Raw genomic sequence first — 72,089 nt, 5'->3', positions numbered from 1 at the left:
CTATTGAACAATCTCACTAGGTTATGAGGGTACAACTAGCTCTCTTTTTAGAGAGTCTAGCTCTTTAGCTAATTCCCCTCCATTTAGCTGCTTATCCAATTGCATTGGCATTTGCTCCTGGTTGGACATCTCCTCTAGACTCTTGTCCTTATCCATTGGAACATGCCTCCATTGCTTCTTATCAGAGCAAGTGTTGTGTTTAGAGTTGTTTTATTCTTACTCTGGAGATTTGAGTGACTCTAGTGTAGAACCAAGAGATGCTTTAGGGTTCCTATCATGTAGGCTTGGACGGAACCAGCTGAAGAAGTCAGGGTTGTATTGATAGGAAGTATAGAGACCTAGGATTATAGGGACTTGAGTGAGGCAAAAGACATATGCACTAACATCAAGAACCATGCTCTCTACTCCTAGCCTACTAGCCACGTGTAGATCTTCTTCTAAAAATAGTTTATCATACAGGTGATATTTTTGGATAGTGGCAGAAAGCTGGACCTCATGGACCATTGACAACACTCTTAATGAGGTCAGGGCAACATACGTGGGATCATGTATTGATGTCCAAAGGGCTTTCCTTTGCTTGGCGAGTGCGATTAGTCGGTGGCCAATTTTGGCTGCCAAACTTTGGTTGGAGTACCATTTCTGCACTAAGTCACCTTGTCCTTTCCGTTTTTGTTTGATTTCTTTGAGCTTTTCCTTGTTTGTCTCACAATGAGCAGTATAGAGTGAGGGTGTCAAGCGCAATTCTCTAGCTGTGGATTTTGGGATGTCCTTTATGAATTCTTCAGTGACAGCTACATAGCGGGAGCAAACATGTTGTTGCTCGTCCCAAGTTAGGGGTTCAGCTATGAGCTTTGTGTGCTCTAGTGTTGGCCTTCCAATGTCCACATGGACGTACGCACGTGTGATGGCTGTCAACTTGTGATCAAGCTTCATCATGCACTTCGTCTCTGGTTCATTGGTCAGATGTGCCATCTCGTTGGCCAAATCTTTGAGAGATTTCTCCTCGATCCTAGGCTTTAGGTGCTTCAAAAGTGCTGGAGGTGTCAAGGATGTTGGTTACGACACCTCTTTCACATGTGAATTACTTAAGGACATGTTCCACAAGGGGCATTGTCACGGCCAAAGGCTGTGATTGCTGTGATTCCTGATTAGAAGTAGTAGCGGCTAGTTCAATGGACTGGCTATTGTTAGTAGACTATGGTGTCAAGTCATTAGGTAGATCAGAAGTGGTCATGTCTTTTGTTGCCCTTTGTGCATTCACTTGTGTAGATCGAGCAGAGCTAGTCACAATGGATTGCACATGCATATCCTTAGGGTGAGAGCTAAGGGTGGTGTCGTGTCCCGCATCTTGGACATTTGGAAGCTCAGATGGAGATAGATATTGGGATTGAGCAGTTGTACTTGACAACTGATGTTGTGCTTCATGTGTCCGTTTAGGGAAAGAAGGTATTGGAGATTTGGGACTCCTAGGTGGACTTGGCACTGGTGGCTGGAAGATTTGCTCATGGCTATTAGACAATTCTGTCATTTTCTTTGTTGAGCAAGCAGTCTTATCATGAGCAATGTTGCCCCTATGGTTCTCATTATCCTCTTGGGAAGTCAAAGGCTCCTTGGACACTAGTGGTCTTTGTGCACACCTGACAGTTACATCTGATATCTGCTTGTTAAGCACGCTAGGTTGAGGATCTACCTTTCTAGCAGTCATGTTTGGTTTCTTGATTTCAATTGTGAGGGCCTCAATCACTCCAATGTTGTTGACTCGAGGCTTGGATTTTCGTTTAGATCTCCTCCTTCGCTTCTTTACTTTTGATACGATCTGGTCTTTAGCTAATAGAGGTGGTTTAGCAGGGGGCTTTGATACCCAAATCCATCGGTTACTTGTGTAATACCCTTGAGCATGTAGTAACGCTTTGGATATCCATCACAGCATTGTGCTAGCTCTCCATCGACACCTTTGTCTATAAGGCTTGGGCTTCTTTTGTGGTCTTCTACGATATTTATAAGTCCAAAGCCTATCCTTGCATTGTCTCTTGACCTTCTTGTTTCAAGCATGGCCTTGCTCACTGGTTCTCTCAGTTCAACTTGCGCTTGTATCAACTCTTTCAACAAGTCCTTGCCCTCGTTACTAGGCTTGCCTAGTATGTCAAAACATTCCTTGTCCTTCCCTCAAGGTTTGATGAGGTCACCCTTGCTAAAGGTTGTGATTATTTTCACACCCGGTAGTGTCAAGTGTATCCTCTGTGCTACATAATCAGCCTCACACTTCATCGCCCTTTTAAAGGGTCATCCTAAGAGGGTTTCCTTTCCACAATTAGCACTATTTGGAGGAACATGGCATAGGATAGGCAAGCTTTTAGTTTCAATAGTTACAAGGATTTTGCACTTCCCTATAAGTGCTTGTGGGTGTCTCCCATAAGGATTTAAGAGTTGCATTAGTTGATGTGAGCTCTGGTTAGCCTAGTCTAGTCTATGCTTCATAGGTCAAGATATTGAAATCTACTCCTTCATCGATGAGAGCATCCATACTATGCTCTATTTTTGCAGTGAGTTTGACCCTAAGATAAGCAAGCGATACTATGTATTCATCTTTCGGTCTTGGCTTATAAATTCAAGCCTTCTGATATATGCCTTTGAGTCCCCAATTGCACAACCAAATGTGGATTCTCCACTGACGTCTTGGGTCGTCTGTGCAGTGCCGTTCAAGGTGCATCTATCGTTAGGACTGTTATGTTTAGTCATCCTCGCAGTTGTAGCTTGATGTTGTTCCGTTCCAGTTTGACTAGATGCAGTCCAAATGCAACATATACATGTTTTTGTGGTGTGGTCTTTTCGCCCTTGTTGGCTAGATTGGCCCATTGAGGTTCTAGAGTCTCTGTTTGTCTTTGTTCGAGTATGGGCTTTTGGTTGTTTTACAAGTGAGAATCCATGCTTGTGTAGAGCCATTACTACACTAGGATCTAATTTGAAGGACTTGTCACGGTGTGCATTTTCTCTCTAGCCTACTTGGGAAAGGTGCGAAGGGGACAGAGCCCCCTCTGCAGGGATTCGGGGGGGTATTCCCCTCCGGCCTGCAAGGCCGTTACACTAAATACTATGCACAATTTGAAGGACCGTTCATAGCCAAGTTTTGAACTATTTGCTCTAGATTTTAGCCTAGTGATAAATCCATGATGTGCTTTTGGCTCTATACGATCTCTAGATTGGTTTCAGGGGTTAAATGTTAAAATTTTGAAAAAATCCAAATTCGGTCCAACAAGTCCGAATTACAGGGGCTGAATGACTAATTCAGCCCGTCCAAATGGCCAAGGGCCAAATGCAACTAGTCCAAATGTCAGATTCAGCCAATCCGAATGTGGTTATCCAAGGGTCAAATGGTCGAACAGTAGTGGGCCGATCGACCAGGCCGAGGGCAGAGTCACGTGGGCTGTTGAATGCCAAGTTGGTTCGAATGGTGAATTCGGCTAGGCCAAATGTCAACTTATCCAATTGGGGTTGGGCCGAGTCGACAGGGTCGAGGGCCGAATTTTCATATATCCGAGTAAGTTGGGTCGAATGGTTGATTCGGCCGGGTCGAGTCCTAAGCGTCTAAATGGTGGTGGCTAAATGGCCAAACATAAGAGGGCCGAGGGCTGATTCAGGGACTCAGCCCAGAATCGTCGTCACTTGGACCGGGCCGAACGAGGCGCGATTTTGGTGGTCACTCAAATCACATGATTTAGGTCACAGCCTATCACACGCACCTCCAGATCAAAGCTATGGGTAGAGGGGAAGAGGGAAAGAGTTAAATATATCTGAAATAGCAAATAAACTCCAAAATGCAAATCAGCAAATGAATCAAATCCTCTTGCCCTATTATGACAGCAGAAACCCTAATGCTTGTTTTTCTTCTTTTTTCTTTGTTTTTTTCTACCCTAATGCATCTAAATCACAGAGCAAACACCTATACTACTCCACATGTTTTTCCAAGTCTTTAAAAAAAAACTTACTTACTAAGGAGATTGAATACCTCTTCAAGCTCCCTCACTTTCTACCTATCTACCTCAAGCGCACTGGTTCGGGGAAAGCCCTACTTCAATGCTCGATTCAGAGCGTGCAAGCACTCAAGGCTTGAATCTGTTGGTCTCAGAAACGGAACCAAAATGTAAAGGCAAAGATCAACTATCAAGGCCCACAGATCGCTTATTGTTCAAGCATTCCAAGTCGAGTACTAATGGCTACCTCTCACATAGCCAACGTGCTATCTATCTCTACGAGTGTAGTGAGATTACCTCCATGCGTGATTGAGTTGCCTCCTCTCCTAAGCACTCCGGTAGCTCCACAATCCAAGTGCAAGATTTAAGTGGGCTCAATCCTCAAGCTCCACGCTCTAAGCTCCATTGCTACGAGCAAGACAAGAAAAGGGAAGAGAAGATAAGAGAGGAGACGATTGAGAGCTTCTCCGCCATGATCCCTCACCCTCACATACTCACTCCCTCACACTCTCACACTCCCTCTCTCAAGCACAAGCTCAAGCAAGCAGGCAAGCAAGAAGAAGAAGAAGAAGAAGAAGAAGAAGAAGAAGAAGAAGAAGAAGAAGAAGAAGAGGAGGAGGAGGAGGAGGAGAGCTACTTTTGGCCACACACAAGAATGAGCTTCTGTTAACCCCAACACGAAGAAAGCAAAAGGAAATAAAAAAGACGCAGGTCAAAGGCGGAAAAAAGGTAGCCCGACTGAAGAAAGAAGATGAGAAAAGGCCAAAAGTGCAAGGGCAACCTTAAAAGTCCAAGGGAAATGCAAAAGGGGAAAGGCGCATTTTAAAATACAAAGGCGCACCCTGAAATCTTGTAAAAGAGTGCCAGGCGGTGGAAAATCCAGAAAGCTAAAACAGAAGATAAAGACAAAGGCCAAGGCAAAGAGAAACAGAAGACAAAGGCGCACGAGGAAAAGCGCAAGTCAAACTATTGTAAAAGAGCACAAGCGCGTCATGGTTTAATTTAAGAAGCGCTGGGCTCTCACCCGTGCAATTTGTAAATGTAGATGGGCGGTGAAAAGGAACCTAGGAAGATAGAGGGACAATGGGAAAAAGGGCCTAGGCTACGGCTGGCCATGTAAAAAAGAAGAAAAGGGGATGACCGCCTAAAAGCGATTTAGGGTTTTATATACAAAGTTGAAAAGTGAATGAGAAGCTCATTCTTGTGTGTGGCCAAAAGTAGCTCTCCTCTTCTTCTTCTTCTTCTTGTTCTTGCTTGCTTGAGCTTGTGCTTGAAAGAGGGAGTGTGAGAGTGTGAGGGAGTGAGTGTGTGAGGGTGAGGGACCGAGGAGGAGAAGCTCTCCATCTTCTCCTCTCTTATTCTCTCCTCTTCTCTTCTCTTGTCTTGCTCACGGCAATGGATCTTGGAGCGTGGAGCTTGAGGATGGAGCTTGCTTGAAGCTTGCACTTGGATCGTGGAGCTACCGGAGTGCGCGGGAGAGGAGGTAACTCGCACGGCATGGAGGTAAGGTCACTACACCCGTAGACATGGATGGCGCATCGGCTATGTGAGAGGTAGCCATTAGTGCTCGGCTTGGAACGCTTGAACAATAAGCGGTCCGTGGGTCTTGGCGGTTGAGCGAAGGCTCCCACAGCTTCTCGTTCACTTTTCAACTTTATATAAAAACCCTACATCCCTTTTGGGCAATCATCCTCTTATCCCCTTTTTTACATGGTCGGCCATGGCCTACTAGGCCCTTTTTCCCATTGTCCTCCTATCTTTCTAGCTTCCTTCCTACCACCCATTTACCTTTACAATTTGCATGGGTGAGAGCCCCGACGCTCTTAAAATAAATCATGGTGTGCCTTGCACTGTTTTATAAAAGTATTGACTTGCGCTTTTTCTTGTGCGCCTTTCTCCTTGATTTAGGACTTTTCCGCACTTCTTGTGTTTTCATATTTTTATTGGCATGCCTTTGTCTTCTATTTCACTTTTGCCTTGGCCTTGTCTTCTACTTTAGATTTTTTGGATTCTCCACCTTATTCGTCTAAGGGTTAACATGAGAACACAAATGAGCAGGACTAGGGTAGAGCTAGTAGCAACTCATCGTTATCATGGATAGGGTATGTTAGATCAATTATTTTCAAACTTTTGGAAGAGGTTCTCTAATAGCTATAAGATTCAACATAAGGAAGATCTCTCTCTTCTTATGGCTAATAGGTCAAAGGAGTTTGTAGTTGGTACATCACTTGTTGGGCTTGTCCCAGAGCATAGAAGGTGTGGATGAGGACCCTTAGGATGGTGTTTAATGGCATAGTGGATACTATGGTAGTGACTTGGGGGCAATAGCTTGGGTCATATATAGAAGCCCAACATGTGGACATGTGTCAATAATTAAGGGGGCCTCAAAATATTGAGTACTCATGAATGTTAATATGATTTTATGTTGCCATTCCAAGGCTACAACACACAATAAATGGTCTATACACATTCTTCAAGAGATGATTTGCACCAACTAGCAGTTTTGTGCATGTGGTTGTTGTTTTGGGCATTAAATGATGCTAGAACTTGATAGTTGATTCATCCAAGGTAGACCTAAGATGTCAAGAGAGAAAATGGTAGCAAGGTATTCTAGCTCCTAAACAATATTGTCCATGAGTCAAATTTAATGGTATGAATTTCCAAGGCAATTATGGCAATATATGTATTGGACATGGAAAGATGAATCATTGTTGAAGTGTAAACCTTAAAGTACCATTACATCATGAGATTCAAAATGCAAATTCAAGATGTACACAACAATGACTCATTGGGGATTCGTACAATTTTACAAAACTAAAAAGATCACTTATTATTTAAGATATAACAAGAGTTGCACAATAATATTACCATGGCAAAAGAAAAACGCATTTAATCAAATGAGTAATGTGAATCACACATCAAAATCATGTGATTACAAGTTGAAATATGCATCAGAACACATGTTGATGCAAAGTCTATGAGTATTTTGGATACTATCAAAGTCTACACCCAAAGTACTCAAACACATAGCATCTCATCCTAGATGCCAAGCAAAGAATTGCAATCACAACTTTTCTCTCTACAGTGAAAATATTGTCAAGCCCCTTTCGAAGGGTGACAAGAACATGCCCTTGATGTAGATCATTGTGCACCAAAGAAGAAACAACCTTGAATAAGGCCAAAAAACAATGAAAAACCTCATAAGACCTAGCATTGTCCACATGCACAAAGGACACACAATGGTTCCATCAGTTTACTGAACAAGGCCGACAAAAAGCAGAACACCTCATTGAACCTAGCATCATCCATATTATGCACAAAGGCCACATAATGGTTCCACCATTTTATTGAAGATCTTGGTTTAACATACTGAGATATCAAAGGTTGTTGTTGCAAGCAATGATATTTGGCAATGCCCCCATTAAACCATAGTAATGGCATTTGTCTAATAAAGCTTCATCTTCATCACTTTCTTCTTCTTCCATTGAGGGTAGTTGTAGGCACATATTAAGAGCTTGCCAATGAATAGTCATTGTTGTTAGTAGACTTTGTAGGAGGGTCAATAATGTGAAGCTACTAGTGCGAGCCACCTTGGTTGAGAGTTGAGTCTCAACCTACATAGATTCAAGTCCATCGACACTTTGGGAGTCATCACACATAGTAAATGAGCAACTAGAATGTTCCATTGTATTTCTATGACTAAGGAAGTATGGTGGTGAGTTGTATGATTGGAAATTAGAATATGGTTTTTATATTTGTGGGCGAGGGCTTTAGCCCTTAGTTGCCCTATTTTTTTGATTCGAGGCCATTTCAGGGCCTGTTTTGGAGATGGAAGTTTTCCGCACGCACTCAGGAAAAGGCCCTTCTTTATGTTGTGTGACCACTATTCTATAGGTCGGTGAAAAGTTACTGTAGAAATTGCATTGTATGCCTGTGCGCAGAGACATTGGGAGTTACAGAATCATCCTTATTGCCTGTTGATGCAAAATCGTCACTAGGAAGTGACTGTGTGGTCAAATACCACTTTCGTCAATTTTGTAGATTTGCCCTTATGAGGCTGAAGCTGTGTTTTTTGCAGTGACAGAATTTTTTGCAGTGTTCTATAATGGCGTCTAATTCTCTTTCACAGATTGTCACTAAAAATCTTGACAAGAATAACTTCCAAGCATTGAAGTTTAGAATGACGAATTTCCTTATGGGAAAAGGATATTGGAAATTCGTTGCAGGAAATGAAGAAGAACCAATTCTTCCTGATGTTCCCAATCAATAGCAAATGCAGGCATTTAAAGGATGGCATGAGAGAGCCAGAAAAGTTATGTACTGTCTGTCTATCAGTATTTCAGACTCTATGATTGTGCATATTCAGGATGCAAGTACGCCAAAGGAGGCATGGGGTACTTTGTCAAAAATGTATAGCACAAATACGCAAGCCAGGAAAATGCAGCTCAAGCAAGAGTTGCACAATGTGCAAAGAGAAAGTATGAGCATCAATGACTACCACATGAAGGTGAAGAAGATTGCAGATGCACTTGCTTCCATTGGGTAGCCAGTGGAAGATGATGATTTAGTTTCTGTGACCTTGAATGGTCTAGGAAAGGATTATGCACAGATTCAAACATCCATTTCCGTCCGTAAAAGATTTCCTGATTTTGAGGAGTTGATTGCTCTTCTAATTTCTGAGGAGAAAAGAAATGGTGGTGCATCTTCTTCAAGAGGAACTTCAAAAGAAGCTGCATTCTACTCAAATGCTGGAAGAGGTAGAGGCAGAGGTAGAGGAGGCTGATCTGGAGGCCGTGGTAGAAATCAGAATATGCAGCAAACTCAAGAAAACCAATCCTATGGAGGAGGACATGGTAACTCTAGAGGCAGGGGAAGCCAAAGAGGTCGTGGTGGATGGCAAAGAGGCCAAAATGCAAACAGCAATGTTGAATGCTACTACTGTGGTAAAATGGGTCATATGGCTAAAGACTGCTATAAAAAGCAAAATGACATCATGAATGGAAAATTGCAACAAGGGAATTAAGCATCTTCTAGTAGACAGGGTGATGACAGAAATGAGCATTTGTTTATGGTGCAGCACATGAACAATTCTGTGACAAGTGCAGAAGAAAGCAACGAAGTGTGGTATGTTGACTCAGGTGCGTCAAACCACATGACAGGTCATGAAGAATGGATGCAGGATGCAAGGAATATGGAAAAACCAGGATTTCTGGAGACTGGTGATGATACTACACATCCTATTGTACAGATTGGAAAATTTCCTTTGTCTATGCAGGATGGGAAAAAGAAATACCTATCGGATGTATTTCATGTCCTGAATATCACCAAGAATCTGGTTTCTATTGGTCAAATGGTTGAGCAGGGCTTGCACGTCAGATTTAATCCTCATGGATGCTTTGTTGAGGATATGAAAAATAAAGGTCACTTGATAGCAAAAGGAAAGAGTCACTTGATAGCAAAAGGAAAGAAGAAGGGTAGAATGTTTACATTGGATGCAGACATGCCTAAATTGAGTGCAGCAATGTTTGCATATGGGACCGGTGTAGTTGCAGATATTGATATCTGGCATAAACGCATTGGTCATGTTAATGTACAGCAACTTAAATCAATGCAAGCCCAAAATATTATTGCAGGATTGCCTAAATTCAAGGTTACAGAAATACACAACGTATGTGAAGCCTGTCAATTTGGAAAACAGGCAAGGAAACCATTTCCTAGACATGTTCAAGAGAGTAAGAAACCATTGGAATTAATCCACTCTGATGTGTGGACTACTAAAGCTGCATCTATTGGAGGCTGTCATTATTTTATCACTTTTATTGATGACTATAGCAGAAAAGTTTGGGTGTATTTTATGAAAAAGAAAAGTAAAGTGTTTGGGCATTTCAAAACTCTTAAAGCTATGGTTGAAAAAGAAATAGGCCTGCAAGTAAAATGCCTAAGGTCAGATGGAGGGGGAGAGTACCTCTCAAATGAGTTTGCAAGGTTCTTGCAGGAGCATGGCATAAAGCAGCAATATTCATGTAGTCATACCCCACAACAAAATGGAATTGCAGAAAGAAAAAATAGGCATATTGGAGAGGTATCTCGTGCCATGCTCAATGAAAAAGACCTGCCAGATTTTTACTGGGCTGAGGCAGTTGCTACAGCAGTCTACATAATGAACAGGACTCCCACTGCAGCAATACATGGCATGACTCCATAGGAGAGGTATACTGGTAGGAAACCAGATATTTCTCATTTAAAAATTTTTGGTTGCATTGCCTATGCTCATGTGCCAGATGAGTTGAGATCCAAGTTGGATCCAAAAGCTGAGAAGTGCATCTTTATTGGTTACTCTCTGCAGCAAAAAGGGTATAGATGCTATAACCCTTCTACTCGTAAGTTTACAGTGAGCAGAGATGTTTTTTATGAGATGAGTAGCTGGTATAAACCAATAAATGTGATTGATAATGTAGATGCACAAAATGGTAATGCTGCACAAAATTCACAGCAGCAATCACAAGATATTAGTGGACTTGGAGCGTCCTCTAGCAGTGGTTCACATTCTTCGCCATCGACAGGCAGATTGAGATCAGGAGAATCTTCTCAAAGCAATGCAGATAGTGGTATGCAGGTATCACGAAAAGAAAAAGAGAAGGTTGATCAGCCCATGTTTGATGTGAATGCAGATCACTCTTATGTGGATGGTGAATCCAGTGGCTCAGAACAGAGCATTGATGATGAGTTGGGTATTCCTTCTATTGTTACACATGGAGTAAGGAAGACCAGGGATGTTTTGAGATCACCTGGAAGTGAACCTACTTTGCGCAAGTCTACCAGAGCTAGGTATCCTGTGGATAGGCTGAAATATGATGGATTTACAGCCATTCACTATGCCTATATGGTCAAAGTGATACATGAACCAGAACCCACTTCTTTTGAGCAAGCCATGGGAAAAGAAATATGGGAGAAAGCCATGGATGAAGAAATGGATGCCTTGGAAGTAAATGCTAAATGGGAATTGGTACCTTTGCCTGAAGATAAGAATGCAATTGGTTGTAAGTGGGTTTATAAGGTGAAACACAATGCAGATGGTTCTGTGAATAGATACAAGGCAAGATTAGTAGTCAAGGGGTATGCACAAACATATGGCATTGATTATGAAAAAACATTCAGTCCAGTTGCAAGGATGCAAACCGTAAGAGCAGTTATTGCTATGGCTACATCAAAGGGATGGTTTTTATATCAGATGGATGTAAAGAATGCCTTCTTGCATGGTGATTTGCAAGAAGAGGTCTATATGGAGCAGCCACTAGGTTATATACATGCTGTTCATCCTGAGTTTGTTTGCAGGTTGAAGAAAGCCTTGTATGGCTTGAAGCAAGCACCTAGAGCATGGTCTGACAAGATAGGACAGTATCTTGTCACTATTGGCTTTCAGATTTCCAAGGCAGATTTCTCACTTTATGTGAGAAAAACAAAGAAAGTTATTATGCTACTTGTCATTTATGTTGATGATTTGATTATGACATGTGACAGTGATGAAGATATCCTTCTTGTGAAAATGCAATTGAAGCAGAAGTTTGAGATGAAGGATTTGGGAGAGCCGGTAATTTCTTGGGCATTGAGGTGATTAGATCACCAAGTGGGATACGGCTCTTACAGAGGCAGTATGGATTGGACATGTTGTCTAAATATGGGATGACAGGCTGTAAGCCTATTTCAGTTCCTTTGGAGCAGAATGTGAAGCTGAGCGCAAGAGCAAGTGAGCTTCTGGAAAACCCTACTATGTACAGACACATAGTAGGAAGTTTGATTTATATGACTATTACTAGGCCAGATTTGAGCTATGCTATTGTATTGGTAAGTCAGTTTATGCAGGCTCCAAGGAAACCGCATTTGGATGCGGCTAGACGCATACTCAGGTATGTGAAGTCCACATTGCAGTATGGACTATTTTATGAGACTGGGGTTCAGATACAGTTGCATGGATACACTGATGCTGATTGGGCTGGTAGTATTTCTGATAGACGATCTACCAGTGGATATGTGTTCTCTTTTGGGAGTGCTGCAGTCACTTGGAGCAGCAAGAAACAACATACAGTTGCCTTGTCGAGCACAGAGGCTGAGTACAGGGATGCAGTAATGGCTGCATGTGAGGTAGCTTGGTTGCATAAGCTACTTTATGATATGCATCAGTCTACAGATGGGCCAGTTGTCATTTATTGTGACAACATGAGTAGTATACACTTGGCAAATAACCTAATCTATCATGCTAGAACAAAGCACATTGAGGTGCATTATCACTATGTGCGAGAGAGAGTTTTACTAGGTCTTATTGATCTAGTTTATGTCGACACAGATGATCAGGTAGCTGACATATTTACGAAGGCATTGGGCGTAGAGAAGCTGCGCAAGTTCAGAGACCTGCTTGGTGTGTAGGAATTGGGATTGAGCTCGAGGGGGAGTGTTGTGTCAAGATTGTGGGAGAGAAGGAAGGAGACTCGCTTGAAGCTTTCTTGCTTGCACAATGGGGGAATACACACAAGGGTGGAGGCTGAAAACAGTTTTCCTCTTCTTAGTTGTGTAAGCCAAAAGAACTCAAGTACAAAGAAATAGAAGAACCCTATATATGGGTCTCAAACCAAACTCAACTAACTAAGGTGGCATACTAACTGAGCCACGAACTAGAATAGATAAGGATAGCTATCATGTAGCTATTATTCATGGGCGGTGTACCAACCGCATCTGCAACTGACACGTCGAGGACATAAATGCAAAACGGTCACCCTGGCGTATCACGAGTGGAGCTCGATATCTCAACACTCCCCCTCGAGCTCAATCCCAATTCCTGCACACCAAGCAGGTCTCTGAACTTGCGCAGCTTCTCTGCGCCCAATGCCTTCGTGAATATGTCAGCTACCTGATCCTCTGTGCTGACATAAACTAGATCAATAAGACCTAGTAAAACCCTATCTCGCACATAGTGATAATGCACCTCAATGTGCTTTGTTCTAGCATGATAGACTGGGTTATTTGCCAAGTGTATACTACTCATGTTGTCACAATAAATGACAGCTGGCCCATCTGTAGACTGATGCATATCATAAAGTAGCTTATGCAACCAAGCTACCTCACATGCAGCCATTGCTGCACCCCTGTACTCAGCCTCTGTGCTCGACAAGGCAAATGTAGGCTGTTTCTTGCTGCTCCAAGTGACTACAGCACTCCCAAAAGAGAACACATATCCACTGGTAGACCGTCTATCAGAAATACTACCAGCCCAATGAGCATCAGTGTATCCATGCAACTGTATCTGAACCCCAGTCTCATAAAATAGTCAATACTGCAATGTGGACTTCACATACCTGAGTATGCGTCTAGCCGCATCCAAATGTGGTTTCCTTGGAGCTTGCATAAACTGACTTACCAATCCAACAGCATAGCTCAAATCTGGCCTGGTAATAGTCATATAAATCAAACTTCCTACTATGCGTCTGTACATAGTAGGGTCTTCTAGAAGCTCACCTACATCTGTGCTCAGCTTCACATTCTGCTCCAAAGGAACTGAAATAGACTTACAGCCTGTCATCCCATATTTGGACAGCATGTCCAATCCATACTGTCTCTGCAAGAGCTGTATCCCACTTGGTGATCTAATCACCTCAATGCCCAAGAAATAACGCAGCTCTCCCAAATCCTTCATCTCAAACTTCTGCTTCAATAGCATTTTCACATGAAGGATATCTTCATCACTGTCACCTGTCATAATCAAATCATCAACATAAATGACAAGTAGCATAATATCTGTTTTTCTCACATAAAGTGAGAAATCTGCCTTGAAAATCTGAAAGCCAATAGTGACAAGATACTGTCCTATCTTGTCAGACCATGCTCTAGGTGCTTGCTTCAAGCCATACAAGGCTTTCTTCAATCTGCAAACAAACTCAGGATGAACGTCATGCACATAACCTGGTGGCTGCTCCATATAGACCTCTTCTTGCAAATCACCATGCAAGAAGGCATTCTTTACATCCATCTGATGTAAAGACCATCCCTTTGACGCAGCCATAGCAACGACTGCTCTTACGGTTGCCATCCTTGCAACCGGACTGAATGTTTCTTCATAGTCAATGCCATATGTTTGTGCATACCCCTTGACTACTAATCTTACCTTGTATCTGTTCACAGAACCATCAGCATTGTGCTTCACCTTATAAACCCACTTACAGCCAATTACATTCTTACCTTTAGGCAAAGGTACCAATTCCCATGTAGCATTTACTTCCAAGGCATCCATTTCTTCATCCATGGCTTTCTCCCATTTTTCTTTTCCCATGGCTTGCTCAAAAGAAGTGGGTTCTGGTTCCTGTATCACCTTGACCATATATGCATAGTGAATGGCTGTAAATCCATCATATTTCAGCCTATCCACAGGATACCTAGCTCTGGTAGACCTGCGCAAAGTAGGTTCACTCCCAGGTGCTCTCAAAACATCCCTGGTCTTCCTTACTTCAGGTGTAACAATAGAAGGAATACCCAACTCATCATCAATGCTCTGTTCTGAGCCACTGGATTCACCATCCACATAAGAGTGACCTGCATTCACATCAAACATGGGCTGATCAACCTTCTCTTTTCCTTTTCGTGATACCTGCATACCACTATCTGCATTGCTTTGAGAAGATTCTCCTGATCTCAATCTGCCTGTCCATGGCGAAGAATGTGAACCACTGCTAGAGGACGCTCCAGGTCCACTAATATTTTGTGACTGCTGCTGTGAATTCTGTGCAGCATTACCATTTTGTGCATCTACATCATCAATCACATTTACTGGTTTATACCAGCTACTCATCTCATTAAAAACAACATCTCTGCTCACTGTAAACTTACGAGTAGAAGGGTTATAGCATCTATACCCTTTTTGCTGCAGAGAGTAACCAATAAAGATGCACTTCTCAGCTTTTGGATCTAACTTGGATCTCAACTCATCTGGCACATGTACATAGGCAATGCAACCAAAAATTTTCAAATGAGAAATATCTGGTTTCCTACCAGTATACCTCTCCTCTGGAGTCATTCCATGTATTGCTGCAGTGGGAGTCCTGTTCATTATGTAGACTGCTGTAGCAACTGCTTCAGCCCAATAAAAATCTGGCAGGTCTTTTTCATTGAGCATGGCACGAGACACCTCTCCAATATGTCTGTTTTTTCTTTCTGCAATTCCATTTTGTTGTGGGGTATGACTGCATGAATATTGCTGCTTTATGCCATGCTCCTGTAAGAACCTTGCAAACTCATTTGAGAGGTACTCTCCCCCTCCATCTGACCTTAGGCATTTTATCTGCAGACTTGTTTCTTTTTCAGCCATAGCTTTAAGAGTTTTGAAATGCCCAAAAACTTCACTTTTCTTTTTCATAAAATACACCCAAACTTTTGTGCTATAATCATCAATAAAAGTGACAAAATAATGACAGCCTCCAAGAGACGTAGCTTTAGTAGTCCACACATCAGAGTGGATTAATTCCAATGGCTTCTTACTCTCTTGAACATGTCTAGGAAATGGTTTCCTTGCCTGTTTTCCAAACTGACAGGCTTCACATACCTTATGCATTTCTGCAACCTTGAATTTAGGCAATCCTGCAACAATATTTTGGGCCTGCATTGATTTAAGTCGCTGTACATTAACATGACCAATGCGTTTATGCCAGATATCAATATCTGCAACTACACCGGTCCCATGTGCAAACATTGCTGCACTCAATTCAGACATGTCTGCATCCAATGTAAACATTCTACCCTTCTTCTTTCCTTTTGCTATCAAGCGACCTTTATTTTTCATATCCTCAACAAAGCATCTATGAGGATTAAATCTGACCTGCAAGCCCTGCTCAACCATTTGACCAACAGAAACCAGATTCTTGGTGATATTCGGGACATGAAATACATCGGACAGGTATTTCTTTTTCCCATCCTGCATAAACAAGGGAATTTTTCCAATCTGCACAATAGGATGTGCAGTATCATCACCAGTCTCCACAAATCCTGGTTTTTTCATTTTTCTTGCATCCTCCATCCATTCTGCATGACCTGTCATGTGGTGTGATGCACCTGAGTCAACATACCATACATCATTGCTTTCTTCTGCACTTGTCACAGAATTGTTCATGTGCTGCACCATAAACAAGTGCTCATTTCTGTCATCACCCTGTCTACTAGAAGATGCATAATTCCCTTGTTGCAGTTTTCCATTCATGATGTCATTCTGCTTTTTATAGCAGTCTTTAGCCATATGACCCATTTTACCACAGTAGTAGCATTCAGCATTACTGTTTGCATTTTGGCCTCTTTGCCATCCACCACGACCTCTTTGGCTCCCCCTGCCTCTAGAGTTACCACGTCCTCCTCCATAGGACTGGTTTTCTTGAGTTTGCTGCATATTCTGATTTCTGCCACGGCCTGCAAATCGGCCTCCTCTACCTCTGCCTCTACCTCTTCCAGCATTTGAGTAGAAGACAGCTTCTTTTGAAGTTCCTCCTGAAGAAGATGCACCACCATTTCTCTACTCCTCAGAAATTAGAAGAGCAATCAACTCCTCAAAATCAGGAAATCTTTCACGGACGGAAATGGATGTTCGGAACTATGCATAATCCTTTCCTAGACTATTCAAGGTCACGGAAACTAAATCATCATCTTCCACTGGCGACCCAATGGAAGCAAGTGCATCTGCAATCTTCTTCACCTTCATGTGGTAGTCGTTGATGCTCATACTTTCTCTTTGCACATTATGCAACTTTTGCTTGAGCTGCATTTTCCTGGCTTGCGTATTTGTGCTATACATTTTTGACAAAGTATCACATGCCTCCTTTGGCGTACTTGCATCCTGAATATGCACAATCATAGAGTCTGAAATACTGATAGACAGCCAATACATAACTTTCCTGGCTCTCTCATGCCATGTTTTGAATGCCTGCATTTGCTGTTGATTGGGAACATCAGGAAGAACTGGTTCTTCTTCATTTCCTGCAACAAATTCCCAATATCCTTTTCCCATAAGAAAATTCGTCATTCTAAACTTCCATGCCTGGAAGTTATTCTTGTCAAGCTTTTCAGTTACAATCTGTGAAAGAGAATCAGACGCCATTACAGAACACTGCGAAAGAATCTGTCACTGCAAAAACTCAGCTTCACCCTCACAAGGGCAAATCTGCGAAACTGGCGAAAGTGGTATTTGACCACACAGTCACTTCCTAGTGACGATTTTACATAAACAGGAACCAAGGATGATTCTGAAACTCCCAATGTCTCTGCGCACAAGCATACGATGCAATTTCTACAGTAACTTTTCACCGACCTGTAGAACAGTGGCTGAACAGCATAAAACTGAGCCTTTTCCTGAGTGCGTGCAGAAAACTTCCGCCTCCAAAACAGGCCCCGAAATGGCCTCAAATCAAAAAAACAGGGTCGCCAAGAGCTAAAGCTCCATCCCGCAGCATATACTGCCCTCTTGCTTCACCGCGAAGGGCGTCTCAACCTGAGACAATGCACTCCTGCACTTTCCGGCTGTGCTACCTGCAGAGATTTGCTCCCAAAACAGAAAATGAAAGCAACACTGCTCCTCTTACCAGAACAACGCGAGCTTGGCTTGCTTTCTTGAGCTCCTTACCACGAACAAGGCTCTGATACCATGTCAAGATTGTGGGAGAGAAGGAAGGAGACTCGCTTGAAGCTTTCTTGCTTGCACAATGGGGAAATACACACAAGGGGGGAGGCTGAAAACAGTTTTCCTCTTCTTAGTTGTGTAAGCCAAAAGAACTCAAGTACAAAGAAATAGAAGAACCCTATATATGGGTCTCAAACCAAACTCAACTAACTAAGGTGGCATACTAACTGAGCCACGAACTAGAATAGATAAGGATAGCTATCATGTAGCTATTATTCATGGGCGGTGTACCAACCGCATCTGCAACTGACACGTCGGTGACATAAATGCACAACGGTCACCCTGGCGTATCACGAGTGGAGCTTGATATCCCAACAACGGTCACCCTGGCGTATCACGAGTGGAGCTCGATGCGGTTAGTACACCGCCCATGAATAATAGCTAGATGACAGCTATCTTTATCTACTCTAGTTCGTGGCTCAGTTAGTATGCCATCTTAGTTGAGTTTGGTTTGAGACCCATATATAGGGTTCTTCTATTTCTTTGTACTAGAGTTCTTTTTGGCTTACACAACTAAGAAGAGGAAAATTGTTTTTAGCCTCCACCTTTGTGTGTATTCCCCCATTGTGCAAGTGAGAAAGCTACAAGTGAGACCCCTTCCATCTCTCCCATAATCTTGACAGAGGGCACAGGACAAAGGAAGGAAAAGGCACCCTGGATGGAAGCCAGACCCTAAAAATTTTGAAAGACGGCCTCTCTAGAAGGCCTCAATGTCGCCTCGAGAAAAGAAAAGACTAAAAGCGCACCATTAATTGTGAAAGCGCTCATGAATCCTTGTAAAAGAGTGCCATTCTCACTCCTGTGCAAATTGTATGCATTAGTTGGGAATGGGATAAGTAGAACGGTGGGAAATAGGAAAAGAGGGTCTAGGCTAATGGCCGGCCATGTAAAAAGTGGGAATGACCGCCCAAAAAGTAGGGCATGTATATAAAGTTCAAAAGTGAATGAGAAGATCATTCTTGTGTGTGACCAAAGCTTCTTCTTCTTCTTCTCTTGTTTCTTGCCTTCTTGCTTGTGCTTGAGTGAGGGATTGAGGGAGTGAGGGAGTGAGTGTGTGAGAGTGAGGGATCATAGAGAAGAAGCTCCCCATCTTCTCTCTTCATCTTCTCTTCTTCTCTTCTCCTCTCTTTTCTCGCGCGGCTATGGAGGATGGAGCTTGACAGAGAGGGTTTGAGGTTGCTTGAGCTTGCCGCAAGGATCGTGGAGCTACCGGAGTGCAAGAGAGATGAGGGAACTCGATCGAGCATCAACGTAAGCTCACTACACCCATAAGGTAGGCATTGCGCATCAGCTATGTGAGAGGTAGCCATGGTTGCTCGGCTTGAAACACTTTATCTGTGTGTGTGTGTGTGTGTGTGTGTGTGTGTGTGTGTGTGTGTGACAACAATGCTATGTAGAATATAAAAACCATATTCTAATTTCCAATCATGCAACTCACCGCCACACTTCCTCAATCATAGAAATCCAATGGGAAATTCTAACAACTCATTTACTATGCATGATGACTCCCCAAGTGTCAAGGGCCTTAAATCTATGCAGGTTCAAACTCTCTTTTAGTCAGGGCTTGCACCACCATCTTCACATCATTGACCCTCTTGCAAAATATGCTAACAATAATGAATATTCATGAGCAAGCTCTTAATATGTGCCTATAGCAACTAGCCTCAATAGAAGAAGAAGAAAGTGATGAAGATGAAGCATTCTTATTGCAACAAATGCCATTGCTATGGTCTACCATAGGCATTGCCAAATGTCATCACCTCCAACAACCTTTGATATATTGGTATCTCGAACCAAGATCTTCAATAAACTAGTGGAACCATTATGTGTCTTTTGTGCATGCAAACAATGCTAGGTTCTTGTGTGGTGTTCTGCTTTCCCTTGGCCTTGTTCAAGGTTTTTTCTTCTCTGGTGTGCAATTATCTATGTCAAGGGCATATTCTTGTCACCCTTCACCAAAAGGTGTCCGACAAGATTTTCACTATAGAGATGAAAATCATGATTGTAATTCTTTACTTGGCATCTAGGATGAGATGCATAGATGTGTCTTAGCACTTTGGGTATAGATGTTCAACAATGTCCAAAATACTTGTTGGCTTTGCATCAACATGTGTTTTGATGCATATTTCAACTTGTAATCACATGTTTTTGATTTATGATTCACATGTTTTTCCCCACAAATATTTGTGTGGCACTATTTATTCATTTGATTAAATGTGTTTTGCTTTGCCATGGGAATATTATTGTTGTGTACATGTTGAAGTTGCATTTAGAATCTCATGATGTAATGGTACTTGAACCTTTACACTCCAATGATTCATCTTTCCATGCCCAATACATATATTGCCATGACTACCCTAGAAATTCATCTCATCAAATTTGTATCATGGACAATATTGTTTGGGAGGTAGAATACCTTGCTACCATTTTCTCTCTTAACATCTCAAGTCTACCCTAGATGAATCGCTTTGGTTATGGTTTCAGTAAATTCATTATACCATATTTTTTTCTTAATTAAAAAAATATGTTTACAATTAAACTATTTATGAGTTAAATGGGACAAATACATTAGTTATGGTTTTGGTAAATGCACTAGCTATGTTTTTGATACATCCATGGGTTCTGGTGGTTCTGGCCATTTTCTCTCTTGACATCTCAAGTCTACCCTAGATGAATCAACATATGGAGTTCTAGCATCATTCAATGCCCAAAACGGCAACCACATACACAAAATCGTCTGATGGTGCAAATCATCACTTGCAAAATGCATATAGACCATTTATGATGTTACAATCTTGGAATGCCAACATAAAATCATATTTACAGGGGGGCCTTAACTATATCAACACATGTCCACATGGTGGGCTTCTATCTACAACCCAAGATATTGTCCCAAAGTCACTACTATAGTATCCACTACACCATGAACGACCATCCTAAGGGCCCTCCTCCACACCTTATATGCTCTAGGACAAACCCACCAAAAGTGATGTGCCAAACTACAAAACTCCTTTGAGCTATCAGCCATAGGAAGAGAGAGATCTTCCTTATGTTGAATCTTGAAGCTATTCAGAGAACCTCTTCCAAAAGCTTGCAAATAATTTATCTAACATACCCTATGCATGCTAATGATGAGTTCCTACAAGCTCTACTCTAATCCTACTCATTTATGTCCTCGTCCCTAGCCTAGTCATCTAGCTAAAGAAAGTTAGATCATTCGGTCTATCAAGAACTAGGTCTCTCGAAACCCACTATAATATGTGTATGGTGGCTCCTCCTTTGATAAGCCCAATGTCTCCATCCATTTATCAAGCAAGTAGTTGGTTTGGGTTAATATTGTAATGGATTTTGTGTGTCTAAACTAGTGTTTGCTTGTGCAGAAGGGATATTCTAGTAACCTAAATTCCTCTTGGGTATGTCTTGGTCAAGGAAAGTTCCAAATGAAAGCATAAACCAAAGATAAGGCTCATGACACAAGGTTGCTAGCTCTAGTTACTAATAGCAAAGCTCTTTGGCTTCTCAACGATGCCCTCACCATTTATGCTCAAAGGCCCAAGCCCCTTTATTTGAGTTTTCTTCAATGTGTAAGTTGATTTAAGGGAATATAGTTGTTGATGGTTTAGGCCATCAAGTAGCCTAGTAAGAACAAAGGGCTTGCCAAGTGAATTAATACTACTAAATAGGGGATAGATGGGTACAACAAGCACCAAGTAGCAAAAATTAGGGAAATTTTGAGGTCTCAAAAATGCCCTCTTAACCAAAATATTCCCTCAAAAAATAGGGGCACGGTAAACTTTTGCAAATGAACTCGAAAGTTGTCAAAAATTGCAATTTTAGAACCTACTCTTCAAGAGCTTTTCGGTTATATATGGCTTGATAAGGTTTGGAAGTGGAACAAGTTACATCAAAGATTCCCTTTTGTCTAGGGAATATTACCATAATGGAAAGAGCAAAAAGGAACCTTTACAGAATCTAGCCTTGTCCAAACTTCAAACCCCATCATGCTATATATCATCAAAAAGCTTGTGAAGTGTAGGTTCTAAAAATGCAATCTCCGACAAGTTTGGAGCTCATTTGTAAAAAAATTTACTGTGCCCCCATTTTTTGAGGAAATATTTTAGTCAAACTCCCTTGGAGGAGTTTTGGAGACCTGAAATTTTGGCTAATGATGGATGCCCAAGAGGCAAATCTTAAATATCAAAGGTCTCCCATAACGACCCCAGATATGTGTATCTAAGAGATAAGATATTAAGGATTGTGAGAGCAAATTTTGTGGAGAGTTACATAGGATACTTGTGGGGATGATAGAAACCACCCACCACATAATTCTTGATTGGAAATAAATTTTGAGTTGGGGATATTCTTGAAATTCACCTTGAAATTGGGTACTACATCTGGCTACACAAGAGTCAAGCTATCTATGGTGCTAACAACTTTTATGTATAACTAGAACAGAACCTATGTTGTTTTTTGAAGTTGAAGTAGACAAAGGGAAGGTGATGGGACAACCCAACAATATGGAAAAAGAACAAACCTCATATATGTAAGTGAAGCAAAGTCTAAAAGTTGATAGGAGAAAAGGCAAAGAACGTGACATTGTAGACAAAACAAAGTCTAAAAGTTGATAAGAGAAAAGGCAAAGAATGTGACATTGTAGACGTTTTGTAATACCGTTCAATGTTGGAAGATCAATGTAGTATGTATCACAAAGGTGTTGCTTTTGCTTTGTAAATTGTAACTATGATTGTTTTACCACTTCTAGTTTAAAAACAAGCTATATATCTTCCTCTCCCTTTACATTAACATATTTTCATTGTTTTTTCAAAAAATCAAGGCAATGTGTTTGCAAGAACCTGCCAAATGTGAGCATGACCCTAAATATACTCGTGCTTTGTTACCATCAACAAGAAAGACAAAGAGGCAAATGTTGAGTTCAAAGGGCCTAACCTTATGGGGGCTTTCTTTTCTTTGAGCACTTAAAATATTTATGACAAAGGAAAGGTATATAATCAAGGGGTCCACTTCCTATTCCATTAACACTATCAACCCCATTGTAAGGGAAGGTACAAATTTCACTGGACCTTATCGTAAAACCATTATATTGCTTACGTGTATTGCAATTGATTAGTGTTTTGTTCGACTTTTTATTTGCTCCCATGCAAATGTGGATGTGATTATTACATATTTAGTTCTACACAAATTTGGATTAGTATGGAGCCAAAAAGAAGGGTTCAAATTAACCAACCTTATGTTTTCTTCTACTAAGTCATTGCCCATTAGAATAAAGAAACTTTGGAAGCATTTACACCTCTCTCTAGAATATATGTTTGAAACTATTCCTCATTATTACTATAAAATCATTACATACATTTTTAGCCTACCTCAATAATGTGCAAAATTTTAAATATAAGTCCACCCTTTGCCACACCATATGGATTTAAGAATATCACAATATCAAACTTTCAAAACAGAGAACGGTAGTGCTACGCAAGACAACTACAAGCAAATTTACATGAAAAGCCTCTCATTGACATTCCATAGAACATAAATGGCATGCTTGCATATAACTTAATGCCCCATGACAATTACATCTCTCTCTCAAAACTAGTATTTCAAAGCAAATGTATATTGGTTCTTCCTTTCAATTGCAAAACCACTTCCACAAGTCCTTGTTTATGTACTTGATGACACCTCGAATTGGCATGTTTGCCACACTAATAAAGCAACAACATTGCAACCGCCTTCCCTCACCGTCTTGAATGAGATTGTATACATGCATGCAGCTGATTGCAACAGGCAAGCACACATCTACCATATCCAAGTTTGCATATTCTAGCCCGCTATGATCTACCAACAATCACTCCACTAAAATCTTGACATCTTCAATGTGTTGCCTTGCACCCTGAAAGGCATCATAGCAATGACCCTCTACCTTACATGCGAGCCTTTGAAACTCCACTACTTCTCGTACCAGAGCTTTTTGTAATGTGATCTCCTTGCATCTAGCTTCCACACATTTGCACCATGGCACCATATCCTGCCATTCAAGAAAATGGTGCTTCACTTGCACTACAAAGCAACAACAATTCTACAACTAATAGCATATTGACCAACAATACATAGACAACCAACATTCATATAACAACAAGATATTCTTCATTGTTTCCCTTGTCTACAAATTGCTACACTTACAATAAATCAGCATGCACTATGGAGGAGATGAAAGACCCAATAAAACTAATTTCTATTTATGAGATAAGACACAACATCCAAGCTTAGGTGGAGCATGACAAATGTCTAACACATGGATACAATGACAATTTTTAGAATATATTAGCCTATAAATAGATCTAGTGACTCCACAATGGAGCCTAGACTAACATTTGCAGCCTCCAAAGTTGCTTCCCTTGCTGCCTTCAAACCCTCTTTTTGACGCTGAGTGTGACCTTCGTAAGTTAGATAGCTCCATGCCTTGCTGAATGTCAAAGGTCGCTGCATGGAGGCCAATGTCCACTACACCCACATTTGGGAATGCTAGCAGAGGATGTGTTCAAACTTCCTTGAGTGGCATTGGGATTTAAGCTTGTGAAAGGACATGTAACACTTGTATCTTATGTTTGTACATCAACAACCAATTAGGTGAAACATAAATCCAAAACCATAATATTCCTTATTGAATGGACCCAAAATAAGTTTCATATTCACTTGGTGGATCATGAATCTATCACAAGAGCCATTGGGTCCATTGCCTGCTCATGTGAAACATAAATCCAAAACCATAATATTCCTTATTGAATGGACCCAAAATAAGTTTCATATTCACTTGGTGGATCATGAATCTATCACAACAGCCATTGGGTCCATTGCCTGCTCATTGCCTGAAGTCATACAAGTAACGCTCAAAGGTTCAAGTAGTGGAAGTTCTCCTTCACCCACCCCTCCGATGCCATCATTTAGGCTGGGTCACATGAGGGCGGTAGAAGAAAAATGGGAAGGGGTATGATCCATTGTGTGTCCTTTTCATTTGAAAACCAAAAGGTGGTTTTCTTCCGGATCCCCTACAACTTCTACTTGCTTCACACCCCTAGAAGAAAAAATAAAAATTGCATCATGGAAGACGTTTTTCTTTCCATGTGGCAAAATTTGATTCAACAAAAGTGTGCATAAACTTTGGTGATTGGATCCTTTTAAATAATGAAAAGTATATTTCCACGCACTTCCGCCGCCAGTGTGAACACCCATAGTAGAGCTATTCTAGATTGCCTAAACTTCCGCCACCTACGTGTGAACCCGACCTTGGTAACTGTTTTTCCCGCTCGGTATATAAGGCTCCCAAAAGCTGGCAATAGTGGGGTCCACTTGAGCCATGGATGCCCCCCAGGTCACAGAAAGACCTCTCTCCACATATCCTCCCACTACTGCGTTCAAGTTTGGACCTTTTGGCGCAACCCCCCTTGGGCTTGGAGGTTGGAGCCATGCATCATCAAAGGCAAGGCATGTTTTGATCGCACCGCAGATTGCTTAAATTGAGGTTGTTTGGCTGGCATTCCCATCGTTATTGGTCTCGGCTGGGGCGCAAGCATCGTAGCTTGGGTGGAGCTAGAATTTCTGTTTTCTGTAATTTGTCGATGGAGTGGGAGAGGGGGCTGTGCTTTGAGCTACGGCAGCAGCAGAGCTTCACTTATATATCCTTTCTTTTACCAAATACATCATTAAAATTGCTTAACTTATATATCCTTTCTTTTTTAAATTAAAGCACCTTGAACATTCGCCCATTATGTTACCAGTTAATCACCAAATACATCATTAAATTTGCTTAACTTATATATCCTTTCTTTTACATCTTATCAAATCTGATATGTATATTCCTTGCTTAACTTATACATCCTATCAAATCTGATATGTGTATTCCTTGCATGCACTAAAATACACTATCCATTACATGCATAACGCTACGGCTTTGTTGTCAATAGTATATATATCACACCATTATTTAACCCCTTGAGGCTTATTTCTCCATGATGGCGGTACTCCTTCCTCACTAAAGGTAAAGTCCACTAGGCCCACTTCTGGCTTTGTCTACTTGAGCCACCACAACTCAGTCGCCCTTGGCCTCGTCATGTCCATTGTATCATTGATGTGTTGTCATTCACAATAGAGGAGCTCTTTCAGGTGCCCTCCCATGTTCAACGAAGGTGCATGCCATCCTAACACATATATGCCTAAAGTCTAAGAACTAGCTCACAACCTCTAGTTTTCTATTGAAACTTGTTTAGACTCCATGATGGTGTGCTACTCCTTCCTCACCAAATGTAAAGTTCACCATACGTGTTGCTAGCTTTGCCTATCCCAACCCTTAGCACCACAACTAGGTAGCCCTTGGCCTCACTAATGTTTATTATGTCATCTACCGCAAAACTATTAGCCATGGTATCTACACATGTTCCATGGTCATGCACAAGAGAGGAGCTTTTTTAAGTGGTGGATCTTGGAACCTATTAACCTTGGAGCATCTCATTCTCAGTATGAACCAAGTCAATGGAAGCATCCCTCAAAATTGAGAAGTACAGCTCCTTCAACAACCTTTAGCTAGCTACTAAACATGAAAAAAAGATCTTAGGCTCAATACCTTCTTCTATCAATCACCTTACTAAGACTCTTCCCTTGTAAGGATATTGGACCACTCCTTTGCAGAGCATATGTTCTAATTATTTCGGCTTGCCATTTCCCATGCCTCCTTTGGCGTACTTGTATCCTGAATATGCACAATCATAGAGTCTGAAATATTGATAGACAGCTAGTACATAACTTTTCTGGCTCTCTTTGCTGTTGATTGGGAACATCAGGAAGAACTGGTTCTTCTTCATTTCCTGCAACAAATTCCCAATATCCTTTTCCCATAAGGAAATTCTTCATTCTAAACTTCCATGCTTGAAAGTTGTTCTTGTCAAGATTTTCAGTGACAATCTGTGAAAGAGAATCAGGCGCCATTACAGAACACTGCAAAAAATTCTGTCACTGCAAAAAACACAGCTTCAGCCTCACAAGGGCAAATCTGCAAAACTGACGAAAGTGGTATTTGACCACACAGTCACTTCCTAGTAGGAAAAAGGGCAAGCTAGAAGTCTTTGCAACAAAATAAAAATTCATGTTAAAAGAGAACATATTTGAAACTTAAAGCCTCTGAAGCATCATTTCCTTGAACAAAAGTCTTAGGGCACCTATAAATCTACAAGTCTGGAGTAACAAGATTCAAAATAACAATACTACGAGGTCCATGAACAAGAAAATGATGTATAGCTATATCCCTTGTGATCATGACCGTATGCCATTTGTAGCTACAATAAATAAAGTATAGTTATGACTCTCCTATGGCATTTGTAGCTACAAGAAATGAGATAAAATACAGCGTTTGAAGAAAAGTGGACCAAATCTTAAAGTTCATGAAATCATTGACATGCAAGCAATGAAAAAGGTTGCACGTTTTGGTCATAGTGCACATGATATAAACCTGGATGCTAATTGCAGGTTTTGCAAGGTTGCTTGTCTTGTCAAAATGTCTAACAATTTTAAACAAACTTTCAGTGAGACTTTTGATTTTAAAAATTATCCTACGTGGAACTTCAAGATGACAAAGGGAAAAAGCATTAAAACTACATTGGAGACATGGTAGTGGCACCCAAAGTCCCTCAACAAAATGCTACTGCAAAACAGGTAAAGGTTAAAAAGGATTGGGAGCCAAGTTTAGCGTCATGCATTACCAAATTTGAAAAAATGCCTCGAAAATTTGGAGAGGAAGCTTTTAAATTTAAAAGTTTATGGTCATTTAAGTTATAATTTGGTGATTCACAAGAAACTTGTAGCTTGTCAAGGTTGAAGGTTTTTGTATTGGCTCCCCAAAAAAAACGTGAACACTAGAACCAATCATCCTCGCGTTCTTTTATTGAAGAGGTTGTAAGTGCACATATTAGACTAACTGAGTCAACCTAACAGGAAATTCCTAAAGTGTGGCTAGAAGCTAATTCGGCACCTATTCATGGCACGCCCAATCTCAATGTCCATAACATACCCAGGTACATAAGCGCATACAAAATAATAATAAATAATCGATGTCTCTATAGACATAACAAAATATAGGCGTAGCGCCTATCAAAATATAGTCCAAAGATCGAAAACCCGCTAGACTCCAATGCTTTCCTCCGCCACTGCTGCTATCTCTACACATCAACTGAAGCATTCACAATCGTTAGTAAAATAACACAATTAAACCGACAAAAGTGAATACCTAGCAGTCTTCAGCTACATAAATAAATCAACTGGTTAGAAATAAATCCTAACCTTAATTTATTACGAGTGCGCACTCTAAACTCATAAACGTTTATTAATTTAATATGCATTTTGCGGAATCACCCGCTATGGAATCACCCATGATTCCACGGTGGATTCCGTGAGGTTTTACGGTGGATTCCGTAAACTTAGATGACCGGGGCTCATACACAAAGAGGATTCTTTGTGCGAGAAGTTGATGGGGACGCCTATCCTTTTCGGGCGTTTCATTAATTTAGTGTGTACATGGGTGATTCCATAGCGGGTGATTCCGCAAAATGCATATTAAATTAATAAACGTTTATGAGTTTAGAGTGCGCACTCGTAATAAATTAAGGTTAGGATTTATTTCTAACCAGTTGATTTATTTATGTAGCTGAAGACTGCTAGGTATTCACTTTTGTCGGTTTAATTGTGTTATTTTACTAACGATTGTGAATGCTTCAGTTGATGTGTAGAGATAGCAGCAGTGGCGGAGGAAAGCATTGGAGTCTAGCGGGTTTTCGATCTTTGGACTATATTTTGATAGGCGCCACGCCTATATTTTGTTATGTCTATAGAGACATCGATTATTTATTATTATTTTGTATGCGCTTATGTACCTGGGTATGTTATGGACATTGAGATTGGGCGTGCCAGACTCTTTGGGCACCGTCCATTAGCTTTATTTTCCTATTTTTGGTAGAAAGCAAACTCAAAAGCTAAAAGCTTGTCATATTTTTGTAATTGGGCTATTTTTGAGCAAAAAGATTGGAAATATATATTAAATACATGCTTTGTGAAGCGCTCACACAAGGCATGGGGGAGATTCAACCCAATTTGTCTCTTGTCTCATGTCGTGCTTGCTTTCACATTGGTTTTTGTGCTAAAAAGTAGAGTGCTTTGTTCTTGGGGACCTTTGGGAATTCACTACGTGAGCTACCTGCGTCCGATCTGCGCACCAGACCTGGGGGGATAGCAATTGACCTCAATTGCTATTAGCTCAATGTGGAGCTAACAGAGTGGGGAAAGCATTTAGGTCTCTAGCGTGCATCCATTGTGCTTCCTCTACATGATGGTTCTTAAATTTCACGAGATATCTAGAGTACCTTCGGCCAGTTCTAGTGGTCATGTAGTCAGTGTCTATGATGGCTTCTGGTTCAAGTATTTCAGTCTCTTCTTCTAGTAAAGGTGGGTTTTCATAGACAGGGTGGATAGGTAATTGTCCTCTAAATGGTCTCAACAAACTAATATGAAAGGTATTATGAATTTTCCAATGAGATGGCAGTTCTAACTTGAATGCATTGTCATTAATCTTATGAATGATTCTAAATGGTCCGTAGAATCTAGGGGCTAATTTGACAACTGGATGTCTATCTACACTTTGCAGTCTACGCTTTTCTATTCTAAGCCAAACATAATCATCTACTTTGAAATTCATGGCTTGTCTTTTCTTGTTGGCTTGTTTGGTATATGATTGTTGGGCTTTAGCAATCATATCTTTTACTTCATCAAAAATAGTGTTATGCATAACAGCAATATCATCGGCACTTTGTATTCTATTAGACAAAGATGCAATAGGTGTAGATAATCTATGTCCATAAATAACTTCAAAAGGTGCTTTCTTTGTAGATGTGTGAGGTGTATTATTGTAAGCAAACTGTAATAAATGCAAATGAGTATCCCATGTTTGAGGTTTAGAGATAGTGTATGCACGTAAAAGATCTAAAATAGTGCTATTTGTGGCTTCTGTTTGTCCATTTGTTTCTGGATGAAATGCAGATGAGAAATCAATCTTTGTGCCTAGATTTGCAAACAGTGTAATCCAGAAATTATTACAAAATCTAGAATCTCTATCTGAAATAATCACTTTCGGCAATCCATGGTTAGTAAAAATAGTTTTCAAAAATAACTGTGCTGCTTGTGATGCTGTTAAAGTTTTCTTACATGCAATGAAATATGCTTGCTTACTAAATCTATCTACAATTGTCCAAATCATGTCATGGTTAGATTTAGTATTTGGTAAGCCAGTAATGAAATCCATAGATATATGTTCCCAAGGTTTAGATGGAATAGATAAAGGCATTAATAACCCATACTGTTTACCATGATGTCTCTTTATTCTTTGACAAATCAGACATTCAGAAACAAAATTAGACACATCTGCATCCATATGCGGCCAATAAAAATCTTCAGTTAACATGCGTAATGTAGAAATGATACCTCTATGACCTTGATATGGGGGACAATGAATTTCATTCAAAACAAAAGATCGGAATGGAATAGTAACACACAGTCTCTTTTCAAAGAACATGAATCCATCATTATATGACAATGAATCAACAGGAATGAAATTATTTTGAACTAATTTTTGCCAATCAAAACGAAAAGTAATATCCTGGTGATATGTGTCTTTCATAGCAATTAAAGAATCAAAAGATATGATAGAAATGTTATGAATTGCAGGTCTTCTACTCAATGCATCAGCAACTACATTTTCTTTTCCAGGTTGGTATTGAATGATAGGATGGAAACTTTGAATGAATGAAGCCCATTTGATATGACGGTCAGAAATTTGGGGTTGGCTAAGTAGATGTCTAATGCTTTGCTGATCGGTCTTTATCATGAATTCTGAACCCATTAAATAATGCTTCCATTGTTTCAATGCTTGGACAACTGCTAAGAGTTCCTTGTCATAAGTGGAATATTTAAGCTCAGAGGGTTTCAGCTTAGAACTAGAATATGCTATTGGATGGTTATCTTACATTAACACGGCTCCTATTCCTGATCCGCTAGCATCGGTCACAACTAAAAAGAATGGTCTATTAAAGTCAGGCAATTGTAGGACAGGGGCATTGGTCAATGCACGTTTAAGTAAATCAAAGGATTTCTGCTGGTTTTCAGTCCATTGATAAACAATGCCTTTCTTAAGAAGTTTGGTCAGTGGTAAAGCAAGTAATGAGAAATTACGTACAAACTTCCTATAGAAACTAGCAAGACCAAGGAATGAGCGTAATTCATGTACATTTTTAGGAATAGGCCAATGCAATATTGCGTCAATTTTCTTAGGATCAACTTTTATTCCTTCTTCTGATACAATATGACCTAGATATTCTATTTCTGTCTTAAAGAATTCACTCTTGTCAGGATTTGCAAACAATTGATTTTCTTTCAGTAATTGAAAAACTAATGATAAATGCTCATAATGCTCTTTTTCACTTTGACTGAACACTAAAATATCATCAAAGAAAACAATCACACAATATTGATATTTTAGAAAAATACGGTTCATCATTCTACTGAAAGTGACAGGTGCATTAGTTAATCCGAATGGCATAACTAAGAATTCGTAATGGCCAAACTGTGTCCTGAATGCAGTCTTAAATATATCGGATCTATCTAGCCTCACCTGATGATATCCAGATTTAAGATCAATTTTACTAAATATAGAAGATCCTTGCAGTTTGTCCATAAGGTCATCAACTCTAGGTATAGGATACCTATTCTTTACAGTGATCTTGTTTAATGCTCGGTAGTCAATACACATCCGATAAGTATTATTCTTTTTCTTGACTAAGAGCACAGGTGCACCGAATGGAAAACTGCTAGGTCGAATTAAACCTCTATTTAGTAATTCTTCTACTTGAGTCTGGATTTCTTTTTGCTCTATTTGATTGTGCCTATATGGGGCTTTGCAAGGTGGTTGTGTGCCAGGTATTAGGTCAATCTTATGGTCTTCTGGACGTGATGGAGGTAAACCTGGTGGTAGGTCTTCTGCAAAACAATCCTTAAAATATGCAAGAAATTCCTTATGCCTAGGGTGCATATGAGTTTCTTTTGCGTGCAATTCATTCACCCAAATGAGATATGATTTAGTATTCTTGCGTAGTGCACGTTTTGCTTGGGTATGCGAAAGCAGTGGAAACATATGAGATGCATGCATACCAAATAATGTAATAGATTTTCCTTGAAAATTAATATTCATTGTGTGTGTGGAATAATCTATATTGGGATTATGCTGGTGTCTCCATGGCATTCCTAGAATAATGTCGCTAGACTGTAATGGGACAACTAAGAAATTTCTTCTTTCAATATATGGACCAATTTGAATTTCTAAATTTTGAACTTCTTGTGTGCCATTGTACCTAGTGCCTAAAAATGCAGCTTTTATGCGATAGTGCGTAGGTACTGTATGCAATTTCAATTCATTTACCAATTTTGCTGAAATAAAGTCATGCGTACTACCGTCATCATGCAATACAGTTCTTTCTTTTCCATGCACCATACATTTCATAGTCAACAATGAATGTAAAGTAGGCATACCTGGTAAAGTGTCGGAAGTAGTAGTAGGATCATCTTCTTCTTCAGTGAAGTCCGGCATATCCTCATGCTCGTCTTCGTCCATAGCTCCAAGGTAGTTGATATGTGCTGATGGCTTCTTTGAATGACAATTTGCTGCGAGATGGCCTGGCTGGTGACACTTGTAGCATACGATGGGCTTGGCTTTGGTCACATTATTTGCAATGGCTGGGAGTCTGGGTATATTTGGATTTGCTTGTTGGATAGGCTTAGGATTTGGATTGACAGTGGATGGTAATGCAGGTGGTTTAGGCCAATTCTTGCGGAAAGATGGTGATGAAAAACGACCTGGATTAAACCTTCTGAAATTTGAATTGAATTGTTTAGATCCATAATTACCGTTTGCTTGGAATGGCTGTGGTCGTCGATCTCTTCCACGTAACTTATCTTCAGTGTCGTGAGCTAAGGAGATAGCATCTTCAAGGGTAGCAGGCTTGAACATATTCACCTCAGCGTAGTAATGTCCAAGAAGTCCAGACATGTACTTCCGCTTATGGGTCGTCTCTGGTACGTCTTCAAGCATGCGTAGCTGTAGAAGTGCATTCCAAAAACGCTCTGTATACTGTGGTATAGGCTCACGATCACGTTGTTGAAGTAAATCCCATTGCTTGATTGCCTTCTCATGAAATTGCGGTGGAAGAAAATTTCGCATAAACTTCTTCTTGAAATCTTCCCATGTAGCAGGACATTCTATGCTCTTGCGGACGACAGTCCACCAAAGTGATGCTCTATCTATCAGATGGTTAGTAACACACTTGATTTTATCTTTCTCAGGATAAATTTCCTCATGGAAATAGTCATCAAACTGGCTAATGAATGATAAAACAGTCTTTCCTTCTCTTATGCCATTGAAAGTGCGAAACTTGAAACTTCGTTTACTTATCTTGGATTCCTTGCGAATGGTTTGTGCTTCAAGAGTGGCGTCGATGGTACGGCGAATCAGATCTTCAGCTTGAGGTTCTTCTTTATCAGTGGACGCTCCTTGTAGCTTTGTCAATTGCGCTTGCAAGGCTTGCCTAGCTCTTCGCTCTTCGTCCAATTGTAGCATGATAAGATCCAGCTTTTGTTCCATGGTAGGCTCGGGTAGGTCGTCTTCAGCCATAGGATCATCCATATGTGGGGTAGTCATCCTGTAAAACTCAACAAACCTTTCTCACTCAAAATCAGTTAGCGGGATGAGCGTAGCTCAAATTTGGGGTTACAAGGCTATGTATTTTTGGGTATTTTCTTCTTCAATTTTCAGAAATTCTGAAATATTTCTGTCTCCGTTTGCTGAAAGTACTTCAACGAAGTTGCAGATAGGTAAAACAGCTTGCTGCGAACAACTTTCCAGTTCAGAGTTTTTGCAAACGAACAAGTCTTCTAGGAGTTTCAAGCGTTAGTCAGTTCTGATTTAGTCTGACTTGCAGAGTTGCAGACTTAACAGACTTGCAGGGTTGTTGACTTGCTGGACTTAGCCGACTTGCAGGACTTGATTAGTGTCGACTTGCGAAACTTGTCTTCTGGAGTGCGTGACCGAGAGTTTGCAGACTTATCTGCCTTCACTGACTTGCAGAGTATAGAGGTAACTTAAGCTTAATTAGTTAAGCTTAAGCTTAATAAGCTTAAGTAATGGAGAAATAGGCCGCCGTTTTTTCAATCGTGGGGGGGGGGGGGGCCGTTTTTGATTCCGCCAAAAATTTCGGGGGTCCTCCTCTTGATCACGACTTGACGATTTGTTGCTAATCAAGCTTCTCTTAAGTTCTTAAGCTTTGTACTTAAGCTTTGTTAATGAAGAAGATAAGAAATTTCTCACTGTTCATCACGACTTGTTCATGGAGTTGAGGGAGTGGTCCTCCGCCGACAGAGAGTGGTCCTTCGCGATCTGAGAGTGGAAACAGGGGTTCTTGATCGCCAGAAGTCTGCCTGTATCGACGGTTCGCGACGAGATTGACTGTAGAGGCCGTTTGTTCCTGGAGCTCCGCCTTCGCCCGAGATTGGTAGCGATTGGAAGCCCTTGATCTCTGCTCCGCTCTGATACCACTGGTGCGCAGATCGGATGCAGGTAGCTCACGTAGTGAATTCCCAAAGGTCCCCAAGAACAAAGCACTCTACTTTTTAGCACAAAAACCAATGTGAAAGCAAGCACGACATGAGACAAGAGACAAATTGGGTTGAATCTCCCCCATGCCTTGTGTGAGCGCTTCACAAAGCATGTATTTAATGTATATTTCCAATCTTTTTGCTCAAAAATAGCCCAATTACAAAAATATGACAAGCTTTTAGCTTTTGAGTTTGCTTTCTACCAAAAATAGGAAAATAAAGCTAATGGACGGTGCCCAAAGAGTCTGGCACGCCCAATCTCAATGTCCATAACATACCCAGGTACATAAGCGCATACAAAATAATAATAAATAATCGATGTCTCTATAGACATAACAAAATATAGGCGTGGCGCCTATCAAAATATAGTCCAAAGATCGAAAACCCGCTAGACTCCAATGCTTTCCTCCGCCACTGCTACTATCTCTACACATCAACTGAAGCATTCACAATCGTTAGTAAAATAACACAATTAAACCGACAAAAGTGAATACCTAGCAGTCTTCAGCTACATAAATAAATCAACTGGTTAGAAATAAATCCTAACCTTAATTTATTACGAGTGCGCACTCTAAACTCATAAACGTTTATTAATTTAATATGCATTTTGCGGAATCACCCGCTATGGAATCACCCATGTACACACTAAATTAATGAAACGCCCGAAAAGGATAGGCGTCCCCATCAACTTCTCGCAATCCTCTTTGTGTATGAGCCCCGGTCATCTAAGTTTACGGAATCCACCGTAAAACCTCACGGAATCCACCGTGGAATATGCCTCTTGGCATCAATTCATCACCATCGAATCAATAAATATCAATCTTCAAAATGCATGGGACTCTAGGCAACAAGGAAGATCAACCAATTGTTCGACTCGCTTAGAATTCATGAAGAAGCATTAGCATAGCTATCAATGTTAAAGCCCTCAAGGCTCCCAAACATTTGAAACACATCAAAAACCCCTCTACATGATAATGATGATACTAGTTAATACCAAGCTCTAAGACATTTAAAACGCATCAAGAACCTGTCTACATAATAATGATGGTACTAGTCAATACTAGACTCTAAAACAACCTTAATTTTGTTTTGTTTTGAGAGTCAGGTATCCACGACTAGGTCATGCAAATGCTATCACATGAGCAAACCCTTAAGCCTTTGATTTCATCTAATTATGTTGCTTATTTCCACCACCTTTGATTCATAGCTCTAGGGAGACCAGCATTAAACTAGTGAGGATAGGCATCAAGCATCTTGTTTAGGGGCCTAAGTAACCCGAGACTTGAGAAGGGATCAACCTAACCCTCACTCAATAAAATGACCCATCCCGACAAGTTCCCACAAAAGAAATGCCATGCCTATCTTGGACATCGACTCGTAGGAGTTGTCTACCCTCGCAAGCTACCACTAAACCCCTAGACTAATGGTTGCTCATTTTGGCAAAGCTAACCGTGAGATGATATTGCAATATCTAAGCTCTCCAACACATGGTGGTCATGCCTCCAAGGCATTATTGCCATCTCCTAGCCAAGATGTCAAAAGGACTCCTAGCCAAAGCTAAGCTCAAACTGCCCGCCAATAATGTATCCTTTTGAAAAATAAAGATGTAGTGCCCAAAGATAGATAAGACAAATTTGGTGTCTCAATGTATCCGGCTCCTAGATTGGATTTTTAAAAGAGGTCAATCCAAGTTCCTTGAAGTATAAATGGTACCAAAGACCAATTAGTAGGCTTGTGTTTAAAGTAGGGTAGATAGCTTGTGTTTTAAGTTGGCATGGACTTCATTTGGGAATCAATAACATTCTAACGTATGTGCCATGCATAAGGACAAAAAGAAGTGGCACAAGAACTAAAGAGAATTAAGCTACCATTAAAAGAATGAGTTTTACTTTGATGTCTCATAAAACCCTTCACCATTTGGGTCAAGTCAAGTTTACATCAAGCCCTTAATGCACATCCTCTAATGAGAACTACACACCTCTAATGTAATCAAGTTATGAGTTTTGGTTGCCTATTGAGCTTTTCAAGGTCACGACATAAGGTATTGACATTGGCAATCAGCATGCCATGTTTCTATCAATGTCAACATTATGACCCAACTTTTCATCTTTCTCCCTCATAAAAGTAGCAATATGGATGTCAAGTAACCTAGCATGAAAATAACAAGGACGATGGCAACGCAAGTGGCAAACTGCCTCTCTTCTATATGATTTAACTATGGCAAGGAAAAGTAGCCATGTGACCAATAGACCGTAAACCAGCATTACCTTGACCAAACATCTCCTAGAGAGGCTTAAATGTAAAGGACAATTTGGCTTCTCCAAATGGGTAAGAGACTTACTTCCACCACCCACTAGGTAGGCTTACACATGGTCCTCAAGCATGAAGTTTCATTCCTCACAGTTGAAAACAATAGACATACAATGTGCACTCACAATGTCATCATGTCAAACTCCGCTCTAGATTCTCATGCAGTCGTCTAAAGGAACCTTGAAATAAACAGAGCCAAGAATTCAAGCTATAGTGTAATAGATTGATTCCTTTTTCGTATCTACTAAATAACTTTGCAAAATCTACTAAGAAGGCTGACCACCAAGTCCTAGAGAGCCAAGAATTCAAGCTATAGTGTAATAGATTGATTCCTTTTTCGTATCTACTAAATAACTTTGCAAAATCTATTAAGAAGGCTGACCACCAAGTCCTAGAGAGCCAAGAATTCAAGCTATAGTGTAATAGATTGATTCCTTTTTCGTATCTACTAAATAACTTTGCAAAATCTACTAAGAAGGCTGACCACCAAGTCGGGCTAATTCTCTACTCAAAAGGCTAAGCTTTTCAGACTTCAGTACCCCTTCTCTATCAATCAGAGATGGAGTTTAGGACATTATAAATGTTCATGGAAATTTCCTCAGCAAGCTACCTTACTTGTTGGCATACCGCAGTTTGAATATACATACACATGCATCGTAAGCTCTTTTACTTACTCTTTTACAAAAAGACAGACTTGGAGCTTGGAGCCTTAATGAGAATGTATCAAAAAAGTGGAAGTATCATAATTCATTATATTTGCCTCAATGAAACAGAGATGTCACGCAGAGTCAGCAAAAAATCCAAACACCACAAAAGGTCAAGAAGGTGATACGAGCCATCATGTTATTGAGAAACTCACTTTCATGTTGAATTACCAATGCTATTTCAGGTCATTAGCATTCAATTTGCAGCTCTATCAATTACAATTAAGATATAAAGCTATTCTGATTTTTGTGTTGTGGTTGAGGTACCACTGCCAGAAAATTGGTGGAAGCTGAGACTCGATCTTAGACTGACTTCATGAAAATACACTCAGACTGAGTCTGAGACTTCTTTTGTGTCAGTGCCATCTATAAAAGATCTGTTCGACTTATGGGGTTTTGAGTTAGCATAATTGCCTTGCTTAAGGAGGCTCTGCTTTGCAAACGCTTCATTTCCTTCTTGAATGTTCAAGAATGTATACATGGCCATCCCACTTAATGCCATCATTGCTCCAAATAGGCTTTTGGGACCAGGGTTTGAATGAAAGATAAGGAAGCCACCAAGAAGAATTACACACGTCTTGAACTGGCCAAGCACGACATGGGTAGTTGCAGACGTTGCGCTGGAAATGTGGCACATGATCAGTATATGTACAGCTTCAAAGCAATATATTCAATGCAGATACTTGAGACATTCTTACTTACCCAAGCGCTAGAGCTCCAGACCATTGCAACAAGAAACCAAAAACAGCAGAGACAAGTATGGCAAAGGTATTACGAAAGTCCCAGTTGAAGGAAAGTAGACCAGGTGGATCTAAGCATGGCATCAGGGCTATGAGACCCAACACTGTGATTGGAGTGGTTCTCCACATGAGCCTGACAATCAAGGCATATATTAGTGGCCAGTTAACTTTGCTGGGATACGCAAAGAAAATGAACCATGTGTAGCTTACGCAAGTGCTGTCCAGTTGTCGTGCTGCTGCAAGTTGGACCATAGGATCTTGTTAGCAGCACTAGGAATAATCCAAGCAAGGGCAACCAATGCACCAAAAATATTGAACTGCAGGTCTGTCACAGTGGCAACGGCCACTCCCATAGAAACTACTCCTAAAGCAAGGGCCTGTAGATACCACACATGCATCCACAGCCAAAATTCAGAGACTGGAAATGGCTATGTCTAATACTACCCGCATATGTATGTACACATCTTACACCCAAGGAAAAAACAAACACAGAAAGATGGGCATGACGGGGACAAATGACTTTCTAGGAGACTAATAGGAATACCTTCTGAAAAGAAACTCGTTTTCCAAAAAGCACCCATTCTGTTGCCACAATTGTAGGGGTGACTGCAATTTTGGCCATTTGGTAAAAACCTACACTGAAGAATGATTCAAACCATACTGAGTGTGATTTCCCAAAATAATGAAACCCAATTGAGAGATCAAAAAGGTTATCGCCTGTTACCTATTGTACTTCAGGCTCACATTGGCAAGACCACTAGCAAATGACATAACCACACCAAGAGCTATAAGAGAAGTAAATGGTGTTGTCTTTGATGGAGGTGCTGCAGGAAGCAAAGAAAATGCATTGAGCAAAGCCATCAGAATCCAGCTCACGACATAATGGGCAATCGTAAGCGCTATCGGATAGTTGAATCCTACCTTCCCCAAAAGCTGCAAATACAAGATGAGCTACGCATCAGTGAACCATACAGTCAGTAGTGTCCACCACACCTCAGTAAAAAAAGAGAATTGAAAATGTTTAGATATATAGATTATCAACAATGGCAAAGCATGTTTATATTGTCTATGCATGGCTTTTTACAGCTGCCCCTAGATTTATAAGCGGATGAATTTAGTGGCTTTACAATCAAACACCATACATTATTAGCTCCTCACTAAAAAGAAGAATTATTCTGCTGAAAACAATATGACAGGTAGAGATTATCATAATGGCCATAGCACATTTATATCAATACAAGCAAATGCCTTTACAGCCAAATGTCCTACATTCTTAAGTCTACCAATAAAGCTCTCATGTAGGTGCACACAAGCTTCTTATGATCTAGAACATGTTTTAGTACTATGGTGGTTGGAATCTTGGATCAAACCCACTTTCAGTTCACCCCAGCTGCGATATAACTCAACAACCACCAACCAACTTTCAATTTGGATCCCAATTAAGAGAAATGCCTGCAGAGTTTCACTGAGAGGCACGAGAAGAATTGAACATTCACTGCTTGCAAATCATGGAGTTCGGTATATACATGGTCCGTTTAGGCACCTTCTCTATCATTGACGAAATAACATTGTGAAACTTAACACCAAGCTTTCGACCATCCCATACAAACTCTTCCGATAGTTTGGGTGAAACATCATGAGTTGGGAAGAGCAGAATTGAAATGAAAGCTTGCTCTTTTTGCCTCTTTTGCAACACTTTGTCCAATAATATAGAACCACATGAGAGTCCAAGCTTATGAAGGGAGTGAAATTCAATGAATCATTGCTAATACACTAGGCAGAATTACTATCCACAAGGCAGGGGGTGTTGTGCTAAGAATTGCTCTTAGCCACTTAAACAGCCCCAAAATATGCTTATTTTAGGCTTATTTTAGCCAAAAGCCTAAAACGGGGAGCGGATCGAGAGAGTTAAGTGGGAGAGGATCTAGAACCCTAATTTTCTATAAATTGGTAGCCAGCCCTCCACTCTTCCCCCAATCTCGTTTTTGCAGGTTTCAAGTGTTATCAGCTTGCTGCCCACACCTCGTTCGTGAAGGACATCTCAGCCCTTGCTGTCCATCACTATTCTCTATAGTCTGGCGCCTGTTTCCAACCCTCCACACGCTGATTGCTGCTGTTTCTGCATGGCGACTGACTGCTGATCATCTGCACTGCTGTCGTATAGCCTGCCACATCAACAAACTGCTGCGTTTGCAGGCCCCGGCTGCCACCCTGACAGTTTTCTCTCTCCTACTGCAGGCGCTGCAGTTTTTCTCTCTCCTGCAGGCTGTCCTACCTGCATTTTTAGTCTTTCTCTCTCCTGCAACCTGCCTTGCCTGCGTTTTTAGTCTTTCTTTCACCTGCTGCCTGCGTTTTTAGTCTTTCTCTCTCCTCATTGTTGTTTGCATCAGATCTAGCTTCTCACTGCTGCGTTTGCTGGTGTTCGACATCCGAAGGCTGCCTTGCTGCAATTCGGGATCCGTTCAGAGTACAACACACTCTCCAGGTCATTACCCTTGCCCTTATCCTTGAGATACAGGAGTTCGAGGTTCAGTATTCATTCACTACATAGTGTGTTTGCTGCATGAGCATCGTATTATTAGTAGTCATATCATTTCATTTATTAACTGTGTTCATTGTCTCTAAGTTACCCTAACCCTAACCCTAACTGTGTTTTATCAGTCGTATGGTTTCTGTTTATGCTTCTATGTTAGGGTATTTTCTTTACATGGTATCAAAGCTTGGTACTCTCTGAGAAACCTAGGCTTTTGATCTGAGAGCTCTTTGTAAGAGGCAAAAACAATGATAGATTCAAATGACTTCGAACACATCAACACCGATTCTGTCTCCAAAACAGCCTATGCAGAGAACCGAGCAAGAGTGGGCCGATTAGCTCGGTCCACAAAGTTCCGACAATGGTGGAAGAAACATCAGAGTACATGAAGAAAAGATAGGTAAGCTGACCTCTGAAGAATATAAACCGATCATAGCCTATCGACGAAAGAAGATTGAGGAGCTCGACCAAAGGATTGCCCTTCAAGAAAAGCTTCTAAATGAAGGTATGCATGATTTTCACTCTTCAGATGTTGCGCGTAAGTCTGGTGATGTTGGAGGACCGTTGAGACCTCCATCAGGGATGAGCCCCCCTCTTGGAGAGCAAGATCCGGAGTATTTTCCATTTTTTTCAGACTCTTCCGTCCTCTCCGGTGCAAGGTACTTTTGATTCGTCTTTTGTGCTGCCTTCTTTTACCTCTTCTATTTTGCAATATACTGGTAGAGATCATGTGGAAGAAAGAGTCCAGTCTGTTGACTATGGAAAAGGTCCTCTTGAGGACCAATTCTTGTATATTAACACATGTCGCGGGGATTATAAGAAAAAGTCAGGTATCTCTTCTTCTGCCCTTCCTTCTTTTCCGTCTACTTCACATAATCAGAATGAATTTGGTGTTCCTTTCACTTCATTACATGGTGCATCATCATCTTCACAGTTTCATTTTCAGTCTTTAAATGATAAAAATAAACAAAAAAAAATCTGCACCTCATACACCTTACTTGCAAAACCCACCTATCCCATCACATTCTTCCACTGCTTCACCACTTCCATTTACACCATTTACATTTCCATTTCAAACACCTCATGTTGCACCGCACATCACTTCAGGGGGTTATGGAAACATAGGCAGATCCTTTAGGATCTCATCCTTCTCTCAGTCGGGTGGTGTTCCACCTACCTACACTTTCGGGATCATTGCAACCTAGATATCCCACTGTCTCTCCCGAGTGTGAATCAGTTGCCTCCACAGTTTGCCTCCATGGCATTGCCTAGTGGATCTTCTGGTCATCCTGCTGTGTCCCAGCCTCACTTTGGACAAGGCTACTGTATCCCAATGTCTCCACCTACACCGCCACCTTATGGAAACATTTCTGTTCCAATGCCTCCGTATCAATCGGCACTCATTGGACACTCACAACCTCCTTCTGCCTACCTATCTCTTCCCCCTTCCTTTTTCTCTTATCAGACACACCCACCTCCATCATCTTACACCACCTACCCGACACCTCATGGTTCTAGCTCATCTTTTGCGAAGAATGCATTTAATGACAAGACTCGTTTGAACGGGTCAAACTTTACTACTTGGTTGAATTTGATGAGACATATCCTTGACTCACAGAACCTATGGGATCTTGTGCAGGGGTTGGAACCCCAACCTGATCCCGCATTTGTTCCATACAAGGTCGTCCACTCATGGAAGGCTAGGAATGCCTCTGCTATTGTCGAGCTGATACAAGGCTTATTGCCTGAGTTTCATTCTCAGCTTCAGCATTTTGACTTAGCGTCAAAGTGATGGGCACACTTGACTGACCGCTATGCAGCTCGGGATAGGACTTGTCGTATTAATCTTAACCATGAGCTTCAGCTTTTCAAAATCATTGACCGGGATGACTTGCAAGTCAAGTTGGCTGAGTATCAACGTCTCCTCGCTGAATTCTCCACTACCGTGACTCCCAAGTCCTTTGATGATCAGGTCACATTATTCCTCAATAAACTCCCCAAGAAATACTTCAATTTTATGGAAGGAATAGTTTCAAAGCCTACCATGCCTACATCTATGAATTTGAGTGTCAGTTGTTACGTTACGCACGGTTGTTCGATCAGTTTCATATGAATTCCTCTTCAAAGGGGGCTCTTCTTGCTCATTCTCAGAAAGGGCAACAAGGGAAGGGCAAACCAAACCAAACCTCCACTCAAAATCAAAATCAAACTCAAAAGCTAAATCAATCTGGGGATTCTCAAGCAAACTCCCTAAACCAAGGTGGCAGAATGTACCTAAAAAGAATAGGTATTGTCAACATTGTAAAAAGGTTGGCCATTTTGACGACGAGTGTCGATCAAAGGCATGAGGCACAGTACCAAAACCTAAGTCTCAGACCCTTGCCCCTCAGTCGAGCAACCCCCAGCAAGGGAGGTAAGGTGATGGCAAGGAGCACTTTAAAGGTCAGACTTACACTGCCACCGCACAGCCATCTCAATCGACAACGTTCTCAACTCCAGAGGGCTTGTCTGACTGGTCTGCAGAGGTTCATATCGTCTACGTAGAGACATCCGATGCGAGTCTCGTTCACATCTGTAAGTTGCCTCCTGACGAGGTTACTGCAGAGGCCCACTCACCACCTAACAATTTTCTCTCTCCTACTGCAGTTGCTGCAGTTTCTCTCCTGCAAGCTGTCCTGCCTGCGTTTTTAGTCTTTCTCTCTCCTGCAACCTGTCCTGCCTGCATTTTTTAGTCTTTCTCTCACCTGCTGCCTACGTTTTTAGTCTTTCTCTCACTTGCTGCCTACGTTTTTAGTCTTTCTCTCTCCTCGCTGCTGTCTCCATCAGATCCAGCTTCTCACTGCTGCGTTTGCTGGTGTTCGACATCCGGAGACTGCCTTGCTGCAATTCAGGATCCGTTCAGAGTACGACACACTCTCCAGCTCATTACCCCTGCCCTGATCCTTGAGATACAGGAGTTCGAGGTTCAGTATTCATTCACTGCATAGTGTGTTTGCTGCATGAGCATCGTATTATTAGCACTCATATCACTTCATTTATTAACTGTGTTCATTGTCTCTAAGTTACCCTAACCCTAACCCTAACTGTATTCTTTTATCAGTGTGTGCTCTGTCGTATGGCTTCTGTTTATGCTTTTGTGTTAGGGTATTTTCTTTATAGGGGGCTTCTGTAAATAGCAACCTATGACAACAGGATACAACGCAATCATGCAAATGCAGGAGACTGAAAGTGCCGAGGATACAATGCACCAGGTTGGTCCTGCCATAACAGCAGTCTGACTCTCATTTGATCCTTGCTGCTGCCCCTGATCATGCTGGCAGCTGTGATGTGGAATCTGGCCAGATTCTCTGGGGCGCTTATCAATCGGACAATATTGGACTGTTGTTATCCCCAAGTCGACAGAGGGCAGGCCTGCCACATCCTTGCCACTTCCACTTCACCTCGCCACAAATTAGTAGTGTAGTTGTAGATTCTAGAAGTCCCTCTTGCAAGTGCCCCGTCTGTCATGTGCAGGAGAATCTGTTTTAACTATGTGAGTATTATCCACCAACTCTACCTCTAGCCATCTGGTGCAACAAATGAGCCTAGTTGATGGTGTTAAAAAGAAGCCCATATAGAATATTGGATGCATTTTCCTACAATTCAGTTGCTCCAAACTGTAATTTACAAGACTCCATTTGTTGATGATCTTGGAGGTACCCAATTTCTTAAGGGCCAATTTCTGAATTGACTATGTGAAGCTCATCAATCTTTTCTTTGAAATTGGCGTTTGCTTTCAAGGCCACAGAGAGAGAGAGAGTTGCTGACAGGACACACATACACACCCTGAACAGGGTCTGCTTGTTCAATGAGAGCCAAGCATTCCCATAACTGGTATTTTGCCTTGTCTAAACTAGGAGCTGACCAATGAAGAAAGCCAGCCTCCGAGCATTTGTGAGAGTTGGTGACAAATAATGCGGAGCACTACCCTAAATGTGAAGGGTAAACAACCTCAGCCCTTTCATACTCAGGAGGACAACAAGCTCTTAGACGACAGTTACCATCACCACTTTTGATGGATGGAAGAACAAATAAGCAGGGACAATGCAGCAAGTGGATGATGCTCTTGCAGCACGATGCCATAGTAAGGGGTACAATCTCTACCAGTTGTTACAGGCAGCCTCCAATGGAAGCACCTTCCACTGTCCCAAGGCATTTGCAGGGTTTCAGGACATAGAAATGCCTTCTCTGGCCAGGACAGTACAGCAGCAGGCAACACCACTGGCAGAGAGCAGCAGGAGATAGCTGGCAGCAGTGGCAGCTGAGGCAGCCACATTGGCAGGTGGGTGGCAGGCTGCAGCTCCAGTGAGCAGGGTGGCAACTCCAAGGGGCAAGAAGGAAGCCGATGGCAAAGGAGTATGAAGAAGGACGATGGGGTGTTGGTGGTAATGACGACGGAGAGCTGTCGCAGTGATGGATCAATGGATGAAGAATGGATGCACACAAGTACTTTTACAGGAGATTTTTGGGCATTTGTCCTACTATGAAATATTTAAAAAAAGAAATGGAAAGTCTTACCTCAAAAGAGACAATGTCTAATCCCGTACAAAAGATTCGAAAAGGAGGTATACAAATAGAAAGATATTTGTAACTGAAGTGGAACATGGCATTCTCTACTAACAAGCTCAGGAACTTATAGTTGGTATTAATTCACAGGTGCATGTGTATGGCTCAGAGACCAATCAAAAGCAATCGTGGCTCAACAGCACAATGCACAGGAGCAAAGGTACAAACGTAAGTGTGGCTCTCAGGCTCAACTCAGAGCTAATGGGAACTGGTTACAAATCCCCTTGAAAGAGAGAACTCTTTTGAGAATCAAAAGAAAGGAAATTAAACAAAAAAGTAGAAATCATTTGGAATTAAAATTCAAGTAGAGTACCCCAGACAATTATTTAATATATATCTCATGGAAAGGTCTTTGTACACGTGTGCACATGGCCAGTGTCTAATTTCATAACTTTTTCTATTTTCACTTTTTAATAAAATATTTTGATAATTTTTTACTTTTAACTTTTCTATAAAATGTTTTGAGATGTTTTTCCATTTTTGTATGGGAAATAAATCCCCCCTCAATGTTAAGGTCAAGGATGTCACAAACTACAATTGATGTCAATTTGCTTGCGAACAATACCACCAAGCATTGGATGCTTCACAGGTCATTTTCATGACCAATGGCATAGGCAAAGAACCACACTAACTATCAATGTGTAGCCAAAGTCTCCAATTTGAAGGCAGTAGCCTTTGATTTGAAAAGCCCCGAATTTCTGTGACGAAATTTTTTGGGCTCTAATACCACTATTGGGTGGATGACAGGCCATCAACCTTCTAGACTGCAAGGTGACATGTCAGCAGGTCAATGGGCAGCAAGTCAATGATGATGAAACAGCAAACTAAAGATAATGACACTTGAAAGGGCTGGATCCGACAAGGATGGCGGATGGAGGCAACACGTTGGATGGTTGCAATGGGTGGATAGGGGGCAGAGGTCAACAGTATGGTCGTGCCTAGTAAAGGCAACTGGTGGAGCTGCATGAGGCAGCAAATGTATAAAGCACACGGCACTGGACAGGACAGGTAGGCAATGCTCAATAGGATAGGCAAGCAGCAGCTGGGCTGCTCTTAGACATGGCACAGCTGCTCGGCAACTGCCTCAACTTTGCTTGCAATGCTAAGAACACATGCGGCAACACCTTCCTCTTCCTCTGTCTTCTTCTTCAATGGCAATTGAAGCCTCGTTGACCGAGAACAAATCCTTTGTTCTAATACCACTATTAGGTGACAGAGCTCTGAATGAAGACTAGCAGCTAAAGCAAATGGAACTCCATGGAGGAGAGAGAAAGAAAAAAATAAAGAAAGAAAGTTATATTAATGTCCTGTGGAGGCCAAAACTAACTAAACAACAAATCAAGTACATCAATTATCATTTGTACATTCCACTTTGGGTGCCAAAAAGGAATAGTCAATTGGAAAACTAAAGAAGAAAAGGCAAAACTAAACTCTAAGATTAGCCTATCCTTACATAATAGGAATACAATATATCAAAAGATTCATAGTACAAAAGAAAATACAAGAGTGCAAAAGTCAGGGTAAGGTCGCAGAGGAGACCGTCCAATGCCAAGAAACTAAGTCCTCTCTTGTCAAGATATCAGCATGTTGTATAATATCAAGCTGCCACTAAAGAAGTCCCATAAGCTTCGCAAGATGACGTTGGATGCCATAAGGTTGCACCGAATCATGATATTTAGCTTTACCAAATACCCAATCAAGAGGGTGCATCCTAGTCCCCACCACAACATGCCAAATGTCTGAGAGGAGGGCCCTCCAAATCTTTGGAGCAAAGGGACAAGAGATAAACTTGTGACAGGGAGACTCAACCATAGTGGTACAAAAAAAACAATTCCCATTAGATATAGCCCTACGCTGAAGAGCAACAATTCCCATTAAAAATACCCCTACAGTGAAGAGTTGATGCAAGGGGAAGGCCCCCACCAATATTCTCCAAATGAACACCTTACATTTAAATAGCATCTTGTTGGTCCATCCTGTTAGAATTTCCTAATTCTATGAGCAGTGTCCAATGTTTTAGTCAATTGGTTTGTAGTGTGAACACAACTAAGTTAACAAGTTGTGTCACTACATATAGTCAGTTCTAGATTCATCTAACTTCAATTGAGTTAGGGGTTTAGTCTATCTTAGACCTAATGTCATGAAGACAGGTATTTTTGAAACCTCACTTAACATGTGGATTAATTTTTAATCACATGATTAAGTAAATGTTACACGTGAGGTGCAACTGGGGTTAAAGTAAATTTACGAGCCCGGGACCCGAAAAAATCACGGGATGTCAAAGGGCTATAAGTTATGCCGCACAGGTACTTGGTGGTATCTGGTGCCAATTGTTGGCCTAGGTCATCCATTTGGCCATAAGTGTCAGTTAGTGACACTAGAGAAGTGGCGTTTAATGGTACCTAACGCCAATCTGATAGTCAAAGATAGCACAGAGACACTCGTGAAGGGAAGTTGCCTAGCCAATTTAATTATTGGCCAGTCAGATTATTTTTTCAGGGCACCGAAATCATTATTAAATTAATTTTCAGTATTTAAAGGCTAAAAATTCATATTTAATTATGAAAAATGCTAGAAAAACCATTTGGAAAGACTGCCACTTGTCAAAAATGCCAATGCAAGATTGAAAAACGTCTTTAGACGCTGAAGAGAGGCATTTTTATAAATTCAACCTGTAAGAGAGAGGGGGGAGAGGTTGCTGGTCTGATTTGCGGCCATTTGAGGGCCTTCTGAGGATGCCAAGGGCAGAAAAAGACCATTCAACATAAGGAGATAGCATCTACAGGCTGTTGAGACAAGGCAGCAACAGTAAATGACTGATTTTCTTCAGTTCTTTGCATCTACAAGCTATTGTGGCAGAGCAGCAACTCGGCTGATTTTCAGTCATTCTTCACAACAAAACCCTAAATTTTCTCTCTACGGCTTTTCCTCTCATCTCCCAGTCATTTCACAGCCTTGCTCCAAAGATCTTAGCATTTGGACCCTTGGAGGCTAAGAAGTTGCAAATTTCTCTACTGTAAACCCTAATCTGCACAGAAATTAGGGTTTAGCAACAACCTCGGGAAGCGTGCTAGAAATTGGAAGCTCCAAGACTTGGACTCAACAAGGCTGAAGCTGTTTTTAGCCTATTCAATTCTCCCGATCCCCTTCGCAATCCAAACTCCCCTCGCTGTCCAAAGTGACCAACAAGTCTTCAATCTATTTTGCCCCTTGATTCAGATACTTAACTGGCCTTCACCCACTTTATAGACGATGGAAATGCCCCAAATTCAATGGCTGGCTAGTTCTCCACCTAAATTTAGCTGAAATTCGCCTTCGGCCCTAAAAAATCCAAGTCTTGAAGCTTCCAATTTCTGACACACTTCCCAAGGCTGCTGCTAAACCCTAATTTATGTTGTAAATTAGAGATTATAGCAAAGAAATTTGCAATTTCTCCGCCTCCAAGGATCCAAACGCTAAGATCTTCAAAGCAAGGCTGTGAAATGGCTGGGAGATGAGAGAGACAGCTGTAGCGAGAGAAAATTCAGAGTTTTGTCACGAAGAATGATTGAAAATCAGTCAAATGCAGTTGTTGCCCTGCCACAACAGCATTAAATGCTATCGCCTACAGCTGAGACATCCAAATCAGCTGTCACCTTGTACTTGGATGCAATCGCTCAACTGTGGAGGGTCCGAATCTGCAATCGCCTCCTCAAAACTCACTCGTGGCAGGCTGCAATGGCTGAAAATAGGCTAGCCATGGCTGCTCACAGCTCTCCCACCTTTGCTACAGCAAGAATAATCTCGTTTTTCCTCTTCTTCAACCTTTTACCAACATGTATGGGCAAGTTTGCCGAGTGGCAGCCTTCCAAAAATGGTTTTTTCAACATTATCCATCCTTAAAATTTAATTTTCAGCCTTTAATTACTGAAAATTAATCTAATAATTATTTTGGTGCCCATAAAAATAATTTGACTGGCCAATAATTAAATTGGCTAGGCATCTTCCACTCTCAAGCCTCTCTGTGCCATCTTTGAGCATTAAATCAGCGTTAGGTACCATTAAACGCCACATCTCTAGTGTCACCAACTGACACTTACGGCCAAATGAATGACCTAGGCCAACAATTAACACCAAATACCACCAAGTACCTGTGCAACATAATTTATAGCAACTTTCACCTTTGACATCCCGTGATTTTCTTAGATCCTGATCTCATAAATTTACTCTAACCCCAGTTGCACCTCACATGTGCAACATTTACTTATTCATGTGATTAAATCCAAATTCACCACCTAGTCTTCCAACATTGTGCACTACCCTACACAGCTCCGCCTTCAGTCTCTCAAGTTTGCCGCCAGTGCTGCAACAGCAGCACCTCTTCCACCAATACCGCCTCTTGTACTGCAGCCACCTGCCAATCTGCTAGCCACCCTGCAAAGGCCCCCAATCTGCACTGCCTGTTTATAGTTGCGTCGCCCTACCTCCTATACCACCGACACCTTCTACACGCCCTACCACTACCCGTTGCCTCTGCACTACTTACTAGTCTCCTCCATACCTTTGACCTCTGCGCACGCATTGAAAGGCAACAAAAATTTGGGGCTTTTGAAATCGAAGTCCTATGTGCACATCTTCACCCAAAGTGCTGAAATTGTGCAATTTCCTTGAGATTTGCGCAAGAAATTTGGGGCTTTTGTGATTTTTGCATCCGACACACATCCTGAGGTGCCTTGAAGTTGTCGGTTGCTGTCGACACGAGTCCGAGGCGACATTTCATCATATCTTCAAGCTGCAAAGTATAAAAGCTCTGCAATTTCTTAGAATGTCTTCGCCAAGATTTGGGGTTGTTGCATAGCATGCGTCCCAAAGCAGTGGATAAGTGTTGCAACAACAATATTTTGCTATTTATGTAACACTGTGCAGAGAAATTTATACAAATTTGGAAATTTGCATTGAAAATTAAGGATTTTCAGCATTAAGTTGTTGCATTTAATGTTTGGCACACATCTTGAGGCACATGCAGTAGTACAGCACAGAATTTCTCTAAATTGCAGATTACCTGTTGTTTTGTGCAAAGTGGACATGCTTTTCGAAGAGATATATAATTTTGCCAGTTTTGTACTTGCTCTAGTACCCCATGTTGGGATTTTGGTGCTTAGTTGATTACATTTCACATTTCAGCTTGGAGGTGTTTGGCTATTCGATTTGTGCATTAATTTGCACCAATGTCAAATCACAGAACCCGAGATCAAAGCAACATCTTGGGAGTCCTCACTCATAAGGACAAGCTAGATGGCAGCAACTATCCCCTGTGGAGTTTTATGGTGTGCAATCTACTTGTTGCATAGGATCTTTGGGATTGTCACAGGTGATTTGCAGAGACCGGGTGAGCTTGCACCGCACACACCTCAACGTGTTGCTAGAGGACAGCCAGGTGCTCCTATTGCTGCTCCTATTGCTTTCCTGTTCCTCCTACAGCAGATCGGAGGAGATTGGATTCAAAGGATGCACAAGCATTGTCATTGATTGCCTTGTTAGTTGAGAGAGTTATCATACCTCGTATACGGTCATGCAAGTCCTCTAAAGCAGATTTGGGATACCTTGGAATGCATGTTTGCAGCTCGTAATAAAGCCACAATCTCTTATTTATGGAGCGAACTAGCAATTTGCTAATGCACATATAGATGAGGGTGACAACAAGATTGATCACCTTACACACTTACACACTTATGTGAGTAGCTGCTAAACATTGATGAGGTTATTTTGGATGCAGAAATGGTGAATATTACTCTAAATTCACTCCCAAAGTCTTATATTGGCTTCCACACCTCCTTCAATTTATCTTTGGGGAGGGGCAATAGCCCCTTACTTTTGTGGAATTTGAAGGCCTCTTATTACAAGAGGAACAAACTCAAAGAAATGTTGCAATGCATTCAAAGGGTGTAGCCATGCTCTCTAAATATAAAGGCAAGGGTAAATCAAAGTAGTATGTAAAAAATCAGCCCAAGGCTGATACAGGACAACAATCTAACAAGGCTGCCCAAGACATAGAAAAGGCAAAGAAAAAGGGGAGATCCCACTACTATAAGAAACTAGGGCATTGCATTGATGAATGCAGGAAAAGTTTGGCCAAGGAGAAAAAGGACTCCAATTTGGTTGTCTAGGAGACAACCGCCACTTGGTCTTCGAATCGGGATGCTACATCTAATTTTATGGAGAAGGACTATGCCTTCCTGACATGCAGTTATGACACTTCCATGGCTGATAGTACATTTAATGCTATTGAAACACAGCATACTTGGTATTTTGACAATGAAGCATCCAAGCACATCACTTCACAAAAGTGTTTCTTCACATCATTGCATTCAATCCTTGCAAGGAAGTATGCTACATGTGCTAATAACAGTAATTATAAAGTTTGTAGCATCTCAAATTTCATGCTTGTAGATATCTTATTTGTGTCTAGTATCACAAAGAATTTACTGTCCATTTCAACTTTCAATAAGCATGGTGTCATGAGGACATGCATTTTTGAATCCTCACTTAAGATGTGGATTAATTTTTAATCACATGGTTAAGTAAATGTTGCACATGTGAGGTGTAACTTGAGTTAGAGTAAATTTTCGAGCCCAAGACCCAAGGAAATCACAAGATGTCAAAGGCAAAAGTTGCTAAAAGTTATGGCACACAAGTAGTTGGTGGTATCTAGTACTAGTTGTTGGCCTAGGTCATTCATTTGGCCATAAATGTTAGTTAGTAACACTTGAGAAGTGTCGTTTAATGGTATCTAACACCAATCTAATGGTCAAAGATGACTCAAAGACACTCAGAAATGGAAGTTGCCCAACCAATTTAATTATTGGTCGGTCAAGTTTTTTTTTTTGCACCGAAATAATTATTAAATTAATTTTTATTATTTAAAGATTGAAAATTAATATTTAATTATGAGTAATACTAAAAAAACCATCTAAGAAGACTGCCACTTGTCAAAAATGACCATGCAAGATAGAAAAACAGCTTTAAAGGCTAGAAAGAGGCATTTTTAGTACATTGAGCTTACAAGAGAGAGAGAGGAGTTATTGCTAGTCTAATCTACAACCATTGCAAGACCTTCTGAGGCAATCAAGGGTAAGAGAAGACCAATCAACAATAGGTGACGGCATCTACAGGTTGTTTAGATAGGGCAGCAGTAATAAATGACTGATTTTCTTAAGTTTTTCGCGAAGAAAGTCTAAATTTTCTCTCTCCTCAGCATTTTGTCTCATCTCCTAGCCTTTCTACAACCTGGCTCCGAAGATTACAGCATTGAGATCACCAAAGGCTGAGAAATTTCAGATTTCTCTACTATAAACCATAATCTGCAGTAAAAATTAGGGTTTAGCAATAGCTTCAGAAACCGTGCCAAAAATTAGAAGCTCCAAGACTTAGATTCAATAGGGTTGAAGCTGTTTTCAGTCAAATTCAAGTGGAGGAACCAGCAAATCAATGAATTTGGGGCGTTTTCCATCTCCATCAAAGCAGGTGAAGGCCAATTGACTGCCCAAATCAAGGAATCAAATTGAAGACTTATTGGTCATTTTGGACCGCAAGGGGAGTTGGAATACCAAAAGGGATTGGGAAAATCCCATTGTACATAAACTTCTTCTTCAATTAAGTTAAAGAAATACCGACAGAGGCAATAGTTTTGGGGCCAACAGGGTGTCCATTGTCCAAGATTGTGAGTTAATTTGCATATCTTAGTTTTGTAATAAATGTTGCTATTGTAATTAGGTTGTAATCAAAGAATTACCACCCATCCACTGAAGGAAGGTTGATTTAAGTAAGGTTTCAAAAATACATGTCCTCATAGTGTCATGAGGACATGTATTTTTGAAACCTCACTTAACATGTGGATTAATTTTTAATCACATAGTTAAGTAAATATTGCACATGTGAGATGTAACTGAGGTTAGAGTAAACTTATGAGCCCAGGACCCGAGGAAATCACGGGATGTCAAAGATAAAAATTGCTATAAGTTATGTTGCACAGATACTTGGCGGTATTTGGTGCCAATTGTTGGCCTAGGATGTTCATTTGACCACAGGTGTCAGTTGGTGTGTAACCAGTCTTCCTTCCGCGAATAGATGGTAATTCCCTAATTACAACTTAATTAGGGTAGTAACATTTATTACAAATCTAAGAAATGCAAATTAACTTATAATCTTGGACAATGGATACCCTGTTAGTCCCAAAACTGGCACCCCTTTCGGCATTTATTTAACTTAATTGAAAAAGAAGTTGATATACAATGGGATACTCCCAATCCCTTTCAATATTCCAACTCCCCTTGCTATCTAAAATGACCAACAAGTCTTCAATCTGATTTTTCCCTTGATTCGAATGGCTATTCCTGACTCACAAAGAACGAGAGGAATGACAATTCTTGCTTTGCTCTGACCACTCACAATTAGCCTTCAGTCGCTTTGATGGAGATGAAAAATGTCCCAAATTCATTGATTTGCTAGTCCCTCCACTTAAATTTGACTAAAAATAGCTTCAACCCTACTGAAACCAAGTCTTAGAGCTTCCAATTTCTAACACACTTCCTAAGGCTGCTGGTAAACCCTAATTTTTGCTGCAAATTAGAGTTAACAGCAGAGAAATTTGAAATTCCTTAGCCTTTGGTGATCTCAATGTTGTAATCTTCGGAGCAAGGTTGTAGAAAGGCTAGGAGATGAGAGAGAATGCTGAGGAGAGAGAAATTTCAGACTTTCTTCGTGAAGAACTGAAAAAAATGCATCATTTACTGCTACTACCTTGTCTCAATAGCTTGTAGATGCAAAAAACTGAAGAAAATTAGTCATTTACTGCTGCTACCCTATCTCAACAGCCTATAGATGTTGTCACCTGCTGTTGATTGGTCTTCTCCTCCTCTTGGCTACCTTACAAGGTCTTCCAATTGCTGCAAATCAAACTAGTAGTATCTCCTCCCTCTCTCTTACAACCTGAATACTCTAAAATGCCTCTCTCTAGCCTCTAAAAACATTTTTCAATCTTGCATGGGCATTTTTGACAAGTGGCAACCTTCCCAAATGGTTTTTCCAGCATTATCCATAGATTAAATATTAATTTTCAGTCTTCAAATATTGAAAATTAATCTAAATATTTCGGTGCCCTAAAAAATAACCTGACTGACCAATAATTAAATTGTCTAGGCAACTTCCATTCCCAAGTGTCTTTGCGCCATCTTTGACCATCAAACTGGTGTTAAGTATCATTAAACACCACTTCTCTAGTGTCATCAACTGACAGTTATGGCTAAATAAATGAGCTAGGCTAACAACTAGCACCAAATACCACCAAGTATCTATAAGGCATAACTTATAGCAACTTTTACCTTTGACATCCCGTGATTTCCTCAGGGCCCCAGCCTCATAAATTTACTCTAACCCCAGTTACACCTCACATGTGTAACATTGACTTAACCATGTGATTAAAAATTAATCCACATGTTAAGTGAGGTTGCAAAAATGCATGTCCTCGTGACATGGTAACACTAGAAAAGTGGCATTTAATGGTACCTAATGCCAATTTGATGATCAAAGATGACACAAAGACACTTGGGAATGAAAATTACCTGGCTAATTTAATTATTGGCCAGTCAGATTATTTTTTAAGGCACCAAAATAATTATTAGATTAATTTTCAGTATTTAAAGATTAAAAATTAATATTAATTATGGATAATTTTAAAAAACAATTTGAAAAGGCTGCCACTTATCAAAAATGCCCATGTAAGACTGAAAAACGTCTTTAGATACTGGAGAGAGGCATTTTAGTGTATTCAGCCTGCAAGAGAGAGAGAGGAGATGCTGTTGGTCTAATTTGCAGCCGTTGGAGGATCTTCTAAGGCAGCCAGGGGCAAGAGAAGACCAATCAACAGCAAGTAACAGCATCTACATGATGTTGAGACAGGGTAGCAACAATAAATGATTGATTTTCTTCAATTCTTTGCATCTACAAGCTGTTGAGATAGGGCAGCAGCAGTAAATGACGCATTTTCTTCAATTCTTCACGAAGAAAGTCTGAAATTTTTCTCTCCTCACAATTCTCTCTCATCTCCTAGCCTTTCTATAGCTTTGCTCCAAAGATTACAGCATTGAGATCACTAGAGGCTAAGAAATTTCAGATTCAACAAGGTTGGAGCTGTCGTTAGTCAAATTCAAGTGAAGGGACCAGCAAATCAATGAATTTGGGGCATTTTCCATCTCCATCAAAGCGACTGAAGACCAATTGACTACCCGAATCAAGGCGCAAATCAGATTGAAGACTTGCTGGTCATTTTGGACAGCAAGGGGAGTTGGAATACTGAAAGGGATTGGGAGAATCCCATTGTAAGTCAACTTCTTCTTTAATTAAGTTAAATAAATACCAAAAGAGGCGCCAATTTTGGGGCCAACAAGGTGTCCAGTATCCAAGATTGTAAGTTAATTTGCATTTCTTAATTTTGTAATAAATGTTACTGTTGTAACTAAGTTGAAATTAGGGAATTACTACTCATCCACGGAAGGAAGACTGGTTACATCTTGTGCAGACGGAAGGAAGACTACTCTAGGTACAGTTGGGTGTATGGTTTGAAGGCAAAATTGGATGTATTTATGCACTTTAAACACTTGGTTGCAGAATTGGAAGTAGAAACAAGTTTGAAGGTGCAGACCCTACGCACAAATAGAGGAAGGGAGTATATGTCTTGTGCATTTGAGACATTTTTGCTTAAGCATGGCATTACACATCAAGCCACTCTGAGGATGACATCTCAATAAAATGGAGTGGCCGAAAGAAAGAATCGCATACTCATGGAGATGACCAGATGTATACTTAAGACCAAAGGGCTACCACATAAGTTCTAGTTAGAGGAACTTCAATGCGCTAATTATGTCTTGAATCGTGCACCAACAAAGGCACTAAAGACTATCACACCTTTTGAGGCTTGGCATGGAAAAAAACCAAAGGTTGATTATTTTTGAGTGTTTGGATGCATAGCTTATACACACGTGCTGATAGCGCTTCATAGCAAGCTCGATGACAAGACTATAAAATGCATTTTTACTAGCTACAGTTTAGAAAACAAAGCCGATCGGTTGTAAGATCCACACACAAATAAAGTAGCCAACATCTTTACAAAGATCTTGTACATAGAGCCCATCGATGAAATCAATCTCCATTGCATAAGTTTCAAAGGGGAGGGAATTTTAGGAATCAACTTAATCACCCCCTCTTTCCACGATGAAGGCATGCTACCTGAAACCCAAACCTATTGGCACATGGCAGCCAAAGATTTTGCCAAAAGAGATACATAGGTGCCAAAGAATTCATTAAAGAGACCATCCCAACCAAGACTTTTATCATTAGGCAAGTGCAACAAGACATCCATAACTTCACTCTCACAAATATCAACCTCCAGGAAATCATGTATGTTATGGGTAATCTTGTCTCTGACCGAACCACAAAAGGTTACATGAGGTTGAGCAACCTGAGAAGAACATGCCTATCACAAACCCAAAAGATTTGCAAAGAAGTCCCAACACGTATATAGATTTAATCTGGGGTCCATGACCATGCAACCATCTGCATTTTGCACGCTCACCACATTTCCCCACGTTGGGGACGCATGCAAGGCTTGAAAGGATTTATTAGATTGACAAGAACTATCTCAAAGACCATCAATCAGATTCCTGAGCTTAGCTTGTTGATAGGACCACAATTAAAAACCTTGAATAGGTTCACCCAATCATGCCAATAATGAGACCAGAAAATCATCTTGCAGCAAATTAAGCAACAGTAGAGACCAAGGCCAACATGTCTTCCATAGCATGCAAACACTGCCTAGTAAGTGAAGCATAATAAATCCCGTATTGTTTTGATACCTTATGTACATTGGAAATCATTATTTCAAAAGAGTCCAAACCACCTAGTGGAAAGTCACATAAAAACAGCTCCAGTAGCTAGGTCATGTACCCCTTGAAAACAGCATGACTCAAAAAGAAACAGTTGAATCTCAAGACCGGCCTACCCAAGAGACTAGAAAAAGCATCCACCAACTACCTACTCATATCAAGCTACAAAGGGAAATTATCAACTGAGACATATTGTAGCAAGACCTCCATTTCCGAATTTTTTGGTAAAAAGGAGTCCTCATGCATAGCATAGATATGATCCAATCCAAACCATGTGGCTAAATATTGGAATGAGTGAAATGTAAAACCCAAAGCCAACGGAGAAAGCCAAGACCAAAGACCCTACTTAAGAACATCCATCGCAAAAGCATTCCAAGCCCTGCTTTCCAAAGCATCCATCAAAGAATGTTCCAAACTAGATTGGGACGGGTCACCACACATGTTAAAATCACCCATAAGCAAACCCAATCTTCCCAAGGTCGGAGAATCCTAAAGACGACACCATAAGGCCTGATGATGCAATGAGTCATTAGGTGCATAAAGGCCAGCCAACTGTCACGAGGACGTGAAAATTTGATGCTTTGCTTATGTTTAATTGACATTTGATTAAAGGATTAATCAAATGTGCAATTAAGAGATGCACATGTGTTGCACATGTGAGGTGCAAGCTACTTTCTCACAGTTGAAGACCGAAGGACCCTGTGAAAAATATGGGTGTCAAAGGCAAAAGTTGTAACAAGTTACACTTGTTAGATTCTAGGTGAATTTTGGTGTCAGTTTGCCCCTAGGACCATTAATTGGCCATTAAGTGTCAGTGGTGACACTAGGGACTAGGCATTAATTAATGGATTAATGCTTGTCCAAGGGTCAATTAATGCATGGAACCACTTTGGGTTGCAAACGGCCTAGCCAATTAATTTTTGGATGGGCATGGATTAAGAGCTGAATCAATTTTCAGAATTAATTAATTCTGAAAATTAATTAAATGGCTGGAAATTGCTGAAAATGGATTAAGAAAGCTACCACTTGGCAAAACTTTCCCATGCAAGTGGAGGAAAGGCTAAATAGGACTGAAGGGAGAGGGAAATCTCGTTTTTTTCATTTTGGAGCTGTTGGAAAGAGGTGTTGGACTATTGCTGCCAGCTTTTGGGGCCAATTCCCAGCCATTGGAGACCATTTTGGTGATGGAGATTGCATATTCTTGACCTTGGGAAGCTGACAATTGCTGCTGATGCACTTTCTCCTAAAGATCACAGTCTCTCATGCTCCTATTGTTGTTGATGCATCCGTTTGGGGCTGATACAGCAGGGCAGCAACTGATTTTGATCAGTTCTTTGCGACAAATCTCAAAATTTTCTCTCTCTACAGCATTCTCTCATCTCCTTCAACTTATGCTCAGCCATTCTCAGCCATTCGGAGGAGATCTCAGCCATTTTTGGTGGGCTGATCTGTAATTTCTGCAATAAACCCTAATTCACAGCAGAAATTAGGGTTTAGCAGCCACCTTGGGATCCGTGCCAGAGATTGAAAGCTCAAGGAATTAAAATCAGCAGCTGATAATTGAAGATTATCAAGGGATTTCGGGAGCCAGCCCATCCCGAATTGATTTGGGGCAGCATTTGGCCAGCCAAGGGTCAAATTGGAGAAGAAGTCCTAGGTGAAACAAGGGGCAAATGACCTAAAAGGCTTGCTGGACATTTATGACAGCAAGAGCAATTGGTTAGCAAGAGGAGATTGAAGAATCTCAAGTTGTACTCCTTCAAATTGAATGAAAGCTAAAGAAATACTGCAAGGGGCACCAATTTTGGGGCCAACAGGGTGTCTACTGTCCAAGAATGTTATGGTAAAGTGTGTATTTCATTTTATGTGCATTTATTTGTTGCTGTAATTAACTCTTATATCACCACCCATTCCAAGAAGGAAGGCTGGTTTCACCAACCGTAAAACTTTCCCTTCAAATACAATTTCAATCACTAGAAAGGCTCCATAAGCATCATTCTTAATAAGCATGAGCTTGTATTTCTCATGTATAATCATGCCGCCATAAAAGAAACAGAATCCATGACAATCCAACATGCAACCAATATCATCATGACTCTTGTGTTCAACGGCACACAAGCATCCCGTCTGTTCTCATGCAAAATCTGCCACATGTCGTGCTGTTTATTATAGGAACAAATCCCACAAACATTCCAAGTGGCAATCCACATGTGTCAAACCAAAGGAATCGTGGATGCCACTACTCACACCTCACTTGAATGTTCTTTGCTAACGCCTCCAAAATCCCATCATCCAAAAATTTGGCCAATACCGCAAAAGCATTCTTCCCTATGCGAGCAAATTTCACAAAAGAAGGGTACTTCCATTTGTCAAGGCTGAGTGGGGGTATTTACGATCCCACAATAGCGATCACCTTGCCTTTACAATCAAAAGCAAGGTGTGCTAGCAGATCCCTGGGATAATCTCAAGAACACTCAGCTTGCAATCTCGATTGTAAGGCCTGCTTCAAACTAGAAGGGCCCATGCTAGGGGCAAGCGGCACATCAAAATATTTATCCTTTCTACATACATATGTATGGAAGGAATCCTGGGTGCTTGACGATGGACCCATTGACTTGCTGAATTTCAACGTTCTTGCCCTTTCTACACTGAACATCAGCCCATCCAGCATCATCAAGATCTAAAGAAACGACAAGCTACTTGTCTTGAGCCACATTCTTTAGCAAAGTCCGCTCCCCAACGAGTAATGCCTCAACCATCATATCAATATCCACATTACAAGTAACAGTAGCATCCTTTTTGTTTGGACACTCAGCCATGAAATGGCCAAGCTTGCCACAAGTGAAACAATGGCCTGCAAAGGTGCCCCAATTAAGCCTAAACCATAGTTGATGCATACCAATACAATTAAGGCATAGCCAGTTGGTTCTTTTCCTTGAGGTGTCCCACAACATGCACAATCGATTCCTATTGCCTACCCTCATACTGGAGACACCAACACAATACAAATACCTGCCAACTAAATCCCTTAGCAAAGGCCAATAAAATGTAGGGCAACTTTTTACTTCAACCCACATTTGACATTCCTATTTAAGCAAGCATTGAAAATCAGTCATGGGTCTCCATGGCACCACATGCACCAACTATCTGCCAAAGAAGAGGGGAAATCTGCCCAAAAAATCATCTCAGTTCGTGGCGGCTGTAAGCATGACCTCATAGAAACCTCTGCGATCCACAAAAACCTCTTCAATACAATCTCACTACAGAATGGAAGTCAACCACCAACAGATCCATGTATCATTGGGATCCTGTCCGTGAAAAAAAGTATTACTCCATGTTCATAAAAAGCAGAGAAAGATCAAAGCAGTTTCTATGTGTCAACATGTGTATCCACAATGTCCTGTTCGTCACAATTTGGAAGGTTGCTATGATTTTGTTGAACATATTCCCCACATAAAAAGTTGGCAAATTCTAACCAATGCTCCCAATCCAATTCAGGGGAATCATCAAAATGATCGGCAGCCTGTGCATACGAACGTGGCTGGGATTCTGAAGGGGCAAGACTCTCAGCATCATCATAGAAGCATCCACATCATGTTTACTGTGTTTCAACCGTCACTACAGGCAGTGCACCAAAGCATAGATGCCATTTCCTCAGCCGTCTCCTGAATATATGGGATCATCTCATCTTCGCCCTCTGAATATGGCCCCAAAGCATCAACCACCTGGTCTATGGAAGCTGTATTGAGCTTAGACATAATGATGGAAAGAGGGGCTGCAGATCAATCTGCAAGGTCACTGCATACAACCCTCAATAATTCTACCACTGACTCTCTCTCTCGCCAAGTGGACATGTGTGTAGATATACCCCTGGCTGTTGCAGCGTTTGGCAGGCAGAGAAGCAGCACACAGAAGCTGCAGACTGTTAGGACTGTAGTGCTGGGGCTGCACACAGACTTTTGTCTCTTGTTGATCAGCGGATATGGCACAGTCTGACCTGCGTACTGCAGAAACAGGCTGCAGCCAGGCAGGAGGGCAGGCGGAAGGCACACAGGCTCTGTCTGTCTGTCCCTCACTCTCTGTCGCACTCCATGTGTCTGTTCGTCACTGCCGCAGCCCAGGCCTGCAGGAGAGCAGGGCAACTAGCTAACAGGCAGGAAAAATGTAGGGAGGGGGCGCAGATCAGGTCGCAAGAACTGAGGTCAGGTTGGCAGCGATGGGGGGCCAGTGCACAGGCAACATCGTGCAGGTCAGGTCAGCAGCGTCACCTTCTTCTCTCTCTTTTTTTTTAATTATATAATAGGTAATTGTATTAATCATGAAAAAGTACAAGATTACAAAATTAGAAGATGCAGGTCATCAAGCAAATAGCCCAAACAACCAACTCAACAGATCCTCTCTCAGACATCACAATCAAAGTACAAAGGAAGTAGAGTGGCTAGAGGGGGGTAGAAGAATCTCTCTCTCTCTCTCTCTCTCTCTCTCTCTCTCTCTCTCTCTCTCTCTCTCCCTCCAAAAAAAACACATTTTTTTACTGCTACCTTACCATCCACTAATTTACAGCTGTTGACGAAACATAGGTTGATAACTCTCTCTCTCCCTTTCTCCCTCCCTCCCAAAGAATCACATGTTTTTTTACTGCTACCTTATCATCTCCTAATTTACAGCCGTTGACAAACTATGGTTTGATAAATGCTACGAAGACATTTACAACCATTGGCTAATTTAAACCTTTGAAGGTGCAATATTTAACTTTCTTCCCATTCATTTTTCCAGCTACTTACTTGTTCTACCCTACATTAACTGACAAAATGAAACATTGAGGAAACAAGGTCAAGTAGACTCACATAAACAAGCAGTGATAAGATGTCTTTACCTACCGTTAAATACTCAAACTTATTGAACAAAGACCACTTTGCCAAGAAGCCTGATTGATGACTAAAGTTGAAAGGTCGAGTAAACTAGTAGAGCTTTGAGAATAACTAAGATAGGACGACAGTATGTAAAGTCCCTACATCAAGTTGGCAGTCCTAGTGCATACTATAAGCAAATATCCATGCCCTTAATACATATGATTAGCTCACGACTCTATATACCACTTCTATCAAGGGACAATGAGCAAAGTGGATATTGAAAAGGCAATCTACACTACCATAGAAAAGTATTTCCTAGTGTGGACTCTGGAAATCAGGTTTGACTCTTAACACTGCAAGGGAGTTTCACAAAAAAATAAAACAAAACAAAAAAAAGAGTAGATTGGAGGTCCTTCAGCTTGAAATTGTGGGGTTTGGATGGTCACAAGAATTATGTAAACCTTCTAGTTAACCTCACAATGGCACAAACAAAGTGAAGTGGTGAACCTCTAAGAAGCAGAGGTATGTGCTGCCATCATTTCCTTTCTAACATGGTGATTTTATGAATTGTTTGTCTGCTACTTCCCCTAAAATGTACATTAGGATTGCATTTGTTGAACCCTTCAAGGAGATTTGAGCACAGAATGTGTGAGTTCACACAGTTATTCCATGTTCTCAACTTGACTTCCACCACAATGTACGTGCAAGGAAAAACTATGCATATGATTGTGAGAGTTCTGATACCTGAAAGAACGTAATCCTATCAATATTGTCTCTCCTTTGATCAAATTATGGATGCTTGTGTATGGAACCAATCAATCAAAATTCACTAAACAAAAGTTTTCTATGGTAAAACTTCTAGTTAAGTGCACAATGCTATAGACAAGGTGAAATGGGTGAAACTTGGAAGGAAGATGTGTGTGACATCACCACCTGATTTCTAACAAGTTTATTCAATATCCTCTTGTTCGTCTCCTACTTCCCTTAATGAGCACAATCATTGCATCTCTTAACCCCTTCTAGAGGATTCTTTATGCAAAGTCTGTTCATACACACATTTATTCCATGTTCTCGATTTGATTTCCACCATCATGTCTGTGCAAGGAAAACGTGTGCATATGGTAGTGCAAACGAGATCAGCCAGTAATTTCTTCTACTGGAGAACACAAAGCTATCAATATTGCCTCACCTTGAATTAAATTATGGACATCTATCTATGGAACCACTCAGTTAAGATTCACTGAACAAGAGTTTTGTACAGTAAGAGCATTACCAGCTTATTCATAAGTATGATACTGACAGCTACAACAAAGTTAAAGGATAATGCAGCTCTGGGGCCACAAAAGCGTTGTTGCTGGCGTCTTGCACCTTCAGCTGTACGAAGTTCATTTAACAACGATGCCCGCAGCTCCTCTCTTACCTTTACTGTCAAATTGCAAGAAAACACATTCAAAGCTTCTACTGTAAGCTGACACTCAGACAGAAAAGAAGAGTAGTAATGTATACAATCTACAAAACATGGGGTTGTGCAATGGGGTTAGGATGCAGGCACTTACTTCGTTCAGGAGCATCACTGTCCTTTCGTTTCAGCTGCTTTTGAAAATCTTTGCTAGCAAAATGGCTTATGGCCTCCCCCAACACAATCTTTAGTACTGTCACAGGAGTGCAATGTGAGTGTATTGGAGTGTGATGGCAGTTGACTCTTATATGTTCAATAGTTTTGCAGCATTAAAAATGGAAAAGATAGTTGCTTAGATTCAATTGAGCATACACATAAATCCTGAAGGTTATCAGGGTAAAGCAAAGCTCTGGTGCAGCTTTGATATCAAACCAGATGGCTTGCATGCTTTACCCATGTAGCAAATGATCAAAACTTGATACCTCCCTATTCATAACTGTGTGGAATAAGGAAACTTCTACGTGACAAAAGCACAAGATTATGTATGTACATCCAGCACCCCTGACCGTCTATGAAAACATATGGAACCATGCTACAAGCAGATAACACACTAGGATACAAAACATCGTAAATTATTTTTTTTTACAACAGCTTTTACAATTTGTGTATTATGTGCTAAACAACCAGGCAGAAGATTGGCCCTTTAGTACTTCCCCAGATCTTGCTCGAGATGTGGTCAACAGCTAAATTAATCAGAGTTGATCCTTTTCTCGAGTATCATATATTCTACAATAAATTCTTTATCAGTCACATTCTCTAGCATGCCCAAAAGGACCATCCATGAGACAACCTCTGATATGATCTCAAAAGGGTTATTTTGTTCTATTTGCTCAGCCTTGGTAGGTCAAACTAGGCCCAATACAATGTATCCAATGTACTCATGTGCCTATTTAAAGAGGCACTATCTATGCAATGAGAAGCGTGGTATTCTTTGCCTTCTCAAACTTATGGCCCACTTTGCCTATGAGCCTCCATGAACCTCTTCTTCTTCTTTCACTTGGTAGCAAAGCCACCATCCTTGTGGCCATGAAATGTGCATCTGTCATCCATCATCCATGCAAATCATTGAAGATCGAAGGTAAGAAAGGAGACTTCATGAAGCAAATCAAGAAGCATCCATGAATCTCTTCTTCTTCTTTCACTTGGTAGCAAAGCCGCCATCCTTGTAGCCATGAAATGTGCATCCATTATCCAAGCAAATCATTGAAGATCCAAGGCAAGAAAAGGAGTCTTCATGAACCAAATCAAGAGACATCATCACTCAAGCATTAAAGTATATTGGATTCATTCAATTCATCAATCTTATTCAGCTTTTATTCGATGGTTGTCAAGTGCTATTGTCAAGCAAGGGGGTTACTTTCATCAAGCTCAAGGTCTACTTGTCAAGTAGAGAGCTTAAAGGCCGTGCTTCTGATAGATAGAGACAAAGACAGAGAAGAGAGATAAGTGATGGTTACTTATGGAGCTTGACTTCCAAATTCAATCGCAACAGGATTAGATAATAAGATTAGGTATTGTCAAAAACATCTCAAAGGCCTATGTCATTCTACAGCCAAAAAGTTGTCATCCTACTCACTGACTTCCTTTTCTCTCCTTATCTTATCTCCTTCTCTAAACCTTAAAACATTAAGGTCAATAAACCCCCTTTAATACTTATCCTTTTTCAAACTGGTTTGACTTAAAGTTCCGTTCATATCTACATCCTTAAACTAGTCTATTTTCAGCCTCGTTTATATTACTTACTATCGCAAACCGGCCCTAACTATGTAAATTGCATTTATATGAAGATGATTCATTAACTCTTGTACTTAATGCATTTAGCCTTTGGGAAATCCCAGTTTGTAAGAAGTTAATCATGGCTTCAACTTCCAACATTTCATTTAGCATTGAAAATTTTGCGGGCAAATCAATTGTAGTTTCTACTCATGCATAAAAATTATGGATAATAATTTGGGATAGTACACCATTACAAATGACTAAAGAGTGGATAGATAAGAATGAACAAACACTTGCTCTAATTTGTTTACATCTTACTCCAGACCTTATCCACCATATTAACATTAAAGGAACAACAAAGAAAGTATGAAAGGAGTTGAATAAAAAAATTTATGCTAAAGCAAAAAATCAGGAGATATACTTAAAGATAGACTTTTATAGTTTACATCATGAATACAAGGATTCGCTTGCAAAACATGTATCAAAACTAAGAAGCTTAATCAACCAACTTGAAAGAATCCAAGTTAAAATTTTCGAAAAAGGCGCAACAATGCTACTTGTAAGCCTATCTAAGGAATGTGCATCCTTGAAAGATTCACTCCTTACATGTAAAACACTAAAACCTTGAAAGCTATATATCTTCAATTCTTTTGAAAAAGAAGAAACTTAAAGGCAAGTTGACTTATCAACAAGCAAGGACACCATGTTCTTTATAAAGAAGAATCCTAAGGAATACTACCACTGCGGAAGGAAATGACACACCAACACAAAATGGAGATTGAAACACCTACCCAAATGCAATCACTGTAAGAAGATTGGACATCATAAATACACATGCAGATTCAAAAAACAATCAATTTTCATAGAGGAAAGTAACCAAGAAAAAAAGGCAGGACATCTTTTTTGAACACAAAGAGCGTAACCACCCACTAGCAGTAGCCTTAGAATGTACCTAGAGAGAGGGAGATAATCAATCGTTGTAATTTCAATCAATGTAACCGCCTGACCACCTTGTAGTAGCCAAATAAGACACTAAGGGTATTGAAATACTTATATTAGTGGTGCCTTCATTGTGTACAAATGTAATGTGAACTAGATCTTAGAGTGTGGACCTTAAGAGTGTGAAGAGATGAGGATGATGAGTTGGAAGGATAAGGATCTAGGGTAGCAAATCAAACTGGACCCAATACAATGTATCCAATATACTCATGTGCCTATTTAAAGAGGAAAGCTCTGTACAATGAGAAGTGTGTATTCTTTGCCTTCTCAAACTTATGGCTCACTTTGTCTATGAGACTCCATGAATCTCTTCTTCTTTCAAGCATTTGACATGCTCTTTTTTTAGCCCAGCATGTCCATCCAAACACAATTCTTCGCCATCATTTAGCTCATAAGTGGCAGAAGCTTGGTCTTCAATCTTGTCTCAGAGACAAGCTCCCCTCTTTGAGTACATCAACCATATTCTCCAAGCTTGCAATATACCACAAGTTTTGGACATAAGATGAATGAATTGGATGCAATTAAATAAACAGGGACTGGTCTGGAACTCCTAGACAGCTTTGAATAGCAGAAAGCAAAGCACCGGCAAACAGAACAGAATTAACATGTAGCAACCTTTCAATGACAGCACATGAAGTATTGTACATGGCAGTACTTGACAGGAACGTATGACTGAGTAATGCTCATACAAGATCGTAGGCTGGACAACAAAATAACCACACAGAACTTAAACAAGCAGCTTGGATATGTGACAATTGAGAACTCATAGTGTGCAGTATGAACTGCAAAGGACAATGTGATCATGAGGAAAACTTATGTAAAACCAAAAAGATCAACCAACTAGTCAATGAAAGCACAGTATTCAGAAAATCATACACAGAGATAGCTAACCAACATGCTGAAGACAGGTTGATTTACTAACTGCTGGTATACACAAGTAGGGACCTGTTTCCAATGTGCACACATCCTAGGTGAAAAGTCATTGGCTAACCTGCATTCTGAAGGCAAAAGACAACAAACATGAGCCTTACCACAAATAGAATGCCCGAGAGCATGCCTGCATGATCTGGGCATTACCTGGTATGTCAAGCCATGTAATGTAGCCTTGGCAAAAAAGGGGGGGAAAAACATGCAGAAATCGGCATTTTTGATCATGTAGCTTATGTCAGACTGGAAGTACAGACAGACTTTGAATTAATGATGGATTGGGTTGGAAAGACATCGATTATCTAGGATCCAAAGCAGCAAACTTCCACCCATAGAATGAGAGTATCAAAAAACAAAAGTTCTAAAAAATATCATAGAATCACCTTGCATTTTGAATGAAATGCTTGTTTACGATAGTCAATATATCATCTACTCCAGCAAATACAGCTTCAATGCGAGCAAAAGGGATCACACCCAATCAATCAAAGTATGATGCTAGATTTGATGCTTGCACGGTCCGGTGATCCTGCCCACCCAATCCAGATGAACCATATGTTTGTGGCAACAAACAGCATGCCATAAGAAAACAAATAATCTGGGCTGCTGGTCTGTCAGCACGCCTGCCCAGTTATGCCAAGCAAGATCAGAACAATCTTCCGCAAATTCTCCACTTCATCAGTAATTCCCAAACAACCCGAGAGAGTACACCGTGTTGCACACCAGTCACCTTGTTAGAAACTCGGTTATAATGTGCTTGGTCCTAGAAGGTCAATGTAAGCATTACTCTGTCTCAATTTCTGCAGTCTACAGTACAATGCCCCAAAATTTGAATGTGGCTACCAAAAATCATTGTCCACAAGAATCTTTGATGATGCAATGGATGATATGCTGCTGAAATTCATGCACCCTCTGGCTGAAAATATAATAATTCCCAGAGCTTGTGACCTGTGACAACAACCTAACCAGCTACCTGATGATGTGATAGTGCTCAGAGAAGCGGATCGACCAAACTTTCCTGACAAAAACCGCAGCTTTGTGGTTGATGAGATTAAGGAGCGCTGGCGGAAGGTAAAGCAATGTTGTCTGATAGATTTTTCAGTGCAAGCCACTGTATCTTGAGGCGAGCTTTGAAGCAGCTTCTCTTCAGAGAAAATCAAACATTTCTGACAAAACCGCAGCGTGGGTTGATGAAATCGAGAAGCAATGCGGATGCAGAACAATGTTGTATTTAATCAATCTTCAGTGCAAGCCACTGCTTCTTGAGACAAGCTTTGGAGCAGCTTCCTCTCCAGAGCAAAGTCTGTGCCGCCGTGATGAATGACTACGTGGATTTGCACAGGAATGTGAGTGGCAAAGGGCTGCTATGGCTTGTCAGTTTTGTTTTGAGACCCCATGCTCAAGCCACATTCTCTAGCTTCATGCCACGTGCAGGGCATCAGGGCAGGAGGAGCCAGGTCCAAGATCCATGGCCGGAGTCAGGGCCCTAACTTTCCTGTCTTGTGGAGGTGGGTGAAGGCAAGTCCCCCCTACTCTGTTCTTTATTTCTTTCTTTCTCTGTTTGCAATCACTCATCCAACCCACCATTCCCAAACGAATTGTCGTAAGTGTCAATAAATTGCATGATGATGATGATGATGATGCATCCCCCTTTGAAAGGTGCCATTCCCTTTCACCTCATTTTGTTGCAAGGTCGATTTTCCCTGTCACCTCATGTCTCCGCATAGACAAGAGAAGATAGAATTTTGGTCATATTAATGGCCAGTTATACACTGCCTTGGATGGCCGAGGCAGTGTGAAAAGAACCGGCCGTCATGTTCTTCACACACAGTCTTTGCACAAACATAGTGCTTCCAGAAGACCTTCTTGGTACTATCTACAAAAACCTTTAACTAAAAATTTTGAAGAGCTTTCTTGGATCAAATTCTTTGTATTTGTCATTTCTATAACTAAAATATTTGTAAACTTCAAGGTTTTGGACCTTATTCCTTAAACATTGAAAATTTTGCCGTTCGTTATACATTAAGCCTTGATTTTTCATGAGCATTGGACAAACATAACAAGAAAATGTAGTTGGCCCATTGGTTAAGGCTTAACACTCTGAAGAGATTGGTTGGAGGTTTGAACCTTGTCACATGCAAATTATTATTTCAAATGAATGTATCTATCACCTTGTGACTTGGGCATGGGTGTGTTATCATGCGACGACCATATGCTAGTGCAGCACCCCTTTCATTTTTGCACTATGCTCCATCTATCTGAGGCAATGCATGACCAACCTAATTAAAACTAGAGTCTAGCTGACCTAGTCAAGCTAGAAAATGTTCAAAGTTTTTTCTTCAAGCTTTTTACTTTTCCCTCAAATAAGACCTCCCACCAAATATAAGTCGAGAGAATAAGCAAAAGTGATGTTAGCATTTCCCTATGTAGTTTATAAGGGTGTTCCTGTTCACATCTATATGCCCACATCTATAGCACATTAGCTTTTTGTAGTTTATCCGCACGTGTATAAATGCAACTATAGATGTGGCCAACCTTGGTACAAAAAATGAATGGGGAGTTGCTAGTTGGAGAAAACGATATGCATTTTTGCAACCAATAGCTCCTTATTTTACGGCCAATTCTTTCTCAACCACTTGCAACTTACTACATGGCACTCGGCCCAATGAATCCTCAACAAGAGAATGACACAAGAAACTATGTTGTATAATTGAATAGAGGAAACAAATTGTATTGACATGCTTAATGTTTAGCTGAGAGAGAGAGAGAGAGAGAGAGAGAGAGAGAGAGAGAGAGAGAGAGAGTGTGTGTGTGTGTGTGTGTGTGTGTGCGTGTGTGTGCGCGCGCACATGCATGTGCTCAAGTTAGTATGTCTTCAACAACCTTATCAAGGAAGGAGGAGTACCAGTCAAGTGTTCAAGGGGGCAGGAAACTGACTTACATGAACACACCATATGTATATTACATGTCCAACAAAGTGATGTAAACAACTAGACTTAAACCAACAACCTCATGATTATGAGCACATGGACTAATCATAAGGCTATCACCTTTGGGACTTTTTTAAATTCAACAATTGTTTTGCATCAAATCTCAATTATCAATGTGCACTAGTTCAATTTATAACGCTTGACGAACACCTTATTGCCCCTTATGGTAGATCCCTCCCACCAAGGAAGGGTCTCTTCATAATGCATATATTATGTGTGTGGATTCATTCCATATAGAGGATATAGTTCAACTTCTCATGCCTATTCCATACGAACCCAAAAAGTCTCTCAAGTTTACGCCAATATGAAACAAAACATTCTCATTCTCCCAACATGTTTCATAATAGATCACCGTTGGCCAATTGGTGAGTTGATATATGTGTGATCTAGCAAGGCTAGATGTTGCTAATCATTTCTCTGGTTTTCCATATGACAAAATAAATTTCATATACCTTTTATAATTGCCAAGGGTGGCGGTTTTATTATAATAGTGTCATTTTGTATTACCTTGCTATGGCTCATGTTGTTACGTCACCTTGTTTATTTCTAAAATCATCTTGATATCTTTTCACAATTAGAATTCAAGAAAAGAGGTCCCTATATAATGTCGCATGGAAGACAAAGAAAATGAACAATTTTGAAACACCATTTGCACTAAATCATGGTAGACTAGTTGGAAAGCTTTTATTGCATTGGTGCGGGTGTAGTTAGCAACCTTCAAACTTGATACTTCCTTTCTTCCATTTTGCACCATAAGTAATTAGCTATTTTTATCACTTTTGAAGTTATTACTTAACCTTGTTAATTAATACAATGATTAGACAATCGTTCACACTTGGAAAGTATGCATTGACAATATTATGGAGTTCAAGGAAAACAGGGATTGCCAACACATCACTTAATTATGGATAATAGCCCAGCCTACAAGTGTTCTTATTAAGGTGCTAACCATTATTGATATTGGCAAAACTAATATTAACTTAATATATTTTTATGAAGATTGGACATGGAATATTGTTGACGAGTCAATGTTGTTGTTCGAGTTTATGTGTCGTCTTTTTTTTACGTGCAATCAAAGAGATACCAAAAGGTCCCATGCATTTGCATTATAGACATGATGGTACAATACATTTCTTCCCTTGTGATAGGAATCATGTTTACCTAAAAGAATCATATGGGATGATTCAACAAGTAGCAATTTTAGTTGAGCAAATCAAAGCACAAACAAGTAGCTCGTGACTAAAAGTTCACCTTTGTAGCTTGAGCATCCCAACAAAGTTGCTTGGCTTATGTTAGAAACATATCTCTTTTGAAATGTCAAAACTAAGGGCTAATAAACCACTAGAGTGGCTTAGTTCCATGTAAGGGTTAAGTGGCACAAATTCTTTCGAGCTTTTCAAAATAAGATTCAATAAACATCAAATTGGCATAGCTTGTGTTCAAAATAAGCATAGTTTAGTTTATACTTTTCAAAAATTGTCCATTGTCTTGCCACATACACATCGAGAGTATGTGAGTGCCTTGCCACCCATACACATTCAAAGTATGTGAGTGTCTTGCCACATACAAATTGAGAGTGTGTGAGTGTCTTGAAAATGGCTCATATTCTTACTAGTCTAGGTTCAAGAGGAAACATGTAGGGGGTGTAAAAGATAGAAAATATTCGAACAACGTAAAATAACAAGAGTCGAATAATTTGGTTGTCCCTTCCAGAAATGTGTGCTAGAGGGAGAGTATAAGTGACTAGGGGTTAAGACCCTTTGAGAATATAAAAGTGACAATAATATGCACGATAGAAAATGAGTGAAAATGTAAAGAGTGTGATTGAGAAGGCAATGGAAAAGAAGACAAAATAAGAGCGTTTACACATAGCGAGGGGGGCTACTTGTCAATGTGTTAAAAGACCATACTTTACT

At 40.6% G+C, this 72,089-nt stretch overlaps 1 protein-coding gene across 2 annotated transcripts; it reads right to left on the bottom strand.

Annotated features, from left to right (window-relative positions):
- Positions 1–37,575: 37,575 nt before the first annotated feature.
- Positions 37,576–69,010, bottom strand: LOC148015548 (Nucleotide/sugar transporter family protein). Of its 2 annotated transcripts, none has more exons than XM_087665078.1 (8): positions 67,570–69,010; positions 63,642–63,737; positions 63,359–63,510; positions 38,901–39,127; positions 38,721–38,814; positions 38,387–38,553; positions 38,139–38,309; positions 37,576–38,056 (listed from the first exon to the last, which is right to left on the bottom strand). In XM_087665078.1, the coding sequence occupies exons 1-8, from the start codon at positions 67,574–67,576 to the stop codon at positions 37,765–37,767; spliced, it is 1,206 nt and encodes a 401-aa protein (XP_087521204.1). In that variant the 5' UTR covers positions 67,577–69,010; the 3' UTR covers positions 37,576–37,764. The 2 variants fall into 2 exon arrangements, with proteins under 2 accessions (XP_087521204.1, XP_087521206.1); XM_087665080.1 differs by having other exon boundaries at positions 38,901–39,109; positions 67,570–69,006.
- Positions 69,011–72,089: the final 3,079 nt, after the last annotated feature.

Source organism: Lygodium microphyllum, chromosome 24 (assembly GCF_053477565.2).
Source record: "Lygodium microphyllum isolate KBCC chromosome 24, Lygodium_microphyllum_v1.1.10, whole genome shotgun sequence".
Lineage (NCBI taxonomy): Eukaryota > Viridiplantae > Streptophyta > Polypodiopsida > Schizaeales > Lygodiaceae > Lygodium > Lygodium microphyllum.
The sequence above is the reverse complement of the archived record's forward strand: the minus strand, read 5'-3'. Positions and strand labels throughout refer to the sequence as shown.

Excerpts from the sequence above, each read along its gene's own strand:
- LOC148015548 (XM_087665078.1), bottom strand. Across the intron at positions 63,511-63,641 it reads CAGTGATGCTCCTGAACGAA|TAAAGGTAAGAGAGGAGCTG; the intron begins GTAAGTGCCTGC and ends GCAATTTGACAG. Across the intron at positions 38,815-38,900 it reads GTGAGCCTGAAGTACAATAG|TGTAGGTTTTTACCAAATGG; the intron begins GTAACAGGCGAT and ends ATCATTCTTCAG.